Below are 60,948 nucleotides of genomic sequence, written 5' to 3'. Positions count from 1 at the left end.
AGTTTCCAAATCTCTCTCTCTCTCTCTCTCTCTCTCTCTCTCTCTCTCTCTCTCTCTCTCTCTCTATTTATTTATATATATGTATGTATATATATACATGTATATATATATATATATATATATATATATATATATATATATATATATATATATATATATATATATATATATATTGAGACTGATGTACAAACAAATACTAAATTCAAAGTCCAGGGTAAACTCATGCTAAGTAAAGTAGACGGCCACACGAGGATATCGTTTACTAATATAATCTGTCGAACACACAATACAGAAATGGGTGTATATAATACTTTGATCGCCAAGGGGCTAGTACTAAACACGGCGTCCCAAGGAGATTCCGCCATGGTTACTACTAGCACCTCGGAGAGGTGGATACATATTGGTTTAATACCGAGTTGGCTCATCCATTCAACTTTTGTTCCATAGCAAATCTTTTACAATATAATCCGCTATCTTCTAACTTCCTTCTTCTACGTCATACGTATATATATATATATATATATATATATATATATATATATATATATATATATATATATATATATATATGTATATGTATATATATATATATATATATATATATATATATATATATATATATATATATATGTATATATATATATATATATATATATATATATATATATATGGGTCATGTCAAGATTAGCGAACCCAACATCTCCATGTCAGAAACAGTGAACCCAATGATCCCCATGTAAAGAATGGCCAACCCTTTTCCGGTCCGGACTCCAATTCCACATGAGGGCTAGTGCTAAACACGGCGAAACAGTGATTCATCTACACTGTTTCGCAGTGTTTAGTACTAGCCCCTGGGGTGCCAAATGTATTTTGCCTGCCTTGTTTAGTACTAGCACCTGGGCGATCAAATGTCTGGTGCCAAGTGTTCATGTCTAGAACAGCGAACCCGATTATTCCCATCTAAAGAATAACGAACCCTATGATCATCTTGTAAAGAATAGCGAACCCTGCCACGAGTGGGTTTGCTAATCTTGACATGATCCACACACACACACACACACACACACACACATATATATATATATATATATATATATATATATATATATATATATATATATGTGTGTGTGTGTGTGTGTGTGTATGTGTGTGTGTATATATATATATGTATATATATATATATATATATATATAAATATATATATATATATATATATATATATGTGTGTGTGTGTGTGTGTGTGTGTGTTAGTGAGATGGAGAAATTACAAAATATACCAAACCAAAACTAACATATTAAGAGATCAAAGACATCGAACAGCTACATGAAATCTCATTATCTAAAAACTTCTACCCCTAAAAACTAAGAAATAATGTACGCCATTTAGATCGTTTATATTTCACTTAATTCCGCAAAGTTACTTCTTGGTGACTGATAGCTTAGGGAGTCAACAGTTCCTGAGTTACAGAGTTTTCAATTTTTTCTATCTTTTCACATTCGTCAAACGCAAAATTTTGTAATAACACGACACGTGATAAATGAGCTCCTTTAAAATTATGCAGGAAAAGAATGAATATTCCTAAGGTACTGTTCTACTTTCTTAGTCAAAATAACGTCATAGTTCTAATAGAAATATTTAGTGCAACTAACATCATGTATAATTACAGATATGTTTAAGTCTTACAAATATAATTTTACATATTACACAACAACAATAAACTTAATGAAAAGAACAAATACCAATTTCCTTCACAATGATTTAATCACACGAACAATGCTGCAGAGTACATACTGATAAATTGCTCTAGCAAGGTGAATCCCACAGACCTGAGGTTACCATAGCCTAAGGTACCTGTGGTTAGCGTCATAAGGGTGCGTGCCTTTGTTTCGAATGCACAAATAATCTGGGCCTCTCTTGAATAGCAGCACCTTTAGCAACACATTTAGAAAAAATCATACGCTCAAGTTTGTCTGTCAATATGAATGCCATTTTTAGTGATAGAGGCTGTTTGCTAGTTTCACCTAAGATATGACATATCAAGGGAAAATGTAAACACATTGACATGGGTAAAAATAAAAGCTATACGACATAAAGCATGTAATGTTGACATCACAGTGTAGGCCTATCAGTTTTAGAAAAACAAGTACAATTTTTGTTGTTTAATCATGAAAACATCAGACAGACATCATCATTGAATACATCAGTTCAATGAGCAACAATGGTTTCCTTTCGAAAAAATGGAAGAAAATAACAAATGAAAAAGACATATGAAGGAATTTTTCATTATTATTACCATTATTAACCAGAATATTGTGCCCAATTCAACTGAAACAAGGGGAACTGCCAGGGTGTGAGATGCAATTCGTTTTAATGAGGGACAACAACGGTGCTTGGCTCACTCACGACAAGTATCTATGTTTGTAGTAATTATTTGGTTAAAAAAATGAGAGACTTACTGAAGGGACCAAAGTATGTAAACCATCATTTATAAAAAAAAAGTTCCATGAAATACCTCTCTCAATTAAAATTACTAAACTCTGCCAATTTACAGAATCATGTTTGACCGGAGCATCTAATTTTCCTGACTATGCTGAATTACGCTATACCTATTTTCAATTGTTAGTGATTGTTAGGTCATTACTGAAGTAACTGAAAACATTTTCACTGCATTTGAGACAATAAATACACAGAGACAACGGTCATAAACCACGTGGATTTGGTAACAAAGGACTTGAGGCGTTGAGGTGCCAGGGATTCACCCCCCCACCCCTGACACTTAAAAAATACTTGAGGTGGTACAATTCGTACGATGATTAAACCTTTTCTCAGGTTTTATCGTGACATAATATACGATATTGGCATGCAAATTGTCAGCTAAAGCATTGATTGTTTCTTTTCCCAAACATAAAATATTTGCAGTGACCCAAATGATAATATGTGAGCCCCTAGCATTCATACCCCCAGCATGGCACTGTTTACAATCAGCTGGTAACATCGACCTATGACGTAACATAATATCTTTCGAGCTCGCTGGTTGGTGTAAATGTTCACCTCTCCCTTAACTAACATTTCAGAGTAAAAAGACCGCGAATGTCAGATATTACTGTAAATTTAGATTTGAAAAGAAAGAAAACGGCAAGAAAACTTGACGGAAGCGCTAAGAACATAAAGAGAATAAAACTAATCGTTGGTAAACAAAAGAGTGCATGGTACGGTATGAGCCAATGGCAAAGCTGCTTACAAATCATGTGGGGTTTAGTAGTGAGTTAAAGTCGTATCTCCGATATACCTTCCATCCTGGCGAACATATCACCAATATTTTCCCAATTTTGGGAAAAAATCTCATACAAAATGAAAATGATGAACCACAACAGCATGAATAGACTAGAGGTAAGTCCTAGGTGCGTTTGGATAGCGTAAATAAGACAGTAATCTTTGCAGTGCGAGAATAAATATGCAGTTTTCTTTGGAAGGAATCGTCTGCCATGATCTGTTGACGATGTGAACAGCTGATCGTCTTCTTCCTACAACAAAGAACTCGCCAAATCACAACATTTATCACATATATTACGTCGGTTATCAATCGTGCCGTCGAGTCATGAACGTATGACCTGTTTTTTCATACTGTGTGTTCTTTTAAGTGTCAGCGAGCTGGGCAATTGAGCTTTCTTGCAGTTATTATTCTCATTTAAGAGTCGTGTTATGACCTCTTCTTTGTGTACCTCATGACTATACGAGGCTTACAATGAGTTGTTAAGGTTACGGCGGGAAGACTATCCTGCCGTTTAGTGCTTGCCCGTTGGAAACAAATTCTTCTGTCACAACAATTCATGCACACTAGAAACATTTGCTTATGCTTGAATGAATTCAGTGCTGTTGTTAGGCTCACGTCACGTATCATCTTGATTGCTTTGTTACGGTATCTTTGGTATTTCATTTGTAACAATCGCCGAATTTTAGCAGAAAGGAAAAAACTTTCCCTATAAAATTAATAACCTTTTTGCTTGACTATAATGAAATGGAAGAATATTTGATAAGCTAATTTCTGTTGGAACCACTGGATACTACTGTGACCCATCAAGCCCAGTATAACCTAGGCTAACCCAGTCCGGGAGATCTGTGTTAAGGAAGTCATATACAAGAAAACATGGTAATTATATGAATTTATTTCTTACCAAACGTTTGAACGATATAGCCTAGGGCTGTTTAGCCTGTTTTGTGATAGGTTATTATTTTCTTAGCCTTAGGACCTTAGCCAGTAATTGTTGCGAACTATTAGATGTTTTCTTGGTAGCAAGTGGTCTTGCCTCCATTGTTTTGAGTTATCTTGCCTCACAGTTTCATGTTAGGCTATGCCGTAGTCCAAAAGATATTGCCTGGGTGGCTTCTTTCATTGAAGTGACCTTGCCGAGCTTTTGTTTAAGTCTAGGATCCCCAGTGTATCATCAGAGATGAAAGAAATGGTTACCCAGAAAAATTAAATGCAAAAAACAATATAAAAGTGGTAATCGCCATAACACCTTGTTTTAGTTTTCTAAACGGCTTCACTCCAACAAGATTTTCTCGCCCCAGTGGTTGCAGTGTCATGGTTGTGAATTTTTTAGTGTGAAAAATCAGTGGCATCCTCACTTGTAAATTCATGTTTTTGTAAATGAGGAATACTGCACAGTACAATATTCCCAATATGAGATGTTCTAGATTTTCTTTATCAGATGAGATAAATAGGATTTTACAAGAGGTACCAGGCACTTAGCAGAGATTGAGGATTAAGATACTTCTTGCTAGTGATGGTTGGTCAAAGTAGGAAGCAGTCATATAATGCTTGTTGTGTCTGTGACCAAACTGAAAGTAGGGTCTAGTTTCCTCTGATTAGACGTTGAGTGCAGTTTGTAAAAGAACCGGCAGTGTGCTGTCCAGCATATTTTCTAAAGTAATGAACTACCAAAAATTTTAAGGATTGAATACCCTTATTGACATTAGACTGTTTTTCTTATTTATCTAATTATTGGAAATGGATAATAAACAAAGAATTACTGGTTCTTACCTAATGCAAACAATGCATATCTTCACACTACATTGTAAATGCTAATTTTATTTTTATGCTAAGAATCACAGTATAAAGCCAGGTTATGTAGGCTAAACTGTGCAGCTAAAAACTACTCACATTATCAAACCACTGTAAAAATACATATGAAATAGAATGTGGTGGGCTCTTAATGGGGAAAAATCACAGTTTAAAAGATACTAGACAAATTATTGACAGTAAATTACCCCTTTTTTTATAGAAACTTGTACACACACACACACACACACACACACACGGTGGTTTTCTAGGCTTTTGGCAGTGGTTTTTATAGGGTTATATCCTAACTGAAGATCTTATATAGAGATGTGTGTAGTAGCCACAATGACCTCATTGTCTTGGTTTCTTCACATTTTTTGGATACGCTTGTATCTATAAAGCCTCAGACCAAAATGAGGAAACTCTTGTGGCTGGTACAAATGCATATAGTTTTAGTAAAAAGAGAGATCAGTAGATTTTATATGCATATTTCAGCCAGGAAAACAATAACCACTTGAACACTATGCTCCAGTAATGAGGATGGGTATATTCCAGGTCCAGTCACAATGTATCCGAAATGGACAGGTTTATGTATATGCATGAGGGGAACAGAGTTACATCCTTCGTGGTGAAGTGGTTAAGATTAACCTCATGCTGATGTGTTGGGTGTGGGTTTGAGTCCTGCCACTGGCATCAAAGTTTCTTTATTTGTTTCTTGATTTGCTTCTAAGGCTTTGTTGTTACATGCATGGCCAAAAAGGTGTAATCTGGCTCATGTTGGTGATGATAATTTACAAAATTTGACTTCTTTGTGCCATAGTATATTATTATAATTTTTTTTATTTTTTCATGTTTATATATTTAAAATTTGTTTTTTGTCCTTGCTTTTGAATAAAAAAAGAATCGGGGAACTAATACTAAAATAACATCTTGGTAAGGTCACTTTAGTGACCTGGATGAGATCACTTTTGTGGGGGAGATAGATTGAAACTATGAGGTAAGATCACTTGAAATTGGTAAGATGATAGCACAGTGAACCAGTTTCCCATAACACTAAATACAATACAGTAGTTAATAGTTATGGGCCAACTGCAGTGCAAGACTGATTTTTGGGTGGAGGGAAACTAGAAATGAGTGAATTGAATCCTTGAGAATGGCAGGATATACAATGGTATAACAAATTGACTGGTATTTTACACAGGTGCATCCTAACCTAGGATGCCGAGGCCCATCTAGCCCAGTTGGGGACTTTGCGCCCCTGAACCTCCTTGACCGTAGCCAAAAAAGGTTGGGAGTGGTTTTATAGGTTGTATTCTAGGCAAAGATTTTATGATGGAAAGATGCTCAGGCTCTGTCACTTTTCCTAATTGGGGCCCCATATTTGTCATGCTGTGGAAAGGCTTCAAGCTAAGGTGTGAATGATTTTATTGGGTGTGTGAAGTGCCATTTTTTCTACTTTTGATCTATATCTTTATTTAAAAAAATTAATTTAATTTGCAAGGATATCTTTCTGGTGTTACACAGTAAAACATATACAGTATAGGCTACCCTCACTAAGTTTATGATTATGTTCCTTGCTTCATTTCTCTGGAAGACAAAAATACTATATAGCTTCAGTTTTGAGAATTACACAAAACTGCAGTTCAGGACTTTGCACAGTATGGATTTGTTGCTCATGAACGGTAAAAAAAAGTTTTCCAATTCCTTATACTTTTCTCTACACCTCAAGTTTTACCAATAGTTGTTGTATTCTTTAAAAGAACCGTGAAACAGGTAAATTTCATGTGCCAATATTATTTAATGTTTTAAGTCAAATAAACAATAGCATACAGCACAAGGTTTATCATCGGTCAGACATAAATGCTGTTGGTTGGTTCTTAGGGGAAGCTTTTACACTTAGAGGACTAGTTGTGACTTTGCTGAAGATTATTGATCCTCTACTCAAGCTTTCTTTACCTTGGCTTGGGAACCTTTGCTTCTACTGGACCCCCACTTCCCCTTAGTATTGCAAATATTTTGGGTATTCTTAACTTAACCTCAGATTCCCTTGTCTAAAAAACATGTAGGTTGGTAATTTGGGTATTGTATTCCACTCTGTATCCAAACAGCTTTCACACATGCCTTCCATTGGTGAGCTGAACATTGGTAAATAAACACTGAGTGAAGTGCGAAAGCATCCAGGGCCCTGACCATGAGATGTTATGAAGTTATAATTCATATCATTAATTTATATATTTCACCTTCATTACGGCACTGAATAATCCTGATGGGTTCCGGCGCTTGGTCTTCAAGACCTAAATTTCATAGTCAATCAATCACTACCATACTCTTTTGTCATTGGTGAAAATACACAAGCACTTTATTGGGACATGTACAATGTGTTGAAGACATTAAAAGGAGCAAATGAAGACAAAAAACTGATGAAGTTGTCTTTCATGACCATGTAATATATTGGTTAGTAGTCACTTGTGCTTCACATTCCATAGGTTAGGATAAAGAAATCATCTTCATAAGTCATTTGTGTATTTAAATTGGTGTAGGAAGCAAATGAACTTTTCGTTGTACTGTATTACTATAAAGTTCCTTTTTTTATAAAATCCTATACGAATTGGCCATTTTCATCTTATGTTTTACTTAGTAATTCTTTTTGACTATAGCGTAACCAGTTTTTGGCTGCTCACATGTACAGTAAACCCCTCTTATTCGCATTCTCACGATTCGGGGACTCACATATTCACGGATTTCTCTGTGGAACGTATCTACCCATTATTCGTGGAAAATTTGCCCATTCGCGGTATTTTTCACTGAGAAATATTCACTTATTACTGTATTTTCATATCATTTTCATGACTAAATGCACTTTTTGTGATAAAACTATTAAAATACTCAGGTATAAGCATTTTTAGAGGGTTTTTCTTTTGTTTAAACTATGAAAATAGGCAGTTCTAAGTGTTTTTAGAGGGGTTTTAAGTATTTGTGGATTTTAGCTATTCGCATGGGGGTGCAGTACGCATCCCCCGCGAATACGGAGGGTTTACTGTATAGCTGACATATGGATGCAATGTCCTATGTGCTTAGGGAGTGTACCACATCTCCCCAACCTTTGGTGAATAGTGTGGCAGTGGTATAACTCAGGCTTCATAAAAATATAGAAAACCCTTTACATTCTACTATGCTGATAAAATATGCCTCAGTGAAAAATTGCAGAATAAATACCATTGCAAATGATGAAATATTGAACAGCAGTGTCCTGTATACTGTATGCATGGTAGAGAAAAATCACAGGAGGACTGTTTACCAATTATACAGTATAATGAAAATCAAGGTATATGTAAGAATAGCATTTCACCTCAGAAAAATGACTGCGAGGATACAGGAACACCTCAACTGAATGGATTTCTGTACTTATTGGCTATAGTACCGTCATTATTTTTTGCTTGGCTACCATTTTAAGTGTAATATTTTTTTTTAAAATCTATTAAATTGAATGTCAGGTGTAAAGTACTGGTTAGTTTAGGAACAGTGTGGAATAGCTGTTATAATATAATATCTTTGTTTCTTAACAGACTGTTATGTATCAGAAAGTCGGACCTTAGAGTGTCTGTTAAGTTGAGGTGCTAGTGTATATGCATGTAAGTATAGGTGACTGTTCACTTTGTTAGACAGAATAAGTGTTTCAGAGGACAGTTGAATTTTAGTAGCAAAAAGATAACTGGCTATAAGTAGAACTGAAGTCGAGCAGTCGGAATTTTAAATGCATGTACATGCCTTGATCTACAGTGCACCCAAGGGTTATTGGACCAGACCAAGAACATGCATTTCTCTGTTTTTGTCTTGTTCTTCTTGGCCAGATCCGCTGACTGTCACATTGTTGATACAGATATTCATAATCCTCCTCCATCTTTGATACAGATTTGGTAGTGTTGGTATAGATGGCTGCAGGCTTTAAGCATAGCATACTACTTTACATTATCTTTGAATGGTGTAATGTGACTTACGTTTTGCAAATCAGCAATGCATAAGTCTCAGTTCTAGGTAACTTTTGTTACTTCAGTTCTGGGCAAGGATAGGCATCCAGAAATATGAAACATTTTATAGTTATGAGAAAAATTGTTTGTTAATTTTCGTTAATGCTAGTCATTCATCATCACCAGTGCCTGGGCTTTCCATGGTGAGTCACCGAGCTTTATGAAGCCCTCCATCACAGTCACTCATCTTGCTTCAGAACTGATAAAAAGATTCCTTAGCAAAAAGAACCATTAGAATTTTAGAAATGCTTAGGAGAGCTGTTATAGTTCTACAATGGCAAGACACAAACTGATGGATTAGCCTTACCCAAGGGATCTTGGTGCTTATGCTGATCAGGAAAGTTACATTCAGGGAAACTTGCATAGCACATGTATCAGGCACAGACATCCAGACATGAGGATAATGATCATTAGCCCTTTAGAATTTGGGGTTCCCATATTTTACTTGTGGCAAATTATACTCTTACCAATTATGGATATGGCATAATTTGCCGTAATTGATTGCTGTGAGTGATTTTTTTGCAGTATAAAATTTGTTTTGGTATTATTATTTTAAACTGATTACTTGTAATAAGTTGTAGGATGTAAAGGAAAAGTCAAAATAACACATAAAGGCTTTCTGAAAATTTCCACCTCATAGTCATTTGATGTCATTGGAATATAGAGGGTTGAGTGAAGGATGACATCATCAGAATCTCAGGTCTTAATCAGAGCTTCCTGTGTCGATAGAGCTTTAAAATGGGCCACAATCACCTTTATACAGGCCACCGCTCTTGCCAAGCATCCTTGAGAGGTTGCTGGTCACAGAAGCAAGAGAGGCTTTATATATAATAATTGAGGATGTGCCCAAGGGTATAGGCAGACTTTGGCACATTGCTCTTTCTTGTCGTAACATTTGCAATATACATGACATTGCAATCTTGGACATTTGTTTAGGCCAGAGAAGACGTGAAGCCTGGGAGTTGCAGCAGTGACTGGAATTTAGCACTTGAGCCTGTCAATGGCTCTTGAGATGGAGCCTGTCTGGTAACTAATGCTACAGTTACCACTGACACAGGTTAAGATTAAGTCCACTTATTTCTTAGCCTTTTTAGGTGAAAAACTAGATCATAAACTGCCTGAAGATTGAGAACAGTATTTCCAGGAATCTCTGGTGTACTGTATGTGCAATGTGTTGCGATTGATAGGCTATATGAATAACAGATGTAATTTTATGCAAGCATCTGAGTTGTAACTGCTGCAAAACTACAATCCTTGCTCTGCATTTCCTTAGCTTAAATGTGTGGTTAATAGTTTTGTCAGGTGCTTGTAGTCATGCAGCAAGTAGGGGCTAGTAGACACTTCATCTTTCTTCCAGAAGAAGAGTACTGATGCATATTCAGATATGCTGTACTCACAGATGAAGGGGACTAATGGTGTACTAGAAGGTCAAGTTTGTTAACAGAGATTACTCAGCAAAAGCAGTTTCTTAGAGGAAGTTGTGGACTACTCCATTCAACAGAGCCACTACTTTGATGCTAGTGATGAACTAGCATCAACATTGAGCCATTCTGGCCTCAGGAATCTCTTCATAATGAACAACGGAATCATGTTCAATAAATTTAGGTGGACAGCTAGGAACAGGTTTTATTAAAGCAATTAAACATACAACATGTATGATAGAATGCAAACAGAAATGTTGAAAAACTTACTCAACAAAATTCAGTTCATATTGCTTGTTGTAACTGCTACATTACTTATTTATTAATCACCAAAAATATGAAGTCTAAATTAGCATGTGCAAGGCTTCTGTACTGTATTAAAAATAAATTTTATATAAGTGACTTACCAAGTAATTACATAGCTACTAGCTTTTTGCATGGCAGTCGAAGAATTCAAATTTCATGCTGGCCCTACTATCGTTCATGTAGGTGACAAGGTCCTGGCCACTTTCGAGACGGATAGGTACAAGTCAGCAAAGAACTTCAATTTGTTTTCTGCTAGCTCCCAACTAACATCAGTGGTTTTGCATAGTCATCGTCGTCATTTTTTGGATATTTGTCCAATGTTTTGGTGAAGTATTCGAATTTTGCTTTTTCGGTGTATGCCAAAAATTTTCTGCTGCTATTTAGTCATTTTGTTAGCTTTGTTAACTTTATTCTAATTAGCTAAGATGTCTGACTCTAGTTCTTCTAGTATTCAGTACTGTTCCGAAGGTTGTAGGACTAGATTAGTTAAGATCTCTTTTGATTCTCACCGTAAATGTGAGAAATGTAGGAGGCAGGACTTTAATATAGATTTGACTTGTTCTGAATGTCAGGATTGGGACGAGCTGAAGTGGAAGGCTTTGAAATCGCCCTTAGCAAAATTAGATAGGGATAGAAAGAGGAAGGTGGCCCTTAGAGCCAAGAATAAGGCTAGTTTAGCTCCTGTTCCTTCTTCCTGTGATAGTGTTATTTCTTCTCCTCAGATCCCTGCTTTGTTTCCAATCCTTAGCACTCCTGCTTGATACCATTTAGTGATTTTCATCTACCAAAGATAATTAGTACACCTTCAGCATAAAAGAGTTTATAAATGCATTGCCCCATAAGTTTCTTAGAAATGCAAGGGAATTCCTTTTTGAAACAAAATGTGAATCGATCAACTACGATAGTAGTAGAATATTAGGCCTGGTAATTATAGATGCTGGGGCAGAAACTATGGGTGTCGCATTTACTGAGCTCCTCAACCTTAACCCTTTGAGGATCTGGGAGGGGGATCAAAATCTGTCTGTGGTTTAACACTCACCTTTTACTGACTAAGCAAAAATGCCCAGCAATAATTTTCTTTGATCGCTTTGTGTAACCTTATAAACCTTACACAGTGAACCCCCTGTATTCGTGGGGGATGTGTCCCACATCCCCCCGCGAATGCTTAAAACCCCTCTAAAAACACTTAGAACTGCCCATTTTGATAGCTTAAACCAAGAAAAACCCTGTAAAAATGCTTATACTTGATTATTTTAATAGTTTTATCACAAAAAGTGCATTTATTCATGAAAATTATATGAAAATACAGTAATTAGTGAATATTTCTCATTGAAAAATACTGCGAATGGGTGAATTTTCCGCGAAAAATGGCTAGATATGTTCCACAGAGAAACCCGCGAATGCGTGAGTCTGCGAACCATGAGAACGCGAATAGGGGGTTTACTGTACAGTACTTCATGCTACATTAATGAATTAAGTTTCATTATAAAGCTAGAGTTGATCTTTATAATGGTGTGTTTAGAAATGTCAAAAAATAGGGAACAAACATTGATATCACAAGTAAAAGTTAGCCATAATGAAAAAAGTGTTACTTTTATTAACAAAAAATTTGTGATAAATTGGAGAGAACAGTGAGCAGAATAATGGTGTATGTCAATTTTTTTTTAATTTCCCATAAATTAGAACATACAGTATATAATTCACCTTGACAACAACAAGCGTACATATGCACCATATTTAGATTTCATTGTTATGGTGCTTTTTTACATTTTTGGGTGAATATATTAAAAGAATATCTTTAAATGATAGCTATGAATCTTTGTAAGAATCTGGGAGGTTGAAAAATGGATGATGGCCAAAATGTTCATCAGAATTTCAGAGGGTTAATAGCCTAGAATTGACCAGACATACTGACTTATTAATATGCTGTAGCTTCAGTAGTGTCCCCTGTTCTGTGTTATAGTTATTATTTGTTTTGCCACAAACCCGTGATTTACGAATCACCTCATTTGTTGTCTTTGAATCTTCTAGACACCACTGTCTTTGGCTAGAAGATAGAGGTACATTTTTAGTGCATGCATCCACCATCTGGAGCCTTAAGATTTTATGCTTTACTCTGCTGTTATCAGTCAAGATTTTCCACAGTTTTTACTGCAGGGCTGTGAAAATGCATTGAGTCACTTATCCTTCTCACTCATTTTCTCTTATTCACATCAGTTTTCCATTTTAGTGATAAGTAAGGTAGTGATAGCACCTTAATAGGTAAATTTAATTAGTTAATGAGGTTAGCTGTCAACCTTTTATTGCTCACATTTTCCGACTTTTATTTTTAACATTTTTATTTAGTTAAGAAAAGTCTTCTTGTTTAGTGTGCTATGAGTAAGCCAGGGTTTGTTTCATATTCTGTTTTATTACTGTGTCCTTTGATAGTTTTATTAATTAAAACTACTTTTTTGCTTAGGTGTCAACACGTATTTGTTGTTAACCTTCTGTAGGGTTTACTTTATGTTATTGGACCTGATTTTCTTGTACAGTACAGTATTTGTATTGCTTATTATTGGTGCTGTATTTTTCTTCAGTTACAAGATATTGGCATTTGTAATTGTTTGCTACCTTTCATGTGTTGCTACATTTTTCTCTTTTTATCCATTGATAGCCTTCAGAACATTTGGGTAATATTGACCCCCTCATATTCGTGGTTCAGCATTTGTGGATTTTTCTGTGGAACATATTATATCCACATTATTCATGGAAAATTTGCCTATTCGCAAGTTTTTTCAAAGAGCAAATACTGTACTGTATTTTCACATTTTCATGGCTAAATGTTTTAGGATGATAATTTAAGGTATATTTGATGCCTGAACTATTAAAATAGGCAGTTAAAAGCATTTTAGAGGTGATCTTTGGTCTTTGAACTATTAAAATATGCAGTTATAAGCATTTTTAGAGGGGGTTTCAGTATTTGTGGGTGCGTACCACACACCCGAAATACTGGGGACGACTGTATTATTCCAAGAGTTCTAATTCCTTCCTATCTTAACAGGTATGGAGGTGGTGCAGAGCAATGGGTTGCTGATTAAAAAACATTTTTGAAATGAACCATACCTCTCCATTACTGTATATATGTAGCTTTTACTTCCCTGCCAGCAGGAGTTCAACTGATTGCAAAAGAAAAACGAGAACACTTGGTTTCCTATGAATATTGGTTTTCTGTCCATTTATTTCCCTGAACCCCCATGAGGGGACTGATAGGTACAAACACTCATTGCTGGTCAGTCTATTTTTTTGCTGGTTTTAACAGGAGGTAGACAGATTGTTAACTGTACTCAATTTTCTGTTGACAAAATTGTTTATATGTTTTTTCTGCTTCCCATTTTAGTAACTGGATAGGTCCTCTGCTGCATCCCTTCAATCTGTTATTCCAACTAAGCTTCCCATTGATTCATGGCATTAGATTTGATAGGATGGAGTCATCTTATATTCACCTTCCTGTGGGTCTTGTTTAAGCTCAGGTATTTCCCCATGTCAGAGAAAGGGTTAACATCCCCGTTTTTGGCATGCCATGTCCTTGGCACATCCTATCTTGCTCACTCTGGGCCTGTAGCAACAGGGAATCGGGACATGTCATAGAGTAGTGGGGACCTGTGCCTGTTGCTTCCTTCCTTTGCTCAGTTTGACATCAGGAGTGCCAGTTCCAATGTCAGTGTCACCAGTTCTGGCACTAGAATTCGTTTTGTGATGGGATCTCTTGGGAGAGACTGAGCCGAAGATTTTTCCGCTTAATTTTTACCCTATCGGATCGGCTTGGTAGGAGTGATAGTTTGTTTTTTCTGGTAATATTACTCTGGGTTTCGCTGCTTCCGCTGGGTAGTAAGTAGTCAACTAAAGCTGACTAGTTGAGGAAAGTTTGCATTTGCTTTTTAGGATAGTTTTGCTTGACTCTTGGTAGTTAGGGATCATTTGTGGTTCAAGTCTAGTATTAACGATCACTTAGTTTCTGGGGAGGAGTCTAGAGTTTCTTTCACTTGCCCCAGTATTGTGGCTTTCTTTGTCCAGCATGGTTGTGTGCCTAGTGGAGTTTTCTGCATTTTTCCACAATGCTTTGCCTGTTTGTTGTCTCCCTCAGTGTGTAGGCGCTCTAGTCATCATTCTCATGCACCTGTGTACCTGTCACCTGCATAACTATCGCCTGCTTATGGAGAATTTTGGAAAGTGTTCACATTTCAGTCTCTTTTTTGGTAGGCAGGTATTGCCTTTAGTAGTCTCTCAACATTTTGCTTTGGGGATTTCAACGCCACCAGTTGTGGCAGTTACTGTACGTAAACAGTTGATTACTGCTTCAGTTTTGATTCCCCTATGGATCAAGAACTTTCTAGATATTGTGAGATTTTACCTAATCATTATACCTTTTATTGAGCAGACGGGTTTTCAGCTGAATTGGTGGCCTTATGAGTTGGAGCAAGTGGTTTCATTGGCAGTGACTAAAGAGTTTTCAGCCCACGGCAGAAGCTTGTCAGGAGTAAGGTCAGTGTAGTCTACTGCTGCCCTTCCACATCGAGCATTGTAGTCTTTGCCCTGGACTCTAAGGAACTTTCTGGGGCTTGTTTGTTGATTAAGCCCTATTCTTCCACTTGTTCCTTGTCAGGTGGGCAAGTTGCTTGTGCTTCTGTTATGATAGAATCAGGTCACGATTTCTGTTTTGAAGAGATTAATAGCTTGTGAAAGAAGTTAACAAATTATTTGTGGAAATAAAGCCTTCTTTGCACTGCATTCCAGTTGGGTTATCTTGGATGTGTTCAAGGCTTTATTGCAGTTCATGGAAAGGAAGCCTCTTGTAAGATGTTTTACTACTCATACCTCCATATACTGTAGTCTATTCTATGACTGTTTTGCTATTCCTGTCTCCATATAGCATCTTTTAAGAAAGTTTTGCTATTCTTGCCTCCATATATGGGAGAAAGAGAACTGCCTTGTATTCTAGGGGTCTCCTTCCAAGTCTTGAAGTAGCATTAGGGGAGGACTAGTCTTGGCACAGGTTTTTGTTTTTGGAGATGAAGAGATTCTCACAGTTTGGTTTTTTCAGGATGAAAACAGTTTCGTATAAGTAACTTACCAAGTAATTACATAGCTATACTTTTCCACTCACACGGCAGCTAAAATTTGAAGTTCACTGTAGTGATCCTGTTGTTTTTGTGTAGGTGGCTACCCCACCCACTATCAGGGAACAATAGGAACAACAAAGCAGAAGAGCTCACTTCTTTTCGGCTGGCTTTCGATGCAACATCGAATGTTTTTGGCAGTGTTGTTTGGAGTTTTTCATTGCTTTTTCTCAGGATTTGGTGATGTACTCTATGTTCTGGTAGCTTTTCAACTGAGTTTAGTTAATTCAGGAGACCTTTGTGTTATTAATAATGTTGGATTCAAGTTCCTCCATCATTAGATATTGTAGGGAGCGTTGCAAGACCCGCATGACTAAGGTGGCCTACGATAGTCATACAATCTGTGCTAAATGTAGAGGTCAAGATTGCTCAAAGGAGCTTTCTTGTGAGGAATGTAAAGGATGGGATGAAAAGCAGTGGAAGATTTTGAAATCTCATTTGGAGAAATTAGACAGATAGAAAGAGGAAGGCTGCTTCTAGAGCCGAGGAAGGGCTCATAGTTTAGAACCTGTTACTGTTCTGTCTGTTGATGACTGTAACATTCCTTATTCCTCAGCTTTAGCCTTATCCCCCTCCTTAGTCCTCCTAATATTTTGCCATTAACTCCTTTACCCAGCTCCCATGCTTCTGAACCCGATGCCATGGCCAACCTCGAGAGTAAGTTTGACTGTAAATTGGAACTTGTCGCCAACACTGTTTAAGTTAGGTGAGTTCCTTAAGGTCGTAATAGATTAGTTGCATAGTATTGTGCAAGTGCCTGTGCCAGTGGAGGAGGTGGCTGTTCATCCCTCCGATTCTCCCAGATGAAGGTCCCTGTCACACTCCCCAGAACCTGGGAGGAGACATACTGGAGGTCCAAAGGAGGTTGGTGGGGTTTGCCCACGGACAGTTGCCCCCTCATCCACCTGTAGCTCATGTTTCAGACAGCCGTTGGAAAGGCGTCTCTATCGGTGCTCATCGGTTGTCTTTGGACACCGATCTCTCCAGCCCCAACAAGAGACGTTCTTGGCGCTTTCCGGATGAATCTCGTCCTCTTAAGAGATGTCACGCCATTGAGATGTCTCCTGTTCCATCGAAGCGGACTAGAGAGCCGTCACTCAGTCAGTCAGTACACGATCTTCTTGCTCTCCCAAATTGGTGGATGAGTCTATTGGGAACTCTGTCATCCATTGAGCAGTTTGTGAAATTAGGGAGACAACACATGAGACCCCTTCAGTTCTTCCTGAAGGCAAACTGGAAGAGAAGGAAACAACCAGACTCAGTGGCATTCCCGATAACGTTGGAGATAAAGTTGAACCTGCAGTGGTGGATGTCCGAAGCCAGACTTTTAGAGGGAAAGTCTTTATGTCTTGTGAACCCTGACCTCTTCTTCTATGCAGACACCTTGGACCAAGGCTGGGGAGCCCTTCTTGGCAACTTAGAAGCTTCCAGTACATGGTCTCCAGAACAACGAAGTCTGCACATAAAAGTCAGAGAGCTGACTGCCATTCATTTGGGCTTGATGCACTTTGTAAAAGCAGTCACAGACAAGATCGCGTTGGTGCATTCCAATAGTACCACGGCTCTCCCCTACATACAGAAGCAAGGCAGAACCCACTCCTTCTCTCTTTGCAAGGCAGCGAAGGAGCTGCTCATTTGGGCAGATCAGAATTGGGTTAAGATTGTCAAGATTGTCAAGTTCATCCAAGGGAAGATAAACGTGTTAGCAGATGAACTAAGTCGGAGAGGACAAGTCCTTCCAACAGAGTGGACTCTGAACTCTGCAGTCTGCAACAGACTGTGGAAGTTGTGGGGAAGGCCGACTGTGAACCTGTTCGCCACATAAAAGAACCACCATCTTCCTCTCTTTTGTTCGCCAGTTCAGGATCCTCAGGCATGGGTGACGGACACCATGATGAGAGAGGTCCTCAAAAAGTTCCTATCCCATTGCAACATGACTATGACCCTGATAGCTCCATTTTGGCCACTCAAGGAATTTCCCTGATCTTCTAAAACTTCTTGTGGATTTTCCCAGACTGCTTCCGCAAAATCCATGTTTGCTCAAATAGCCCCACCTTTGGAAATTCCATCAAGGACTATCTGCCCTAGCTCTGACAGGCTTCAGACTGTCTGGAGACTTGTCAGAGTGAAGGGATTTTCAAGGCAAGCTGTGGAAGCTGTTGTGGGATGTAGACGTCAGTCTTTCAGCCGAGTCTACCAGTCAGAATGGGCTGTCTTCCTTAGGTGGTGTAGCAGCTGTAACATCTCGTCTGCTAAGACCACTATAGCCCAGATAGCAGACTTCCTTCTTTTTCTGAGGACCACCAAGGGCTCCTGTCATCCACCATCAAAGGCTATAGAGCGATGTTGGGGTCTGTTTTTAAGCATCAGTGACTAGACTTGGCCTCTAACCAAGACCTTAGTGACCTTATCAAGTCTTTCGAGACTTCCAAGCAGGCAAGAACTGACTCTGTATCATGGAACTTAGATGTAGTTCTTAAGTGGTTAACGGGACCTGCTTTTGAGCCTCTCCATTCCACGTCTCTTCAGAACCTAATGAAGAAAACTCTCTTCCTCGTAGCCTTGGCCACTGCAAAACGAGTAAGCGAACTTCAGGCCATCGACAAGCATATTGGTTTCGCTGAGGGAGACGCAGTTTGCACCTTTATGCTAGGCTTCCTGGCAAAGAATGAGACACCATCTAACCCCTGGCCGTGCTCATTCTCCATTAAGAACCTGATGGACATTCTCGGACCAGAAGAGGAGGAAAGGGTCGTTTGCCCGGTTAGGGCGCTTAGGTACTATATAGACAGAACCAAGGGGATCAGAGGCCCTGCCAACAACCTCTGGTGCTCCGTCAAAAATCCTTTGCGACCTCTTTCTAAAAATGCTTTGTCATTTTTTCTTGGAAGCCTTATCATGGAGACTCACTCACAAATCCAAGAGGATGTCCTGCCTACCTTTAAGGTGAGAGCACACGAGATCAGGGCTGTCTCCACTTCGTATGCTTTCGGGCATAATGTCGCTTTCAGCTATCCTCCAGTTGACTTACTGGAAGTGTTTCTCTGGTTTTGCTACCCATTATTTGAAGGAAATAGAAGTGGACTTCAAAAATTGCAGTACATTAGGTCTGTTTTGGTGGCTGGCATGGTGTTGGGAGAAGAAGCATAGGAAGCATTCCTTCCTATCCATAACTTCTTTGCCTTAAAATTAGGGTGTTAGAGTTCTTTTGGGTAGCCTGGGAGGCACTGTTACCTGGAGTGTGTTGTGGTATGATGGTTTTTAGACATTTTGTTTTTTGGTATAGGTGACAGCATTGTCTGGTCATTTTATCATTTGTTACTGCACCCAGGGCAAGGGCAGTTTTTTATCATGTGCTTTGCAGATATTTGGAAGACTCCTTTACTCCAAAGCCCCCTCTTAAAAGTAGACTTCTCACAGCAGTTCCTGTAAGTCACTACAGGTCAAGATGAGCAATGACCAGAGGCAGTAATCACCTGCAGTACTGTAGCTCTCTTACTAGTTAAGGAAACAACAAGCATTTTATCAATGCTAACAGATTTTATGTTTCAAATTCATCTTCATACCTGACTGGTTTTGGAACAGAATATGTCCATATATAGTATCCCACCTCCTATCAATGTGGATTAAGCTATGAAAATGGTATTTTCATGATAAAATTAAGTTTCATATATACTTAGCAAGTAATTACAGATCAGAACCCTCCCTCCTCCCCATTCATGGACATTTAGCATAAAAGAAGTGAGCTCTTCTGTTTTGTTGTTCCTATTGTTCCCCGATAGCGGGCAGGGTAGTCACCTACACAAAAACAATAGTATTGCTACCGTGAACTTCAAATTTTAGCTGCTGTGAGAGTGGAAAAGTATAGCTATGTAATTACTTGGTAAGTATGTATGAAACTTAATTTTATCATGAAAATAACATTTTTGTCTTCATTCCCTATTTTTATTTTTGGCATCTATTGCAGCTGCTTGCTTCCAGGAGGTTTTCAGCCCTTATTGAAGTTTTCAGCAAAGCAAAGGTCTTCTTCCAGGTCATGTGATTTTAGGGAAGTTTTATGACCTGGCTAGAGTCAGGCTTGGGTTCTTTCCTTTTATGTCAACAGGTAGTTTCAATCAGATTCAGTTTTAGTTTACGCTCCTCTGGGAAGAAATATCCAGTCCTCATGTTCTCTTTAGATGCCTCATCGAAGATCTGAGGCTCAATTATGGAAGATCTAGAAATTTTGGAAATTTCACCTGGTTGGAGGAGTCATGTTGCACCTATAATCTTGAATTCTTAGCAGTCAGAAGGAACTTAAAAGCATTGTGAACACTGGGTAGAGCATTTGTTGCAATGTTCCCGACAGCCCATCTTCCCTACTTACTTAGGTATACAGTACTGTACTATACAGGCAGTCCTCGGTTATCTGCAGGGGTTCCGTTCTGGGGTGTGATGATAACTGAAAATCGGTGATTTCCGGCGTTTTTTCGGCAATTTTCGGGCTTATCAGTGCCAAAAAGTGCTGATTTTCGGTTATCGGTGCCTCTATTAGGTAAGTATTGGCACCAATACCCAATTATCGGCGTCAATAAGTGGAAATCGGCAATTTTCGGCGCCGAAAATTGCCGATTTTCGTCACTAGACAAGTGCCATAAAACCAGATCGCCATTAACCGGGGACTGCCTGTACTGTATATACATATGTGTGTATACATATGTATAAGTAAGTAATGTGTATGTATAGGTGTTTATATATTATGTATACAGGCAGTCCCCGGTTAATGGCGGGCTCAGTTAACGGCGATCCGGTTTTATGGCGCTTATTTAGTGACAAAAATCGGCAATCTTCGGTGCTGAAAATCGCCAATTTCCGCCTATCGGCATCGATAATTGGGTAATGGTGCCGATAGATACCTAACAGAGGTGCCGATAACCGAAAATCGGTGCTTTTTGGCGCCGATAAGCCCTGAAAATAGCCAATTTTCAGTTAGCAGTGATTTTTGGTTATCATCACACTCTCAGAACGGAACCCCTGCTGATAACTGGGGACTGCCTGTACTGTATTTGTATACTATATATATATGGCATCATTAGATACTGTACCTTTTGTCCAACCAGATAGTGACATCAATTATATTTATTTCTTGTGCTCAGAATAGTAAAGTCCCTTCTTTGGATGGAAGCAGGGAAGATTGTGACATTTCCTTAGTTTGTTCTGAGTAGGAGCAATGTGCTAGAGACCAACTTAAGCAGGAGAAATCTGACTCTTCCTGCAGACTTGTCTCTGAACTTTCAGCCATGCCAGTTTCCGTAAGGACTGTAATAAGATTGTAGGCCTTGATTTGACAACTCAGAACAGGAAGTTACCAGACTTTGACTTCCAGGTCTTCAGACTGGTTTGGTAGGTGTTTTTCAGCAGTATTAGTTAATGATGAACCCTTACATCTTTTCTTATCTTATGACTGGAAGAGAGGTACATAACAAGTTAAGAGAATCCATGAACTCTAGGATGTTCCTAGATTGATTTCAAGATCTTTTGCCTCTGTAGTACATCTCCATAGAACTCTTCCTTTGAGGAAGACCTAAAACACCCACATACTATGAAGTTTTCCAAGCTTCCACATGGTTCAGATGATCACATTGACACTATAAACCATCTTGTGCAAGAGTGAGGTTTTTCTGGTGGTGACTGAGACTCTTTCCTTAAGTTTACGAGTTCAACTACTAATGATTTCAGGGGCAGTGGTCAGTTTTTCTCTTCTGGAGTTGGGCTGGAGGTATTTCCTGAACATCCACTTCTATAGATAACTTCATTTAGTTTATTAGTTTCTCAGTTACCCTAAATGTTGTTGGTTCCAGCTATTAGAGATTATAGTTCTGTGTTTTCTTGCATTTCATGTATCTCTCAACTAGATATTGCTTACAACCTGGATCCCAGAAGGTCTGTAGGCCTGGTGTAATTGAAGTGTCTGGTACACCATAACTCTATTGGGAGCCTTGATGTGTTCTAGATTTTGCCTGCAAAGCTGTTTTAAGTCTGTAATAAAGGCCTCTTGAAGCAATTGAACTCTCTCTTGGTAGTCCTAGCACCCGTAAAAGCATATGAGAATTCCAGTTTTGCAGAATTGCCCTGGGTTGAGAGCTGAATACAATTTTGAGGCATTTCCCTTTTCGGGGTTGGTAAAATGCAGAACTTGGACCTCATTTAAAGGTAGTGAGTTTGACACTCCTTTACACTGTATAGGGCAATTAGCGTATACAGTACTGTACTCACATAGTAGATAAAGGCCTGTTTGAGATGATTTTGATAATTTTGTACAGTGGACAGTGGGCTGTGGGGATCCTCTTTTATTGACCTGTTTGAGACCAAGTGGAGTCACGTTTGCCAATTTATTGTTCACCATTGCAAGATCCTCTAGCTTTGGTGATGGCCACTAAGCTGTTCCCAGGTCAGGTCTGGACTTTATTGCCTTTCTTCCTTTTGCTATAATTCAGGAAGTTATTCATGCTTTGGTGACTAAGTTTCCAGTTTCTTTCAGTGGTGGATAGAAGCAGCCATGAAATGAAAGGTTTCATCACAATTCTGCAAGCTTCAGAAGACTACGTGGAGATGATTCATGGCTCCTGTGAGCTCAAGGTGAGATTTTGCAGGAAGGCCTTTATCAAGACTAAGAGAGAATGTACTAATGGATTCTACCAACACCAATGGTCAGTGTGTAGGTCGTGATGCCATGTCAGGGGGCTTTTCCACCACTAGTAACTCTATAAACAACTTCAAAAAGCTTCTGTTGTTTCTCAACATCGAAAAAGTTCTTGGTGGCAGCCTTTAAGCCAAAGGGCCATGTTGGCTCTGGCTGTTAGGCTTGATCTGAGGACAAAGACATCTGGATGTCTTTTGAGGTGTTAAGGTGGAGTTTCCCAGGTCTCTGGTACTCACCTTGGATTTGTATGCTGTTCTTCAGTTCATTATGTTGTCACCCATTGAACCTTTTGGAGCAAGCTCCTTTTAAAGAGGTTTCTGTGGAAACTCTTCACAATAGCCTTAGCTACCGCTAAAAGAGTAAAAAAGTACAAGCTTTGTCAGTTAAGGTATGCTTTGCTAAAGACAAGGCAGTTCTTTTCTTTTTCCCTTATTTTGGCCCAAGAAGTTTAAGAGCTAGACCCTCACCTAAAACAGTCTCTTTACCCAGCTTGGAATCACTAGGGCCTGAGGAGCATGACCCCTTTATGGGTCCAGTAAAAATATTCAAGCTGATGTAAAGGATCTGTGTGTAGTGTTTGAAAGCCAGGGCTTCTGATGAGTAGGAATGTAATGTCCTTTTCATTAGGTCTTTGGTTAAGGACTTTCATGCTAATTTGTATTCATAATGGAAGGTAAGCCACTTGACATGGGAGCAGTGGCTACAGCTTTTACCTTTTAAATTTGGAAAGAACTTACTTATGGGTAAGTTAGTGAAGTCATTCAATGGCATGGTAATTCTGTTTTTGCTATAATCAATCTACATGGTGTGGAGATTCAATACAATTGTAGTAGAGCATTAGCTCCTCTGGTTTGTGCTGGGGATATTATGTCCTGAATCTTTTAGTAGCGTTTTTCTGCTTACTGCCTTTTAGACCCAGTTGTGGTTTTGGGAAGCTTGTAGGTACTCAGTGTTGAGTATAGGTAGTGTACCTGCTTGTATGTGGTTACCTGTTAGCTACCTATTGTTGGTTCTGCAGGGTTTTGGCACAGTAACCTTACTCCTGTTTTTACACCAAAGAGACCCTCCAAAGAGACTTCAAGTATCTTCATGATGAGTCTTTTGCACCTGAGGAACAGTCCTCCCAAGGCGGCAGTAATAGTCAATCCCAAGGCGGCAGTAATAGTCAATACCAAGGTGGCAGTAATAGTCAATGGATTGAATTCACTATAGAAACAATCACTTTTTACATAATTTTTTTGTTACTAATTCACCTTTAAAGGGTTACCTGATCTTCACCTTGTCCACCTCCTTTTTCAAATGTGGGAATCATCTATATGTAAATGGAGAGATATGGTCCTTTTAAAAATTATGAATACCTGATTTATTATACCTATTTTGTAAATACTTACCTCTCCATTAAATAATTTGCCCTCTCTGCCTCCCCGCATTCAAAGTGGACAGAAGTAGACTGACCAGCTATGAGTGTTTATACTTATCTGGCCCCTGGTGGGCGGGTCAAGAAATAGATGGATAGAAAACGGATACTCATAGAAAACTGAGTGTTCTCGTTTTGCTTTTGCAATCTGTTAAACTCCCAAAGTAAAAGCTACATAATGGAGAGGTAAGTATTTAAAAAGTAAATAAAGTACTAAATTAAGTATTTATATTATTGAAAAAAATTAATTTTTCAGTTCAAAGCAAGTACTTTACAGGGATTGTCCTATTCTTACCCTTGGTTTCATTCCAGCTGATCCACACCTCACAAAATAATTACTGTCTGCCATCAGGGATGCATTGGAACCTAGGTGCATTCCCAGCCAAGCATAAGTGGAAGGATTCTTTTTCGATGGAGATTGTACAGATGATACTAAATAATATTGAAATAAGATAATGGGTTTGTTTTAGAAAATTTTGTTTAAATAATTTTTTATATCAAAATTATTATCTTGATTATTTGTTGTTTTCCTCATGTTTTCTATGTACTTTTACTTTGCAGTTGACAAAGGTGTTTTCGGATGATGAAGCCTTGATAAACAAAAAGGTACCCAGGGAGCTCTTATTACAGTAAGTAATGAATACAGTACTACATATTGAATTTTTAATATTACCACATAAATACAAACACAGTACCATACTGTATAAGATTTTATTTTTGTATAACCACACTTGTTCAGAGTTGTTAAAATATGTGAGACATCCCCATTAACTCACTGGTACACATGGGCATGTGCATGTCAAGATAGACAACATCTGGACATGTTCTGGGTCTGATAAGCAGATGACATCTTGCCATATTTATTGCCCTATTCACATTCTGTATACATGAAAGTGTCAAGCTTTTTAGACCCAGTAGCAAGCCAGCATGTTCTGGCAACACCACTAACCAGCAATAGATTCCACCTCTCAAAAAAAAAACTGCTAGTCAGAATACTAGGGTGCAGTTATTTGGCTACCTACTGTGAGGTGAAGTATTGTGTTTGAACATGAGATACTGTAGTCATGCAGAGACATTACATTGTATACTATTGTAGTAAACAGTTATTACCCATTTTTATAATTCTGAATTTTGGCTATGTTATGTGGAAGAACATTTTGTTAATTTACCAGTAATGTCTATTTTTTTATATTTCAAGACCAGACAATTTTTTTTATACACTTGGTCACACTGATCCTGAAGTTCTCTCATAAAAATATTTTGTAAGTCCTTGGTAAGAGAGTAAGGGGAGTCCAGTTGTTTTACCTACTACAGTACTCCACAGGAGGTTAGTATAGGCTTGAAGAGCAGGAATTTCTGGTGTAAGACAGGGAGAGTTTAAAATATATTTATTGCATTACCACTGGTGACATTAAACTATAAACTATAGAATGTTAAGGTTTGAATTGTGTACTTAGTCTTTAAATTTGACATCTTATTTTAGGAGGAATTGTATAAGGTTTATATTTTGTCTTATAAACCAAAATTAATGCTAATGGTATGCACCAAAATTAATGCTAATGGCAAAAGTAAGGAGTATAGATATAGTATCATAGATGAAAGAGACTGGACAGAGGACTAGTAAAACAGCTCAATAATGATGGCACATCCTCAGACTGGCTAAATGTTACAGTTGCATGGTTTATGGTTATGGATTGATGCTGGGTCCTGCGCTTTTCATTGTTTAAATAAATGACCAAAACTTAAAGCTGGTTAGTAAAATAATCAAGTTTATTGGTGACACCAAAATGTTTATTAATAGTGATCATGATACAGCAGAAAATAGTTGCAAGAAGACCTAGAGAAAATAGGTTAATAGTCATTAAAATGGCAGATAGCCTTTAACTTGGGAAAATGCAAAATCTTGGACATAGGCCATAAAAATAAGGATGCTCATTAATAGGAAGATCTAAGAGCCCTTATCATTAGTAACTGAAACCCTTCAGTGCATTGCACAGAAGTTAAAAATAAAGTTCAGTAAATTTTATAGTAAAGTAAATGCTAAATTTATCCACAGAAAAAAGGTACCACACTAACAGTATACAGTATAGTAGATAGACCTCATTTAGGGAGGAAAGACACAGGAAGATAAAGAGCAGTAAAAGCAAGAGCAACCAAACTACAGTACTACAGTGAGACATTGGAAATCAAAGAAGGCTAGAATGCCTCAACTTGTACGCTTAAAGGAAAGGTTAAATAGGAGGTTAGCTGATGGAAACAGTCAAAATACTTAAAGGTATAAATAACAGAGACTGCTGAAGAATATATTCACCACAAATACTTACCAGATTAGATCCAATAGATATTAACTGGAATTGAAATATTTAAAATAACTGGTGTGGAAACTTCACTTACAAATAACCTCAACTTGGAACAGTCATATCAGCTGAGGTTGTCTGGTAGACGATATTAATATTCATATAATATAGAGGTATTCTTTTGAAAAATTTTGCATATAGGTAATGCTTTATGCTGGATTTTGAAAACAAAAACGTTGGTATTCACATATATGGACAGGAAAGTCACTAGGAATCTGATTAGTTTATTTTCCAAAATTGTTCTCATTGCTTTTTAATTTGGTATTGCAATGAAGTATGTACACAGTAATAATATTTTTAAAAATTTTAGATGTGAGCACATATAAGAACATTGTCTGTTTAGGTTTACGTTGGGTATAGTCACTAATTTTTTAGGAATATCTTTTGTAGTTTTTCTTATGCTGAATAGTTAGAAAAGTTCATAGAAATGGTAATTTAAAAAAAACAAGCCCTGTTGCACTAGGGTTTTGATTTTACATGTGGTTGACCTAAATGTATGTATTTTTTTTGCCCACCATAACCTTTCTTCTGCTAATGAATTTCAATGTTTTTTTCCAGTGTATTTTCATATTTGGATGTCGTATCACTATGCCGATGTGCTCAGGTATCTCATTACTGGCATGTGCTGGCTTTGGATGGCTCAAATTGGCAGCGTATTGATCTCTTCAATTTTCAGACAGATATAGAGGTTAGTTCAATAGAAGGTGAAAAAACTTTTAATCAATACCAGTTAAGATTTGGTTTTCTGTATACTGTAAGGGTTACATTTTTGGGAAACTTTGTTGTAAGTAGAATATACTGTGCAGTCAAACCTCAGTTTTCATATGCCCTAGTTTTCATACGATTCGGTTTTCGTCAATTTATTTTGTCGAAATTTTGTCCCAGTTTTCGTGCATCCGTTCAGTTATTGTACAATTGAAAATTCTCCATCCCAAACTCATCCACTTGACCGAGTGCCTCACAAACCATCCTAAGTGTTCGTAACCCAGTCTGCCTTTGTTTCTCATCGAATGAGCATCACCCGGTGTGTTCATCCAAAACATTCATAAAATACATTGTCTTTTGTGCTTTTTGATTGAGTGCGACTGCTAAATAAGCCACCATGGGGCCAAAGAAAGTTCAGAGTACCATCCCTTTGATAAAGAAGATGAGAAACCTGATTGAATTCAAGGAAGAGCTCATAGCAAAGTTCAGAATTGGTGTACGCGTGGCTGATCTTGCGAGGATGTATGGGAGTCCTTATCAACTATCAGTTCCATCCTAACAAAGACGAAAAAATCAAAGAAGCTGATGTTGCGAAAGGGGTAAATACGCTAAGGAAACAGAGATCGCATATATTTGAAGATGTCCAGTGACTCTCAAGCTGGTCCTAGCGCCAGCAAAAAACAAAGAAACAAAATTTTTATATTTTTAAAGGTATTAACCCATTTCTTTACAACTGGTATTGCTGCTCCTGTTTTGCAGTGCCATAGATTTTTATCAACTATTGAGAGGAAGACACTTGAAACGTAGTGCATTTAGTAGTCAAATATGTACACCTGAACTCACATGTGATGACTGCATATTGGCCTCAAGCTCGGTAGCATTTGCATAGTAGCACCTAATGCATGGTATGAAGGGGCGTTTTATCAGCAGCCGTTTTTTTTTTTTAAAAAACACACACACACACACACACACTGCTCCTGAACCCATGCCAGACCATCAAAAATGGAAAACTTGAAACAGTTAATTTTCCTTAATCGTAATAAACAGATTCAATAGTGAGCACTGCAGTCATTATCCTCTAAAATGTAAAAGGCCTCCTTTTCTAGAGGGCTTATTAGTTTTCTGCACTTGTACTGTGGTATATGCTGTGGTATATGTTCATGCACCCATGGCACCAGTTGCTGTCACACCTGATAGCACTAGTACCTCTCGAGGTATCTGCTTTGTTAACTCATGCACCTTTGGAGAGTAATGTCCTAGTTATTCACTGTCTCTTGGAAGTATCCCTGACAACACTATAGCTTCAGTGAAGGTGCATGCTATGCCTGCTACTTTGCATCAGAAACTCATGGTGTATCTCAGGGAGGTACTGGTACCACTATCTATTATGTTAATTTTCTTGGCTGCCTTTCTGCCTCTGTGTGCATGTCCGGAGGCTTCTGGGAATTCCAGAGGCTTCTGAGAATTCCGAAGGTTTTCTGGAGGCTGCTGGGGCTTCTGAAGGCTTCAAGACAATCTCCAGGCTCTTCGAAGCCTTTCACCTCCGATTTCTTCTCCATAAAACCATGTTCTTTAGTATTGTGCAAGAACGGGTGAAGCCCACATTCTTGGAGATGAATTCAAAAGGCTTCTGGGAATTCCGAAGGCTTCTGGTCCTTCCTGGAGATGAAAGGTTTTGAAGATTTCTTCAGGGAAGCCCTTGTTCTTGAAGGGAAGCAGATCTTCCAGGAATCTGTTCAGGAGCTGAAGATGGCTTCACAGGATCGTGCAGTCTTTAGGAATTTAAGAAGATGTTATAATCCAATAGGTGTTTCTACAGGAATGCTTCAGGAGCGGAAGACTGCTTCAAAGGATCCTGGAGTTGTGAAGACGTCTTCAAGAATACATTTTAATCCAATGAGCATTTCTCCAGGAGGTGGAAGAATTCTGGGCGGAATGGTTTTGAAGACAGATTCTTAGTTCTTCGTTGGAGGGGTGGATAGAGCTTGCGCCTGGCATGCTGTTGGCCCAGCGTTCGACTCTCCTACCCGGCGAATGAAGAATTAGAGGAATTTATTTCTGGTGATAGAAATTCATTTCTCGTCATAACGTGGTTCGGATCCCACAATAAGCTGTAGCTAGGTAACTGGTTGGTTCTTAGCCACATAAAATAAATCTAATCCTTCAGGCCAGCCCTAGGAGAGCTGTTAATCAGCTCAGTGGTCTGGTTAAATTAAGATATACTTAACTTTTTTTTCTGGGTTTCTCCGGAGACATGCAACCCTAACTGGCCCAAAATTTTCAACATTAAGTGACCCAGTGGTATATAAAAAAGGTCGCAGATTTTTGGCTTAGCTTTGTTATTTTCATTTTGAAATGGATTCAGCAAGTAATTCTAGAAATTCGAGACAAAATTTTGAAACAACAGCAGGCACTACTGGCGATGGTCCGGAACTGCTAATGGCAGCTCGTGAGAGGTGGGTGATAGAAACTGACAAACAGAGGAAGCAAAGATTGGCTGCTGGCAGAGCAAGGGACGCACAAAGGAGGGCCACAGAAACTGATGAACAGTGGGAACAAAGATTAACTGCAGGGAGGCAAAGACAAGCACAATGCCGAATGAACAGTGGGAACAAAGAATGGCTGCTGAAAGAGCAATGGAGGCACAAAGACAGGCCATAAAAACTGATTAACAAGAGCAGAGATTGTCTCTGAGCAGACAGAGAGATGCAAAAAGATGCGCTGTTGGAGCTGAGGCAGATCAGAACCTAAGACTTCAAGTTGCACAAGAAATTGATGCACAAATATGTGCAGGTGAGAATCAACAGCAGCGTGAAGCAGCATGATCAAGCAAGACGGCAAGCGCAAGCAGAAAATGTCATGTATCGTGCAGCTGTTGATGGGACTGAAAATGCAATGCCTGCTACAAGATATGACCTGGGACCTATGACGACCAAGTGTGAATATGAATTTTGTAAAGCCCTGCATTTTTCAGCCAAGAAAGTATCAACTCTTCATAGCTGCCCTTATGATAGTAAGGTAGCGGCACCTCCGTTATCTGTGTATCCAGACCACCTTAGGCTGTTGCTCACTGGAAATACTCAAGAAACCCAGAATTTTTTAGAATATATTCGTCAGTATAACAGCACGAATGCATTCACCAGTTTTGGTACAAAAACAGTTCTAATACCTGGTACAAGACCATACTGCTTCAAGATTAGTGGAGGGGTTTATCACCTGGCAACGTCAGCATTGGTTCAAAACCCACCAGCAGGTAAGAAATCCTTTTCAAATCAAAATATAACTTGCTTGACCTTTAGAATTTATGAAGTGTTTAATTAACCTCGTGTGGTAACTATGAACCACCTGTATTATGAGGATCACAGTAAATATTACTGTTATACACTTCAACATAAATTACATCAGAACTATTAACAAGAACTATCAAATGTGAGCGATAGCAAGCATCTGCTAGTTCTTCTTTTAAGTTGCTTATGGGATTCTTCCTTGCTGCTGAGAATAGCAACTTTTCTTTTTAAAGATTGGCCATGATTGTTCACATGACTCAAAAAGAGATACTGAGCTTGGAAAACATAGATCGAGTGATGCATTGTCAATGCGTAATAAAGTTCATCATTCTCATATCTCCTGTAGATCATCAAGTACCAACAGTTTTGCTATGCCTGTTGAAGGTGTGTGTGTACGGTGATTACTGGAGTACATTGTTTATCTTTCTCCATATTTACTAGTCACTCACATGACTCCTCAGTTATGGCTGTTAAATGACCCCCTTTTGGGAATTGCTCATGGCATGAGTGACATCAACCATTTCACCTGTATATGGTGACATGTTCACCACCTCACAAGCCTGCAGCACCCTTTTGACTCTTGACCACAGTTCCTCCTCTACCCATGCATAACATTAGTGACTATAAGTATGTCTCATCAGTATTGATGACAAGAATGCCACCCCCATTTTTGTGACAGGTCTATTATCACTGGCCATGGCTCATCTTGGGCTCCTTTTCTCCTGTACCTGTTGAAGTGCATATCACTTTTCATTCATGTGGTTCACCTGTTCTATGTTGTATACACCTCTCATTGTCCTCTGCCTCGTATGGAAATAGGCCTATTTCCTCTGCCTTTCATGACTTATCTCTAGGCACTTGTGTGTATTACCGAAAATCAACAATTTTCGGTTATTGGCGATTTTCGCTTATTGTCACGCCGCCTGAATGGAACCCCCACCCATAACTGCTGACTGCCTGTATTCCTGTTACTGGGTGGGACCAGTCACTTGCACTATACTTTGAGGCGTTACCCATTAATTTAAGCTGTCATGCAAGGAAACTATAGGCTATGTAACTACTTGGTAAGTATATATAAAACTATTTTATCATAAAAATGTTGTTTTTCAGTGCAAGGTCATGACTAACAATTGTTCCACCTATCAACTGTGCTGATTTCTTTGAACTTTTGTGTAGACCACTGTAAAAATTAGGTTCTTAACTGCCTGAAACCTAAGGATCCATTGGGCACATTCGCAAACCATTGCTAGTAGGAGTCCGATCATGGAGGAGTTCAAAATTAATGCACTTCGCTCACTGTTTATGTCTAGGATGTAAAAGAGTGTGATTGGCTAAAATCCCCATGGTGACTCAGCCAGTCAATCATGTTTTAGTTTTATTTTTTCTAAGAAAGTAGAAACATTTTGCGCTTGGCCTTCGGGAGGTGGTGGAAAAGCTTTTTCTCTTATGAGGAAGGCCACCAATAGACCTGTTCGCGACGAGAGACAACGGAAAAAGAGGTTTTTTGTTTGGTCATTCCAGATCCCTGGGCAGTGGCGGAGGACGCCCTTCAACATTCCCGGGACAATCTGGATGTTTACGCCTTCCCTCCTTCTTTAAGAGAGTGATGATTTCCCAGAACCACAAAATGCTATTTTTTTTTGCAGTCTTTCCTTTATTTTCACAAAGACTCCTTTATTTTCACAAAGACAATATTGAGGGGGCTTTGTCCACCACTCATTCTTACAACAGAAATGCATATCATGTTACTGTACTGTACTTAGTCCCAGAAGTAGACATTGACTTTTGTCATTATGATGCCTGTGTAAAGCCTCTACAGTGCTACTATAAGCAGCAAGAACATGGGTACATGTCAAGGAAATGAAGGAGGTTTAGCCCAGATATGACCAGAAAATGCCAAGATATTTGTCAGGAGTGTGTTAGCAAGATCATGCATTATATCAAATGCATTTACTTGGGATATGGTGTCTACAGGCATGAAAAGAGTTTGAGATCTCAAGATTGAAAGAGTATGGACTTTTGATAAGAAAAAGTGTCACCATGAGAAAGTAGATCTGAAAGTAGCAGAACAGCAGCCAGTTGGAAATCCTGAAAATTATGGAGAAAGGGCAAAGATTAGAGATGGGAATTCAGGCAGAAAGTTCTCAAGAGAGGAGAGGGAACTCATTTTATGTCTCAGTTCTAAAAAATAATGTACACACTTTTTCAGTGATGATGATTGTAACTCCTGTGTTTTACTTTCCCCTTCAACAGGCACCTCCCTGATTAGACATGCTGAGCTAGTAGTCTTTTTTTTTTTTTTAATGATCTGGACTTCAAGCAATCCTACATATTTGGTGGGTTGTCAGCATGACAAATTTGTCAGCCCACCTGCCAGAAAATTTCTAAACAAACACAAACAGTTTTCTTGCTCTCCTCCAATTAAATCACTTATACATATACTTTTGTGGGCCAAGCTTTATGCTGCAGGAAGTTGGTGAGGAGAAGCATGGTTACCAATCTGCCAAATGAGATATGTGGCCAGCACACACACTGACCACATTTTTCTTTTCACTTAATGAACTTTGGTCACAAACCAAATGAATGTTGGTCATCTTTTCAAACCAAGGTACAGGCAGTCCCTGGTTATCGGCGGGGGTTCTGTTCTGACAGTGTGACAATAAGCGAAAATCGCCAACAACAGGAAATCGGTGATTTTCGGCGCTTATCAGCGCCGATAACTGGAGATTGGCACCTCTGTTAGGTATGTATCAGTACCAGTACCAGATTATCAGCGTTGATAAGCGGAAAGTGCCGATTTTCGTCACTAGACAAGCGCCGTAAAACCAGATTGCCGATAACCGAGCCTGCCGATAACCAGGGACTGCCTGTACTTTATAAGGTTATGAAAGTAATGGTTCATTTGAGTGCATGTTTCATTTTATAATGATTCAAAACTAAATATATTTCTCTTAAAATTCACAATTATTATTTACAGGGTCGTGTTGTGGAGAATATAGGTAGAAGATGTGGTGGCTTTTTGAAACAGTTGTCGTTACGGGGATGCCAGAGTGTCACTGATTCCGCCCTTGTCACATTTGCTGAAATGTGCAACAATATAGAAGAACTTAATCTTAATTATTGCAAAAATATAACTGACAAGTAAGTTTTTTCTAAGTATATAGTACTCTAGAGATCATTATATATATATATATTCTAATGAAACTAGTCCACAATACTACAACTATTTAAAAAAGTTTCTCATTTCAAGGAATTATTCATGTATTACTTTCATTTAGACAAGCAGCGCTTATTGTAATTATTTGTTGCTCATTATGGGTTATGCCATATACTGTAAGTTACGTTATTCATAGTATATTTAAAAAAGAAAAAGATATTACAGATTTATAAATTCTTGTGCTGCATTAAGATATATGATAAATTCCCTCAGTGGTATATATTTTATTTGTACATTATACAGTAGAACTCTGTTCCTCGACCGTACCAGAACTTGATATAACCGGATTTCGACACGAAGTTTCAAGTAAATTTTGCTTTGGAGCTTGAATTAAAAACTGGAATCCGACCCTATAAACCACACGATATTTGTAAACAAAGAGCTTCATGTCTCAGTCAGTCAGCACTAGTTGGCATTGTTCCCAGGAGTTGTTTAAACCCCACTCAGCTGTGCTTCAGTGTTCTGATGTATTTCCTTAGTTTTTGTGGCTTTTTGTACTGTATTTTGATAAAAACATGGGTCCCAAGAATGCCATTACAGACAAGCAGACTAGGAAAACAGTAAGAACCACAACTGAACTTAAAAAAGAGATTATTGAAAAGTATGAAAGAGTCATTCCTGTGACTGATTTAGCATCACAGTTTAAGCTACCAAGATTCACCGTAAGTACAGTACATCATTAAAGCATAAAGAGGCAATAAAAAGTGATAGTGTTGCTAAGGGAGTTACGAGTTTGACAAAACAGAGGCCTCCCATAATAGATAAAATAGAAAAATTGTTGTTGGTATGGATAAACGAAAAACAGATTCCTGATGATAGTGTTTCGGAGGCAGTGCCATATTTACTGTCGTAGAAGACGCACCCTTGCATATAGAAAGAAATTTTAAAGTGATTTTGTAGGGAAAAGTGTATGATTCTGCACATGAAATACAATAAGGTACACAATCCAAAGATTAACAAAAAAATCCCATAATAAAATAATTTATATCTGCCAAGCATTAGTCTTAAATAATCTCTCTCTCTCTCTCTCTCTCTCTCTCTCTCTCTCTCTCTCTCTCTCTCTCTCTCTCTCTCTCTCTCTCTCTCTCTCTCTCTCTCTCTCTCTCTCTCTCTCTCTCTCAGGAAAAGATACTGCTAATTTGAGTTTTTTTAACCAGTGGGTACTAGCGCACATGCAAACACTGTGTGTGTGTTCATAATGTTTTAAAAATGTTTAGTACAGGTAGTAAAAAAAAAGCAAATTTTGTTGTCAGTCACATGGTAACAGGAAACAGAAATAAATTAACATCCCTCAAGAGATTATAGAGTCTCTCTCTCTCTCTCTCTCTCTCTCTCTCTCTCTCTCTCTCTCTCTCTCTCTCTCTCTCTCTCTCTCTCTCTCTCTCTCTCTCTCAGGAAAAGATACTGCTAATGCAAGTCTCTAAACAAGAGGTATTAGCACGTATGCACACACTGTGTGTGTGAACCAACAATTTTGCACTCTAGTAATGAGAAGGAATTCATTTTATTCTTCATGTAATCAGTAAAACACATACACTATTAAAAACTGCATTGTATGTAAAACACACCCACTTATGTCATCAACAGCTTCACATGCATAAAATGTTCTTCTCAGAATACAGCTAAAACTTAATTGGCTGGCTGGTTGCCATGGTGAGCTGTTAGCCAATGACAGCCCTCTACCTCTGTTCTATTTATAGACACTTCGATCACAAATTGTGTGTACAACACTAAGTATGAACATTGCCATTATAGTGATTATTTGACTGCTGATGGCAAAAATTACCTAATAATTTGCTTTGTATAATTATTCTTTTGTGAAAACAAGAATTTAACAATGATTTTAACTTTAATAGTGGTATGAAAAATTCCACACAGTCTGTCATAATGATGAGTCATCACTTGGGAATCCTTTTCCTGGATTTACGATTGCAAACTAATGACGACGTTAAGTAACAATAAAGAACGACCCTCTCCAAGATCAATATGATGAAATGTATTTTATAGTCTTACTTATCGTTAAATTAACAAGTTGAATTACAATTATTTTGATCATGTATATTTGTACGTTTTACAGAATGTTTTTGTTGAAAAGATGTTATTGTACACATGGTCGTAATTGTCCAACTATTTTATTATTGGTGAGCTTAATTATCTCACATTCATTTAATAGTATATTAATATAAGTAATAATAACAATAATGAATAAATAACTATTATGGAAAAACATGAAAGGAAAAAATGTTTTTAAAGCAGTAGTGATGTTCAATTATGCTCTTGACCCCACAGTTCCAGAATCCTAACAATTCCAGAAATGCTGAGCAGTGATTGTAGACAATTGATTGACTGAAGCAAACCTTTGTTGTCACACCCTTTGTCATTAGACAACATAACATCCTGGTCTTAGCTATTAAAAGGTACAGGTGTGGTTGTTCCCAGGTCTGAACTTTGTGGAGTAGATGTGGGCTTTTCAGTGGAGCAGTACTATATTTATAATGGTTTAATATAAATGGGTGCTTACTTGGATATAATGCATCATCCCAAGATTTGTATCTGTTAGATGGTTGGTTCCAAATCTGTAGGTGGGAGTACACAATTACACACTGAATGTAACAGCTGGGTTGCAAGAGTTGCTGGGGATTGCAAAATATAGATTGAGGAAGGAACTTTTTATGCCTAACATTCTTAAAAACTATGTAAGGGAAAGGAGGAGGATGAGGACCATGAATCCCTTTTTAGTGCTTGGAAAGGTCCCAAGCCTGGGTACTAAAAATTATGTAACGAATACCCAGAAGCAGTTTCACTCACTTAAAGGGTCATGGGTCTGGTTAGTATAGATATTGCAATTGTTTTCAGTAGTAATGGTAATAAAACCGTAAGGAGTAAATCAAGTTGTAATGTTTTCAAGCATAACAAACCTTTATTTCTTCCTTGGTACCTTGGTGGAGGAAAAGGTCTTGGAGGAGGTAAAACCTTTTTAGTTACTCTTGAGGACACAGTATTGTAAAACTGGCATTGGGAGTAGAAAATCCAGGATGAAGTAAAAAATCTATTATGCATCTGTCAAATTTGCACTATTCTATGCAGCAGAGATGGGCATTTACAAAGAAAATTGAAATTTTTAATAATATGAACATAAAGTATATTGGTACTGTTATGTCAATAGTATTGTAATATACTGTAATGGAAAGTAGCCTTAATACATTATTATTATAAATAAATAATTGTGTAAGTATTCGTTGCATTTTTTTTTTCAGTTAATAAAAACTTTGGGTGGTAATCCTGGATAGTTTATTAGTTGAGTGTATTTTGGGGGAACACCACATCTCTCGTAAGAAGTGAAAATAAAGTTTGGTCATCAATTATGGTTAAGGACTTTGTTTTAACAAGAAGTTATAAGGTTGAAGAAACAACCGCAAATAAATTAATTATTTTTTAAATGATTACAGTATAGTTAAGCCTAATACTATGTTTTTATTGAAGAAAACAAATATGATATGTATACAGTTCAACCTTTTACTTTTTCTTCACAGAACTTGCACAGCACTCAGCAGACATTGTCCACGATTAACTTGGTTGGATTTAGACTCTTGCTCACAGATAAGTGATATATCATTGAAAGCACTTAGTGATGGTTGCCCAAACTTGGAATGGATAAATGTCTCATGGTGTGACAATATTACACAGAATGGTGAGATTATCTTTTATTTGTTATATACTGCAGAAAGCTCAAAGAAGTCAGGCAATCAGTTTGTTCCACCCAAGGTATTATGTCAGTATTTGGTGGATGAATAAAAGTGGTATTCATGTATTGGGTAAGTCTCATTATTGAAATCGACAATATGCATTTTTCATTCGTTGAATGTTAAAGCATAGATTTTTGGGAATGTCTTTTTCATTACAACTCCATTAATCTCATGTGGCCTTTCTTCTGTGCAGTGGATCCAAGTCACACCAACTTGTACCAGACAAGATTGAGAAGGACCCCGCTGGACATATCCAGTCCTTTGAGGCCTCAGTTACACTTCATTCTATTTCTGACTCAGTATAGTTTCCAAGTGATTTAAACCAATATGCCTATGCTTATCATTATTCCTTCCATTACTGTGTGCTTTTTCCTTCGTGGTGTGTATTTTAACATTATTTATGTAGTTCATTAGTGCATTTTAATCAGGGAACCTGTACATAATAGAATTATCATTCATCACAAGGAAGAAACTGATGAGGCTTCCCTCTCGAGAATTGTCAAGGGGATAGCCACCTATTTTTCCAGTGACAAAATTGTGCTTGTCATATACAGAAAAAAGAAAAGGATCAACTAGCTCCTTAGATACAATCAAGTGGCCTATCAGATGCCCTTGAGAAGCAAGACATACAGACACTGCCCTACGTACAAACACTCAGAGATAAAAACAAATGGGATCGCAAATTAAAATTGTATTCAGAGCGCTCCCCTTTGCCACCCTTAAGTTCAGATTTTGTTTTGCACACCTATCCTGCACATACAGTACTGTATGTACATTGCATTGTGTTTTAGGATGAAAACATGTACAGTACTGTATTGATTATATATCATACTGTACTTAAATACGCATGAACTTACAAACAATATTAACATACAAATGGCCGTTCGGAATGTAACTTGTTTGTAAGTAGCGTGGTGCCTGTACTTGTGTAGATACCTTAGCTAAATGATGCCCTCAATCACACATCAGGATAACAGCTAAATGCATCAAAGCTTTTCTGTCTTGCTATCTGCAAGACTGCACCCTATATAATAATTACACCCAGGAACATGCATCAAAGCTTACCACCAAACCCTCATTGATGCTGTTGAGATAACAGACTTCCCCATACAGTGCTGATTTCTCTGAAGCATTACATACATGCTAAAACTTAAATCCTACACTGTTAACTACTTAATTTTTTATGTACTCTTTCCCCCATTCTTTTCCCAGCCCGAGAAGAACCCTAAAAGAGTTCAGAGGTCCGGTTAAACAAATCATTTATAACTAACTGCCTACTGTAAAAGAAGTAGAATTTCTCTACATCATTTTCACAAGAAGAAACCAGGGAGATCATTTGGAGACAGAAAAATTATCACTGGCACTAGCCACTACTGCCAAAATTATTCTACCTGCCATCAAACCACTGCCTTAAGCAACTGCACCAGACCTGCGTACATAGCAACATCTTACTAGAATTTTCAAACCAATTGCGAGTGTGAGGAGGTCTGTATAATGGGAGCAACCTTAAAGAACTTCAGCCCGCCAACCACAGTTCTAATTGAGCAACAACACTGCCAGAACAAACCACTTGGAATCAGTAAATACATGCATTTCGTAATTCGTGAAACAATACCTGATTTTCTGTGACCATTGGCACATGACTGTATAAAAATTTGGATTGCCAATAAACTGTATTTATTAAGGAAATAGAAAAGACAAAATAGATGCAGCAGAAGCTATAATTTTCAGTAATAATAATTACAAAAGAGGTTACTATTTCAATGGTATTTGGTTACGTAATTATTTTTGTGTTTCAAATATTGTATTCCATCTATAAGGTAGAAAATATACCAGAGGTAAGTTTTGCCTGTACTTATCAAACATATACAAGCGAAGGATGTACTCTGATTGGTTGAGCCTTTTTGTTTCTGTACCTCTGCTGTATTTTTGAATGGCCTCTCCTGTGGGTGGCAAGATAACCATTTGGAAAGATGTGATTATTATAATAATGTAAAGAGCTTGGCATCAGAAATGGTAAATGATGTTCCTCCTCTTACAGGGTAAGAGATAATCTGAGTAGCTGTTTGTCTGTAAATGTGACAGACATTTGCTTTAATGACTATTCTAAAGGCTGGTTCATCTTTCTGGTATTATGAATGCATTGTGCCCTTGTAAAATAGCATTATTAGTTTCTTTGCTTTTGGTCTTGGTTGAGTTACTTACCATTCATTCATGGTCAGTCTGATCTACCTCTTGATTTTCTTGTTAGAGAAGCTATTGTTAATAAGTACCCAGGATGCTTTCCAGCTTCATTGCTGTGTTCTTCCAGGTTAAGCAGCAGGTGTGTGCCTTTTGAACTTTGCCCAGAACTTGCCTGACTCTTTGGGTATAGGCTTTGGTTAATGGGCTTGGTATAGACTCATGAAATATCCTAGGAGAAAGTATGGATCACTTTTACAGCTAGGAAGGGGAGTCCCCTCTCAGGGCTTTTCCCACAAGTAAAGCCACTTGGAGGAGTGGAACGACAGGTTCCAGATGTTTAACTATGGTCTACTTTTGCTGGGGGCTGCTTGCACAAAATGAGGCTATTTATGAATAGTGGGTTCATGTGATAAAATTTTAGTTAGATGTAGGAATAAGTGTTTTTGTGCATATTACTATCACACTATATTTTTAAGGCTTTTGTTATGGCATAAAAAGGTTTTTATTTTTCATGCTCTTGTATAATTAGGCAGTGTTAAAAAAATGCTTATTTTGCTACGATTGCATACTTTTATTTTCTGTTGCTTTAGAGTAATGTTTTAGGAAAGTGAAGCAATGCAGTAAAATTTTATGTTGTTTTAAAGAGTGATGACCCTGTAATGTGTGTATTATATTTTCCTATTACTTTTTCCCCACAGGTGTTGATGCATTAGCCCATGGTTGCCCCAAATTACAAGGTTTTGTAGGCAAAGGATTAAAAGCTCTCACAGATGCTGCACTCATATCTCTTGCCCAGTACTGTAAAAATCTGGAACACATTAACTTATGTTCAGCTGCTGTAAGTTTTAAATGCTTTTTATGTTGCTTGGTATTGTTGAAAAATTATTTTAAAAATTACAATTTTTTTTTTGGAATATTCATGCTCACCATCATTAAGATTTTTATGTCAGATTTGCATTTTGTGATGTTTGGTTCAACAGAAGCTCTTTTTCATGTCTTCTAGCATTTGAGCTTTCTCCCTAGAATTTCCATGTGGTTTAGGTTTTTGTCTTTACTCTTTTTATACATGAACTTACCTGTTGTTTACATATGGCTGTAATTCTCAGTCTCGACAGAAAATTCAAACTGGCGGTCGCTAATATGGATCAGGTGATCTGACTACACGCCCTCTACCGGGGTACCTGGATCCATTTCCATCAACAACTAATCATATTTTTTTCTCTGTCGGGGCGTGACTGATGATCTGCTCCTCTTGGGGAAATTCATCGGTGCTTTTCGTTTCTTCTTTGGTGAAGTACCCACTTTTGTTGTGGTTCATAACACATTTTTAGCTTTGGATTTGGTTTTTCTAGTTATGTCTGATTCAGGATCTCAAATTAGATATTGCCGGGAGGTTGTAAAACTCAGATATCTCAGTCTAACATGAGCCTCACTCTTCTTGCTCTAACTGTGAAATTGTGCACGAATCTGGATAGATGTGATAGATATTCGTCTTTGTCTGTGTGATTGGCAAAGAAGTTGGCTAAGTATCAGGCAAAATTAAGTAAAGATAGGGCACGTAAGGCTTCGACCCGAAGTTCCTCCCAAATAGGAAGTAAATATTGCCTCTTATTTCTGTTCTGTTACCCCTCCTGTTTGTTCTATTCCTGCCCCGGAACCTGTTGTTTCGAACCCACTACGTCATCGACCTTGAGCAGAATTTGATAGTAAGATTTATTTTCTCTCGATAGAAGATTGGCCAGGATGTGAGTCGCGATGTCTAGACAGCCGAGTGTTGCAGTGATAGTGTTGTGGAGGAAGTGACTGTTGCATTACCTCGTTCTCCTAGGTGGCCTCTGTCTGACTCCCAGGCTCAGGAGAAGACATGCAGCTTGAAGGGAGGCGAGTGGGGTCTTTCTGAGCAGTTGCTCCTCTAACAGTCCTGTTGCGTCTGAGCTGTTGCAGCTCGCTATAGTAAAAGCGATATGATGTCTTCTTGTGCTTCTGTTTAAGTCGAGAGGAGTTGGAAGCAGTCAGAGTCTAAGTGAGCCGCTGAAGAGACACCAGACTTCCTCTCAAGAAGTCAAGTTCCTATCCAAGAAACCTTTGGCACGTTCTCCTCTTCCGTCTTGTAGCTTTAGGATGGCCAGAGATCTCTTCTTCTCAGGCAGATCCCGGATGTACGTTCTACGGATGCGTGCGGCGCCGGATCCTCCTGTTAGCATGCAAATGTGAACTGTCCAGTTGGATCCAGTCGAGCTTTTATGCCTCCGGTTCCTGGCCCTTTGTAGAGGACAAATTGGACAAGATTTTGAGACTTTTCAGAAGGTTTCAGCTCCAGCTCTTCAGGTTCCTTCTGCGACTGAGGCTCCGGTCTCTCTGCCAGCTCACGCACCTAGGCGCCCTTCGCTCATACGCCTGACTCCGCTTCCGCTCGCGCGCCTGGCTCCGCTTCCGATCGCGCTCCTGGCGCCACTTCCGCCGCACGGCCAGACTCATACTTGGGCGCAGCGCCTCTCAACTCACGTTTCCAAGGCGCACAATGTTTGCGCTTCTAAGCGCTACCATGGTTTTAGCGCCTCTTTGGCTCTCCCGGATCTTCTAGAGCTCCTGACTCTCTCCAAGCTCATGTTTGGATACGCTTGGCCCAGCGGGTGGCTCTTGGCGCCTAGGTGGCGTTAGCGATAATCAAGAGGATCGCGCCAAGTTTAGCTCCGGAGAGCGTTTCTATCAGCGGTGCTCCAACTGCTTCAGAGAATTCTCTCAGTTCCACGATATTTGAAGTAGATGATGTTCCGTCTGCTCCTACTTCCAACAAGCATCTAACTTTTGAAGAACTTTTCAAAGAAGACTTTGCTCAACTTCCCCTTCGTCTCGACTCTACGCGGTTGCAAGGATTTTAAACCTCAGCCTGCTCCTAGATTTGAAGCTGGTCCTGTCTGTTTGAGCGAAAAGAGCTCTCCGAAGGCAGAAGGATGGTTAGTGAGAAAGATCTCAGGGTAAAACATCTTTCTTAATTTTCCCCCTGCAACTATCTTTTAAGTCTCGTTCGTGGTATGAGACACAGAAGTCTTTCATGGGAGACTCTGCCTCCTCTCAAGGGGATTTCTCCAGCCTTGTGGATTCTGCCCGTCGCTCAGGCACTCTTTATCCAATTCGACTGGAGTCTTGAATTGACCATCTGGTGAAAGAGTTCCTATAGGATGCTTGGAGATCTTTTCTTTATTGACTGGTCTATAGGGCCTTGAGCAGGATAGTGAGTCTGTGATCTTCCCCCAAGACTGCTACAGATCTTGATGCTATTTTGGCCTGCTGGACAGGCCACCATCAGACCGGAGCGTCAGAAATTGCCTCAGTGACTGCTACCGGCATTTTGAAGAAGAGAGCACATTGGATTTAGATTTGTCGCGAGAGAGTCTCCAGGAACCAGAAATCTGCTCTTCTTTTTTGCTCCTTTGCGCTTAGAGAATCCCTTTTTCCCGCCACGTTAGTTGGGAAATTTGACTCTCAGTCTCCAAGACCTACTGGCTCATTCTTGAGAAAGACCAGGTTTTCAACTACTCAGTATTGCCCAAGCCTTCTTTCCTGTATCCTCTAGGCCTTCTCAGGGGTACTCCTTCTGGCCTTTTCGTGCTAGGGAAGGGAAAATTCTCTTCTCTCATCCCCCAGAAAGCTAGGGGTACCAGCCGATGGTTCAGGGTCCTTCGTACAGTAATTCGGAGCCAGACTACGATGTCGTTCTGGCAAGTTTGGGAGGCCAAGGAGCCAGAACCCTGGGTGATCAACGTTCTGAGAGAAGGCTACACCATTCCCTTCTCAGAGAGTCCTCCCTTTAAAGTCTTGTAGTAGACTTCAGCATCATCAGGGACTCAGAGAAACTTGTGGTGTTGGAGGAGGAAGTTACGCCTCCTTCAAAGGGAGCCATAGAAGCAGTCCTCGAACCTTCATCTCCGGGTTCTGCAACCCCGTCTGTTTCTGGTTCCAAAATGCGTCAGGAGGATGGAGACCAGTCCTCGCTTGTAAAGCGCTTCCTGAACAAATTTGTGCTTCAAACACCATTCAAGATGGAAACCACACGATCGGTTATCAATTCCCTGAAGGAAGGAGACTGGATGGTCCCTCGATCTCAGGACGCATACTTTCATGTACCTATCCATCCGAGATCAAAGGAAATTCCCTCGGTTTGTGTTCAGAGGCAGGAGCTTTTTCAATTCAGGGCTCTTTCCTTGACTATCAACAACCCCACAAGTTTTTCCTAGGATGATGGCTCCAATTGCGAAATGGCTTCTTAGAAATTCACATTTCCCTTTCGACGACTGGCTGATCGGTCTCCGTCAAAGGCCAATGCATGAAGGACCTACAAAGGACCCTTTCTCTTACCGACAATTGGGACTCATAGTAAATCTTCAAAGTCACAACTCTCTCTCCATCTCAAGACTTGGCTTATTTTGAGGTTCGGATGAACTCGGTTCTTTTTCAGGTTTTCCGGCGTCTCAAAGGATCGAAATGCCTGCTGAAAATTCGAATACCTGATGGCAGCAGGAACATTTCTGCCAAGGATTTGGATGGAAGCAACACCAAACACCCTCTCATCGTAGAGATGTTCGTCAGTCTGGGAGGCTACATGGGGCTTCTTCAGTTCTTCCTACAGCAGATCTGGAACAGGAAGAAAGACCGCAGTTCGTTGTTTTCCTCTATCACTCAAGTAAGCAAGACCTGTCATGGTGGAGCGACAGGAGCAAACTAGATCGAGGTTTGTCCGCAGGACAGAGGAACCCAGACCTGATGTTGTTCTCCGGCCTTCGAGCCGAGGGTTGGGGAGCAACATTGGGGGATCTTCAAGTGTCAGAGCAATTGGTCTTCATTTAGAGTTGGCATAAATGCGAAAGAGTTGAAGGCAATACATCTGGCCTTGGAACATTTCGTGCTTCTGGTGGAAAACAAGATAGTAGTGCACTTTCCGGACAACTCCACTGCTCTGGCGTGCGTGAAAACAAGGCACTCACTCCTTCTCTCTGTTAGAGATCGCAAAAAGACCTGCTTTTGTGGGGCAGCCAAGAACATAGGAGCTAGTAACTGCTTCATCCGGGGCTCTCCATGAAGCGGATATCCTCAGCAGGTCACTCCGGGTCATTCCACGTGAATGGACCCTCCACCAGAAAGTCTGCCAAGGCCTGTGGAAGGGTTTGGGGAACTCCCATGTTAGACCTGATGCATATGAGGAAAACCCATGAACTACCTCTCTTTGCTCTCACTGTTCCAGACCCAGACATTAGCAGTGGATTACCATGCTCTGGACTGAATTCGGTCTCTTCCTTTATGCATTCCCTCCCTTCAGGATGCTGGGAGAAGTCCTGAAAAAGTTTCGAGCACACAAAGGTGTGTCAATGATCCTTATAGCTCCATGGTGGCCAGGAAGATCATGGTTTCCAGAGCTACTGGAAAGTAGTGGATTGTGGAGGTTGCTTGGAATTTCAGACCAGACCTTCTGTGCCAGTTGCACAGCAGAAAGTTCCACAGGAACCGTCAGATCTAAATCTGACAGGGTTCAGACTCGGCGACTCTACAGGAGGAGGGAAGCTGCTCTAGAAAAATTAGCGCAGGCAATGGCTGAATCAGCCAGGCCCTCGTCTACAAGGTCTATCGAAAGCGAGAGTGGGCGCTTCAGGGAGTGGTGCTCGAGTCTGGAGTGTCTTCACTTCCTACGACTCTAAGCCAGGTTGCAGTTGCGTCTTTTGTTTCTGCAAGGAGAAGAAATTGGCTGTCAGCACGATTAAGATTATAGGGTATGCTGGCGGCAATTTTCAGGAATAGAGGTATAGATCTTTCCTCAGACAAGATATTGCCAGAACTCCTTAAATCCTTTTGCTACACTAAAGGCAAATCTATGCGTGTACCGCATTGATTTGGATGTGGTGCTAAGAGTGGCTTACCTCAAATCTTTTTGAGCCTTTGAGTTCCTGCTCCGTTAGGAGTCTAACTAAAAAACTCTCTTTCTCTTGGCACTGGCCTCGGCAAAGAGAGTAAGTGGATGTGCTCATGGACAAAGGTTTAGTTTTGTGCGGATAAGGTATAGTTTCCTTCACCTTAGGTTTTCCCTAGCTAAAACAAAACCCTAGTAATCACATGGCCAAAGAATTTCCCATTCTTTCTCCTCCTTAGTGGAAGAAAACAGAGACTTCTCTGTCGGTCAAGAACATTGAAATTCTATCTGGACAGGACCAGAAGTGTAAGAGGAACTCAGATTTTATGGTGCTCAACTAAGAACCCCCAAGAACCCTCTGATCTAAAATGGGATTTCTTTCCTTTTGAAAGAACTGATTCAGGAAGCACCTGAGGAGTTGGGATGTGGATTTCCCTTAGTTAAAGTGAGGCCTCATGAAATTAGGAAAACTATTGCGACTTCTTTAGCCTTCAAAGAAGAACATAGCTTTAAGAGGACATTCTAAGTTCAACTTATTGGAATGTTAGTCTCTGTTTTGCCTCGCATTATCTGGAGACAGATCCAAACCACATATGAAGACATTTGCGATCGTTGGGCCCCTTTATTGGAGTCTGACACGGTGATGGGCAAAGGAAACCAGAGGCTCTAGATCCTCTCCTTAGTTTCCTTGCAGGTGCAGAAGGATTTTCTTTTTGATCGACTACTAGAGCCTAAGAGGTTAGATATTTCGTAGGTCTAATTTTTAATGAGTTGGTGTGAGTTTTTATGGTTGGGTGATATGATGGTGGATGCTTTGAGTACTACGCCTGAGCAGGGAGCATTATATGCTGGTTGATTGTGTCCGGCAATGGGCCAACAGACCTTTCTCCATATAGCAACCTGCGTCTGAGCTACTAGGCCCGCAGTTGCACTAAGGATAGCAGGTTACAGAGGCGTAACCGAGAAAGCAACTGTAGCAATTAAGGATCCAAAAGTTAAGACGATTTTTTCTTAGCCTGATGATCTCAGGTTTTCCATTTAACACTTACAGCTGTCCATGCCGCCTCAATGTGGCAATCAGCTATATGTAAACAACAGGTAAGTTCATGTATAAAAGCCAAGCATTTTATAATAAAATAAAGATTTTATATCATAACACCTGTTGTTTACATATAAAACATTCCACCCACCTCCCCGCCAAGGGACAAAGGGGACATAGAAAATATGATTAGTTGTTGATGAAATGGATCAGTCACTTGATGAAGCGGGAGTAGTCGTATCACCTGACCATATATTAGCGGGACCGCCAGTTTTGAATTTTCTGTCGAGATCGAGAATTACAGCTATATGTAAACAACAGGTAAGTATGATATAAAATCTTATTTTATTATAAAAATGTCATTTTTGTCCTGACTTTCTTGGCCTTCCGTCATATCTTTGTCCTACTGCTTCCATATCTTCCACTTTTCAGACTACTACATACAGCCTGCTTTACAAACTTAATTATAGACAGTTCTGAAGGTTATTTGCTGTTCTCCCTCAGCCTGAAATGAATTGCTTTCTTCCTTCTACTTTTCATTGCTCCCTTTGGTCATTCTTATCTAGTCATTTAACTTCTTTAACTTTCTGTTCTATTTTCAATTCTCACTCAAGAACAAATCTGTCTGAAAAATCCAAAATGAGTCAAAAAATGTCCATCTGGGCAGGTTTTCATTCTTTGGACACCTCCTCCAGTTTGTATTATTCATTCATGATGTTCATTCAATAAACTTTTAAAACATTGCTCCCATCATTGTATGGAAAACTATACTTTTAATCCCTTTTTTTCAACAGGCAATAAGTGACAGAGGAGTGGTTGCCTTAGCAGAAAACTGTGTGAAGATCCGTTATTTGTGTCTGAGCAATTGTGTACACCTAACAGATACTAGTCTTGTTGTTTTATCCCAGCACTGCACACATCTTGAGACCCTTGAGGTTGCATCATGCTCACAGTTCACAGACAATGGATTTCAGGCTTTGGCTCGGGTAAGATTGTACTTTTTCTTGCTATGTGTTTTCATGTATGTTTTAGACATCAAGACAAGCAAAAGAGGAAGAGCTATGTAGGCTTTTTAAAAAATTGAAAAGTCAGAAAGATAAACAAATTGGTGTTACTGGATGTAACAGGTGATTATATCTTAGGCTTCAAAATAAAATTAAATCTAGTATTCAGTAAACGCTGAAGATGGTTATGTTCCAACATTTTTTAATTGAGGAGAGGAATATCTGATGAAACTAGCTACCTACTACATCCACAGGCTTTGTATAGTATTTGGAACTATATCTTGGACTTTGGATGTAGGATGTAGTATTTGGAAGTGTATCTGGGACTGTGAATGTATGACAGTTGAGTAATTCTTATATAAGACCACTGGTATATGTAGTTTGTGTAGCAGTAAGAAGCATCAAGTTTACAGAAGCTTAAAATGCAAACTTATAATGACTTAGTTATTAATTCACATAAAATGTTTGAAGTTTTGACTGATCTTAGAATTGGTCACTCTCATTTGACCCATGGATGTTTGATGAATAGCCCACGATTTAATTTGTATGTGTATAGAATGTAGAGTAACACTAACAGATAAATATCTTTTGTTGTGTGAATGTCCAAAACATGATTGATGAGGAATGTCAAGCTTTGGAAACAAAGTTTAAGAAATTTTATCAGAACTTCCACCATTTTTAAGTAACCTATTTATTAAATTTTTGAGAAGCTGTAATTTAATAAATAAAATCTAAACTTGAATATTAATTTATGTAACCCCATGAGGGCTAAATAAATTAGCTCAGTACCCATGGTGAACTTCTAAATAACATTTCATCAAAGATCAAAAAAATCACTGGAGAGCTTTTATACAGCCAGATGAAGAAGAACAATGAAGATGAGTGGCTCCAAAAACACAAATTAACTTCTGCACTTCACATATTAAATGCTTAGATCAAGAAGATTGTATATATACAATTTCTAATATGAACAATCAGCTTCTTGTAGGAGGTTTCAAGTCTTTCTCAATATGACTGTTCCATTGCACCTTACTACTTAAGTCTTGGGTTATATTAGATGCTGATTATCTGTATAACTTTTCTTTCAGACTTGTCGAATGCTTGAGAAAATTGACCTAGAAGATTGTGTGCTGATCACAGATGCCACTTTAAATCATTTAGCTTCAGGATGCCCAAGACTTGAGAAACTTGTAAGTATGTTTTTTTATTTGTGCATATCTTTTGAAACAAGACTCATTGTGTAACCTTTATTCTTGGACTTTCATTCATAATATTTTGAGGTTGTATGAATTACAACTCACTTTATTGCACTGAAGATTACAGAAATGTATTTCTGTTTTCTGAAGTGCTTTTCATCCCAAATTTATAGAGGATAGGACATGCAGTGGGCAGAGATAGCAGGTCTCATCTTCATACCTTCATCATCCTTGAGAACTGCATTCTTTGGCATAAGATGTAGACAGATCTTTAGGCTCTAAATTGAAAATCATTTTTCAATTTAGATTCTCATTTGCTCTTCAATAATTTCCAATTTTATTATTATTTCATGATTTTTATGTTGCACACAACTTGGATTGTCTGTTGCATTGGTATTCATTACCTTTCCCTGTGTTATGGTTCCCAATTGCTTTTTTGTCGTCATGAGGGTCATGGTTGCTGTTGATTGATTTTGAGGCTGTTGCTAATATATTTCCTTACATTACATTTCACATAATGGAGATCCTTTAATGCATCTCATGTTACCATTATTGGTCTGACCTGATGGAAGGTTTTATAGATCTCTTTTTCATTGTAGTACTGTGGGGCCCCAGATTAAAGAACATTTTTGTGGTTACCTCCTCAGTACTAGCTTAACAGTTCATTTACTGAATACTTATGTAGGCTAGTCTACATAATTTACACTTCCTATAACCCTGACTCGGTAATGTGGGGTCCATGAAACCTCCTCTGGGTTGTGTTTATTATTATTTCCATATCTCCAGTCATGTGTATGGGCCAGACTATAACCTGAATAAGAGACAGAAATTTTCCTGCATAACACTTCACCTGTTCCTTGGTGGGGGGAGGCAGTGGCATGGCATTGGGTCTTAGCAGCACCCTGTGGTAAAATACTGCTGGTGAATTTTGGCTTCGGAGGAGGATATGATGCATCCTGAAAATATGTGACTTTCTGTGAAAACACTTGATGAAAAGTAGTATCTGAGGATTTCTTTTTAAAACTGTTGATCAGGTGATGGTATTCGGGTGCCAACTGCCCCAAGTGGTAAATAGTGTAGGTTATATGAAGCATATTTGATAACTTTTTTCTGTGTGATTTTCATGATAAAATATTTTTATGGATGATTATTGAATTGAAATTTATGAAACTAATTTTGTAACATTTTACAACTGATTATTGCTTGCAAAAACATGATATTTTCCACAATACAGCTTTTCTTTTTAGGCTTAGGTGTTAACTGTATTCTCAGGAGGTGTTTTGGTATGAGGTTGCTTGTCCCATGTACTTTCTTTGTCACCTAGCTTACGTTAGTATCCTTTCACAAGTGGGTTAATGGGAGAAGGGCGGCAATTGAGCCGTTGACCTTGCTAACTCAAACTCAGTGTTTGACACAGAGCATAGGATCCAACAATGTTATGTCATAGTCAGTGAATACTTAGCAGAAAGATGTTTTACATTGAAAGTTTCTGTCATTGAAATAAAAACATTGGGTGTGGTTGGTACTTGGATAGGTGACCACCCCATGTTCTTGGCATGTTAGTGCCAGTTCAACCCTTACAGGCCGGGCTAAAATATACATTAGGAACACCCCAAGATGGAGCAAACTTGAAGGGTGGTCAATTTAAAAAAAAATTTACCAATGGAAAGAGGAAGATATGCAATTGCACGCAGTACAGTATAAGAAAAAAATTCTAAACAAATTTACCATACCTTCCACGGGAAGTTGAAAGTGAAGATTTTCAACCCTTTTCCATGACTCTTGTAAAAATACAAGTTTAGCAAGTTATACTTCCAATAGTTTTTTTATTTTATATTGTTAAAAGTGCAGCTGACATAATATCATAACAGATAAGAACTAAAATCAGTAACAGTCCTTGAGTATATTTATGGTAAAGTTTTTATACCTTATTTTGTAAAATTATAATGACAGCTGACTTTCTACTGTAAAAGGTGAGAACTAAAACCAGCAACAATCTCTGAGTATATTCATGGGCAGTTATATTCAAGGTGTACTGGGATGGGGAGATGTAATGCCTTCCCCAGTAACATCTCATGGGAAACTGTTCTTTGGATTTCTTCCTCATATCACCAGCTGTGGTGTGAGTGTTGCCATAAGAGTTGCCATAAATCATTTATGGCCCATTCAAGTGCTTTGAATGTTTTTCCTGCAAAACTCATCCAAATATGCATGGCTTAAAATATAAATTCTCACCTGAACTGGTTTGGCTCACACACCAAAGCTATTATTATGCCGATGATCATGACCAGATGCAAGGGGTTAATAATAACTGAACTGATTTTGGTATGAGGAAAGAATTCCCTGCCGATTATTCAGTGATTAGAAACTGGAACAAACTGAGAGTCTGGTAAAAGTCGTAGTTAATCACAGCAATTCCCAAGATACCAGTAGAGTGTAGAGTGATGGGAATCACAGCAATTATCAAGATACCATTAGAATGAGGGGGAGAAATTAACTAAAGCTTCACATTGAGGCTGCTCCCCATCCTACATTCAGTTGGCTGAACTGGTTTGTCTGTATGAGAAAGGGTTTTACTGAGTGATTTTAAATATTTAGCAATATAGTCCTTAGTTGTACCATCATCATTAGCTTTCTTCTGTGCAGCTTTTGAAACACTACATCTGTTGTCAGAAAGGTAGGGTATATTTTTCTCAGAAAGGTAGGCATTTTTTTGTTAGATAGTAATGCCATATGATTGAGGAGGAAGCAAGGTAGGAATTTAAGGAGAGAGTATTAAGGGAAGTTAGAGTGTTAGAGGGAGTGTAAGAGTGGTGGAATCACAACAGTATGGTGATAAAGAGAGTGGGTGGAGAGGTGTTGGGAAAGACATCTGGAAAGAAACCTCCTGACGATAAGGAAACCTGATGCTGGAATGATGAAATGAAAGAGGTGGTGAAAGCCAAAAAAGATGCAAAGAAGATCTGGGGAAAGTATGGACAGCAAGAGGATAAGGAGAGGTACCAAAGACAAAAGAAACAAGTAAAGAAGGCAGTTGCACAAGAAAAGGCAAGAGCATTAGATGACATGTATGAAGAGCTGGAAACACCTGAGGGGGAGAGAAAAATTCACAGAATTGCAAAGTTGAGGGACAAGAACACCAAAGACTACTCTCATATAAAACAGGTTAAGGCTGGGAATGGGTGGTTTTATGCAACGCAGATAAGATAAAGAAGAGGTGGAAAGAATATTATGAACATCTGTTAATTGAAGAAAATCCTAGAAAATTCTTTGAAGACAGATTCCAGAACCTTGATATGACACATACTACAGTATTAGCAGGAAGGAAGTAAACAATGCACTCGAGAAGATGAAAAATGTTAAAGCAAAAGGACCAGATGGAATTCCTGCAGAGGTGTGGAAAAGCCTGGGAGAAGAAGGAATAGACATGCTGTGGGATCTAGCAAAGAAAATATACAGTGCAGTCAGGAAAAGATACTAAAAGAATGTAGAGAAAGCTTTATTGTGCCTGTCTGTAAAGAGAAGGGTGACATCCAGGATTGTGCAAACTACAGAGGAATAAAGCTGTCTCACACCATGAAAATCTGGGAAAGAATAATGGATCAAATAATTAGAGAAGAAACATCTGTAGGTGAAGAACTTTTTGGTTTCATGCCAGGAAGAGGAACGACAGATGCAGTGTTTGCCGTCCAACAGATGATGGAAAAACACTGGGAAAGCAGAAATGACTGCTCAAAGTATTCATAGATCTGGAAAAGGCATATGATAGAGTCCCACGCCAAGAGGTTTGGAGGATTATATGGGTAAAGGGAACACCGGAGGAGTATGTGAGGTTGGTCCAAGATAAGTGTGAAGGAGCAAAAATGCAGGTTAGAAGCAGTGTGGGTTAACTGAATGGATACCAGTAAGAGTTGGTTTACATCAGGGATCTGCTTTAAGTCCATATCTTTTTGACCTGATAATGGATGCGCTATCTCAAGGAATAGGAGATCAGTCCCCCTGGTGCATGTTGTTTGCTGATGACATCGTGTTTTGCAGCACCAACCGAGGGGTAGTGGAGTCAAAACTAGAGCAATGGAGGAAGGTACTGGAAGACAGAGGATTAAAGATCAATAGGAAGAAGACTGAATACCTAAGTTTTAATAGAGATCAAGACTCTGAGATTAGTATGGAAGGGACAAGGTTGAACTGAGTAGAAAAATTTAGGTATCTTGGTTCAATAGTGGCTGATGGTGGAAATTTGGATGTAGAAATAAAACACAGAGTGCTGGCTGGATGGAAAAATTGGAGAAAGATGTCAGGTGTCTTGTGCTACCACAGAATCAGTATAAAGGTTAAAGGAAGAGTGTATAAGACAGTAGTGAGATCAGCTTTGATGCATGGAGCAGAAACATGGCCAGTAAAGAGAGTGCAAGAGAAGAAATTGGATGCTGTAGAGCTGAAAATGCTCAGGTGGATGTGTGGAGTAACAAAAATGGAAGGGATAAAAAATGAAAGAATAAGAGGAACCACTAAAGTTGTAGAACTATCACAGAAGGCCTAGGAAAGAAGACTGCAGTGGTATGGCCATGTGATGAGAAGGGATGAGACATATGTAGGGAGGAGAGTGATACAGATGGAGGTGCCTGGTGGGAGAGCAAGAGGAAGACCGAAGCGAAGGTGGATGGATGTAGTTAGAGAAGATTTGAGAGGCAAACAATTGTCAGAAGATAATGTGTTTGACCGAGCCAGATGGAGGAAAGCTGTCAGAAACATCGACCCCACATAGAAGTGGGAAAAGGTGCAGAGAAAGAAGTAATGCCATTTGATTCTGAATTTTTTTTTTTTTCTCATTACTTGGAGGATTTTTCTCATGTTTAAAGGTTAACAGCATCACAAGATGGTCATGTGGTCTTGGTAGCATTTTCCATCTTCCCATATGATATTTGACATTACAGTATGCAGTGTTGCCAATATCTTGAGCATTCTTGTTTGCAGCTTTTGAAAGGTTACATATATTGTTGCCAGAAAGTAAGGTATTTATTTTGTAAAGCACTAATGCCACATGTTTCTGAATTTTTTTTTTTAGTCGGAGGATTATTGTGTCAAAGGATCATTAGCATGACAAGATGTTCATCTTCTAGACAATATAGTATTTTGCATCTACTTATGTAATAATGATTTTGAATTAAACCAGTGTAATAAAACTACTTTTGACCATTTACCACAAGCTTCATTACAATAGGGAACTTCTGTTGCTGTTACCTGAGCCTGTGGAAGCTAAAGTTAGTGCTGGTTTTACCTGGTATTAAAGGTCTTTTATTATTTTTTTATTTGTCAGTCTCCCTCCTTGGCAGCATAATGATGGTAATGCCTGGAATTTTAGGAGAGGCTGTATATTGTGGTATATTGCCATTTTTTAATGCCATACTCTCTTTTTGTTGATATATTCTCTTTTTATTGATATATTCTTTAGTTTATTTGCTTTTACATTTTTCATTTGATTCTACATCCATTAGTTTATCTTAAGTTTTCGTTTAACTTACCAGTCAGTCATGTAGTGGATTGCTCAGTACATGTAGGGGCTTACCTCATGGTGTTAACTGCTGGAGGTACTAAAGGTCCTTTGCAGCATTTCTTTGGTACAGGTGCATTTCATGTGATTTTGTAGTTCTGTTTGTTTCCTTTGATTTCTTTCCACATAATGTCCAACTTTGTTTTTTGCATGTGAATTTGTGCAAACTGTCAGTAATGTTGGTTATAGGTATCTGTATGAACTAATTTCTTACCAATGGATTCATTGACAACTCCTAACACCAGATTTGGCATCTTTTGAAATGGTGATTTCTCCAGGAAAAGGTAAGTCTAAAAATGACAGTTATCACCAAACACAATACCTTTATTTTTCATCTTCTATAAAAAAAGTCAATTTAAACCCTGGCCAGACACTAAGATGAAAACTGAGTAAATTTCATTGTGAAACAAAATTTTTTAATTATTTCAGTTTTAAACCTGTGAAATGTGCATTATATGACTGGAAAATATGATAATTTAAACTTGTTCATGAATCTGTGGTGCCACCTACCATTGTATCTGGTTAGGATAATGAGTAAAATTGAGCAGATTTATATAAATTTTATCCTTAAGTAACTGGAGTTAATGTCTAAGATTCTTTTATAACTTGGCAAGATAATCCAATATGGAATTATTGGACATATATTTAAGAGTCTTGTAATAACATTATTGATGGCAGTTGCTATATATGTGTTTGTCATGTGTTAGATCATTATTAATTTAAATTATTTTTGCAGAGTTTATCGCATTGTGAGCTGATTACAGATGAAGGTATTCGTCATCTTGGAGTATCACCATGCTCAACAGAACATTTGGCTGTGCTTGAATTAGACAATTGTCCCCTTATCACTGATGCATCTTTGGATCATCTTCTCTCTTGTCACAATCTTCAGCGTATTGAGCTTTACGATTGTCAACTAATAACACGGGCAGGCATCAAAAGACTTAAGGTATGGTCCTGTCCCTTTGAAAGATTCAAGGTTGGCCTTTAACAGGTCTAGCCCTCATTTATTTAATTCTTAGGTAATATTCTGTTTGCAAACATATCCATGGCACTCATGCCCTAACATTTTTTGTGTTTGTGAACAGTCTTTGTTAGAGATATGAGTGTTAGTGATTGGTAAAATTACTTGATAATAGATTGTATTAATTTTGATTGGATTTTTTCAATTAAACTTTTTTTGTATTGCATTACATGCTGTAATGGGTTGTTGACAAAATTGTGCCTTGCTTGGTCTCCTAATTGCCCCACCTTAAGTTTGTCTGTTTTTGTTTTCTTTTCACACTGAAGAAAAATTCCTAAGGATCACCCCTTCAAGTCTAATGTTTCCATGCTGTACATGAAGCCTTCTGAAACTTGTGGTTCTGCACTCATTTGGGGATCACAAACACATTCCAAGGCTCTACAGTTTGTAGAAGCCTCATATACAGTACAGCAATATTATATTTAATGTCGCTGACCAAATGATTTGTCCATAAATAGAAAGGAAACTGGTCCAAGCCAAAGTTCAATGGTGCGGGTAGGTGTGAAGAGACCAATGGAAAAGTATGACTAAAAGGCATAAAATTATACAACATTGATGTTGTTGCCTTATGAAGGGCATTTGGCTTGGGATTCAAATGCACTATGTCCCCCAAGTGGTGTAAGAATCTCTGCTGTTAGGCACTGCAACAGCTACATATTTTTGTTTTCTTGTGAGGAGCTGGGAAATGAAAATAATAACTTTTCACTTTTGTGATGTATGAAAATGGCCAAATGACAAGGAACTTGAGTTTGAGTGTCTGGCATGTCTGAGAGGTACAGAGCTAGGGAAGAGGTAGCACTTGTAGTGATAAGAAGATGGATGAAAGAATATAAATGTGTTAGTGCAAGCATTGCATAGTGAAGATTGAATGGGGCAGTGAAAAAGTGTCATAGTCAATGTAAATGTTTCAGGAATGTAAAAAGAAAAAGTGAGTGTCTGGGTTGAGTCTGAATCTGTGCCAGGCTAGGTTTGGTGAACAAAAATATTGGTAATTGAGCATGTAGAGGTTTCTCCTTGATTTTCTGGATCTCCTTATTTTGCTCTCGAACACCCCAGCTCCCTCTTTTCACTGTTTTAAGGGCTGAATAGCCAAAAGTGCCTTAGTGTTTGGCTTGATAGCCTAAATTTAATTAAATCAAATCAAGCATGGAGAGTTGTCCAAATATTTTAAGGATGAAGAAATCACACAGTTTTACTAGGCCTTGAGAATTTTTGTCACTTAAGGCATATAATGGAAGCATTTCCACTATGGTAGGTTGTCTTATACACTTGAAGATTTTCAGATTATCAGATTTTTATTTCTCATTTAAATTGTCACTTCTTGAGTAAAGCTATGTTAATGTTACCCTTTTTATTATTCATAATAATACTAGACTAGACCTTAAGGATTTCATAAATTGTGGGTATATAATGAAAACATTTCAAGATGGGTTATGTATCATATTGACATATAGATTTTTTTAGGTTCGTGGATTATTTTGCCAATTTTCCTCTAATTTTTCTTTACTGTTTGGGTAAAGTAATTTTTAATTCCTACAAATTCTTGAACATGATACCTGCATATTTGTGTTACAGGTTTAGATTTATATGACCACTGAACAGCATGAGTGATCAATTAATGAGGTACCTAGAGTAAATGCTAGTTTTTAGTTCCTTAAGCTCTTTTTCAGTCATCAGCCTAATATAAATTCTAGTTTTCAGTTCATTTATCTCATTTTTTTCAGAGTCATCTGCCTAATATCAAAGTTCACGCTTACTTTGCCCCTCAAACACCACAGCCAGCAGAAGGTAGATCTAGACAACGGTATTGTCGATGCTGTGTCATTCTTTGAGGTTGCCATCTGTTACCTGGGCTGTCTTCCTGTTAGAGAGAGTGGTCCATCTTGAAGAACCCTTGGGTGATCTTTATTTTCTGTATCTTCTTTCCTACCTGTTATCCTCATTAGCAGTGTTGCAGAAGGGTTCATTCCTAATGCTGAGGCACTCTGCAAAGGTATTTGAAATAGTGATTTTGAATTATTTCTTAACCTGTTGAGGGTACAGCTTTTAATCTCAACTACTGTGATTTACAAGAGGAGCCTGTCATCATAACCAAGGTTTTGGGTATCGTGTCACCCAGCGTTTACTCTGTTTTTCCTGCCAATCATATAAGTTTAAGGTCTCTTTGGTACCATGAGGGTTTCAGTACAACTGGAATTCCAGATGTTAATATTAATCAAATGAACATATGACATTAAGTGATCATAGTATCACAGGAAGTTCATGGGTATGGCAAGTGACTACATGAATTATTTAAACAACACTTCAATCAGATCAACAGTTGAAAAGCAATTCATGGTTCCAAATTTGACTAAATACAACAAAATGCAAAGTACATATAGATAAAGTGCTTCTTTAGAGACATGATTTGTTCAGGCTGTGTAATCTTGATTAATTGTGATCAGGAGTGAGCAATTTTGAGCTTTGGTCTTCTTTCCTTAAGTAATTTGTTAATCAGGTGCAGAGGAATGGCCTTGATATCATTAGATCTGAAATATAGAGACATTAATTAATGAATATTTGATTAACAGTAGCTGGTTTATTTTTGAGTGTGGTATATAATGGCACTCAAACCTCCTCTCTGTGTTAACAAAGCATTGATAGTTCAGTTGACAAAGTAAGTGGCATTAAAACCTAAAAATACGGTCTAGTCTTTCAGCCACAATAACTCAAAAATAGAGGAGGTTGTGACCCTTATATTACATCCAAGGGATGTAAAATATATCTAAAACTAAGAGATGTTAAACTTTCAAATATGAAAGTCGATGTCATCATAAAATAATCAAATTAATACAATATACAATTTCAAAGCTTTTGTTTCTAAGCAGGATTTCAGCTCACCACCATTGGGTAATAACCTCCAGTTCAAGCTTCGCTGTTTGTAGCTGCTATTAAATATTGAGTGGTCTTGGACTTTATTATATGGAGATACATAACTATATCTTTAGCCTTTAAAGTCTGGGAGTGTATGTGTAAGATACTTTGAAACTTGGACCCATGTTGTTCCTAGGGCAAGATATTCTACATTCATTGCAATAAGAAAACAACCACTTTACCTGCTGGAGAGGCAGCATCAAGAAATAGGATATATGGCCAAATGTTTTGTCTAATATATTTTATGTGTGCACTCTGCACTTCCAGTGAGTTTGGTGTACTTTGTTTTGACAGTGGATGTTGAATGCAAGGAATGAGAAAAGAGAGAGGGAAGCTTTTTGACAAACAATGATGAGTACAAAGAGAGAATAATGGGATTAAGAGTAACTCTGATGAGCGCAACATCGCAAAGAGAGAGGAAAAAAAAGTAAGAAAAATATCAAATTTGAAAGCAATTTCTTGACATTTGAAACCACTAATTTCTCTTTGAGTACCCACCACAGCTAACTTTCAAGAATCAAAATGATATGTCACAACTCACAAATAGAATTTATGCTAAAATGGTACAGTTGATGGCTAACCTTATTACAAAAAACACTGGGTTCATTTCACTGTAAAACCAGCTATGATATTTTGATCTGCCACCTGTAGAATTTGAGTCCGTGTTTTAGGTACAGTACAACGACTTTACTAAACTTGTGTGCTTTTATTAGAGGGAGGAGTTTTCTCCAACTTCATTTGCTTGTTTTATTTAGTATGTTGTAGTTAGATCCGTTTTGCTAGTTTGTCAGCTAACTCATCAAGAATTGATATAGTGCTTAATGCAAGAAAGTAAGTTTTCCATCTCTCTAAATTCTAATAGCTTGATGAATAGCACATCTCCTTTGCAAGGCAAAGGGCTAAAGTTCAGTTTAAGGCAGAAAATTTTACTTGGGTTCTGGAGTTTTTCACTCATATAAGACTCTCTTGTGCTTCTTGAGCTTCAGAGTATCTAGATATTACAGTACAGTTTGGATGTTTAGCAATATTTGCTACTTATCCACGTAATATGCCACTTTCCATTATTAGCAGAGGCTATATACCAAATGTATTAAGTTCAGTTCATTACCCCTTTCTGTTCTCAGAGGTCTGCTGGATTAGTAGATGGAATATTAACCACACAAGGGAGAAATGTCATGTTTAGCAATTCCTACTCTAGGCAGATAAAAATATTAATGCCTGATGCATTGTGGATTGATATTGCATTGCTTTATATGCAAGTCTCCACTTAAAAAGTGACAGTACAAGACCTCATAGAAAAACAACAAATTTTGAATCAACCAATACTGAAGAAAGTCACATTGCTGATGAGTTTAAAACTTCAGTTAGAAAATATATGTCTAGAGAAATTAACTTACAAAGAATAAAACAAAATGTAAAAGAGTGAAAAAATAAAAGGTAAAAGGAAATTCAAGGTGCAGAAAGAAAGAATGTGGGTTTGCCCTTCAAGAACTTTATATGTAGGTGTTCTATAGCATAAGGCATAAAGCGATCCCATAAAGGCTATAAACTGATTCAATAAGCAGACCAATATCAAGGAAATAACAGTAAAAGTAATAAAATTGAAGAAATGAAAAGGTAAAACAAGCAAAGATGGAAGGACACGAATACCTTGAAATTAGTTATGGTCTACAATTTTTTTATGGAAAATAAAACTAAACCTAACCCAAGAGACTTACATATTGCCACCAGACCCAGAGATAAAAGGACTCTTATTATGTATTTATGTAATTTTTGCAGTGGAAGAATACAAAACCACATGGAATGAAAGGTTCATTTGAACTAGTTTTAGCCTTTTTTTTTTCCATTTAATTGTCTAGGTATTTTATGGATAGTTTTTTCATGTGAAGGGGACTTTTTCTCTGCATGCATTTCTCATGAGTTTCTATTCTGATTTTTTCACCTTACAACTATAGAGGGAGAGATATAGGAAAGAGGCTGTCTATGACTGAAGGTAGGTTTCTGGAATTTCATTAATAAGGATCACCAATTCTTTAAACTTCCCTTGTTTTGATGTTAATAAGAATACTCTTTTATCATCATAGTGCCAAGTACACGAAGGTGAATTAAACAAAGCACAGGTGAATCTTGAGAGTGAAATATTTTGGGGGGAATTACAAATAGCACTGCCTTAATATTAGCATTGCCATAGATTTCAGATCCAACTAATTTGCCATTGTAGGCAGTTGTTGAAGTAGAGCTACACTGAGTTGCTTTTATGGAAGTCTGATCCCATAAGATAGTATTTGCATTATTTTTCAATTTCTCACAGTTATTTTTTTTCTATTGTGTTATTTATGAATGGAAATTTTTTGATGTTTTTCATGATTATTGTAATTTTACAGATATTAATGGCACACTTTGTGCGACGCTATCAAAAATGAAATGACCTTCCAAGGTTATATTCCCTGAAAAAGTCTTTTCCATTATCTATTGAAAAAAGTTAGCCAAAGTTAGTTTCCATGTGGTGTAAAACAGAGTAAGAAATGAACAGCATAAGTTAGGATATTATCAGTTACTATTGTAAAAAATTTACAAACACCCCTTAAAGCAATGGAAGCTTGTACTGTTATGAATAGAAAAATATATTGTTTCATCAGACAATAGGAGTAAACTGGTTCCCACTAAATACAGTGTAAACGTATTAAATGGGAGGAAGTCAGTTGATGCACAATAGTTACCTAGGACAATAAAAGGTCATTGT

At 38.3% G+C, this 60,948-nt stretch overlaps 1 protein-coding gene across 2 annotated transcripts; it reads left to right on the top strand.

Annotated features, from left to right (window-relative positions):
* The first annotated feature begins 3,055 nt into the window (after positions 1-3,055).
* Positions 3,056-59,797, top strand: LOC136845803 (F-box/LRR-repeat protein 20). 2 transcript variants are annotated; one of them, XM_067116143.1, is made up of 10 exons: positions 3,056-3,392; positions 24,639-24,706; positions 26,993-27,122; positions 33,404-33,567; positions 37,177-37,334; positions 40,272-40,411; positions 47,309-47,500; positions 48,607-48,708; positions 55,005-55,217; positions 57,017-59,797. In XM_067116143.1, exons 1-10 carry the CDS (start codon positions 3,354-3,356, stop codon positions 57,122-57,124), a joined length of 1,314 nt encoding a protein of 437 aa, XP_066972244.1. In that variant the 5' UTR covers positions 3,056-3,353; the 3' UTR covers positions 57,125-59,797. The 2 variants fall into 2 exon arrangements, with proteins under 2 accessions (XP_066972244.1, XP_066972245.1); XM_067116144.1 differs by having other exon boundaries at positions 3,266-4,152.
* The last annotated feature ends 1,151 nt before the right edge of the window (positions 59,798-60,948 follow it).

Source organism: Macrobrachium rosenbergii, chromosome 14 (assembly GCF_040412425.1).
Source record: "Macrobrachium rosenbergii isolate ZJJX-2024 chromosome 14, ASM4041242v1, whole genome shotgun sequence".
Classification (NCBI taxonomy): domain Eukaryota; kingdom Metazoa; phylum Arthropoda; class Malacostraca; order Decapoda; family Palaemonidae; genus Macrobrachium; species Macrobrachium rosenbergii.
The sequence above is the reverse complement of the archived record's forward strand: the minus strand, read 5'-3'. Positions and strand labels throughout refer to the sequence as shown.

What these genes read in the sequence shown, in the direction of transcription:
- LOC136845803 (XM_067116143.1), top strand. Translation starts at nt 3,354, where the DNA reads ATGAAAATGATGAACCACAACAGCATGAATAGACTAGAG. An exon ending in ACAGCATGAATAGACTAGAG is followed by an intron (nt 3,393 to 24,638) that starts GTAAGTCCTAGG and finishes TTTACTTTGCAG; the next exon opens with TTGACAAAGGTGTTTTCGGA. An exon ending in GATTTCAGGCTTTGGCTCGG is followed by an intron (nt 47,501 to 48,606) that starts GTAAGATTGTAC and finishes CTTTTCTTTCAG; the next exon opens with ACTTGTCGAATGCTTGAGAA.